Source organism: Cupressus sempervirens, chromosome 9, assembly GCF_028749045.1.
Source record: "Cupressus sempervirens isolate cs-2001-9-10 chromosome 9, ASM2874904v1, whole genome shotgun sequence".
In the NCBI taxonomy this organism is placed as follows: domain Eukaryota; kingdom Viridiplantae; phylum Streptophyta; class Pinopsida; order Cupressales; family Cupressaceae; genus Cupressus; species Cupressus sempervirens.
The window spans coordinates 270,077,459-270,149,547 of NC_143126.1; the positions used below are offsets into that span (position 1 = coordinate 270,077,459).

At 35.0% G+C, this 72,089-nt stretch overlaps 1 pseudogene; it reads right to left on the minus strand.

Annotated features, from left to right (window-relative positions):
* Window positions 1-21,142: 21,142 nt before the first annotated feature.
* Window positions 21,143-51,666, minus strand: LOC149538496 (chaperone protein dnaJ 16-like; annotated as a pseudogene).
* Between the last annotated feature and the right edge of the window lie 20,423 nt (window positions 51,667-72,089).

The following is a 72,089-nucleotide window of genomic DNA, read 5'->3' on the forward strand; positions in this document are numbered from 1 at the left end:
GCATAGACCAAAAGATAGAATTGAATAAGAAAATGTTCACCAATGACATGTAAAGGTTGTCTTATCTTGATCCTCGAGTGTTATCTTTATCTGATTATAACCACTAAACCTATTTTAAAAGGAAAAATAATTTTAACCAACCAAGATATCAAGAACTTGATCAATGAAAGGAAGGGGAAAATGAGTCATCTTAGTTGTTCATTTTAACTCCCTATAATCCACACAAACTCTACATTTACCCCCTATTTTAGGTATTATAACCAAAGGAGAAACCCAATGACTATCAGAGATCGTGTAAATGAAACTTGCATTCAAAAAAAATTGTAGTTTAGTTTTCACAATATCTCTTAGTACTGGATTAATTTTTCTTTGAGGTTGTTTAATAGATTTTCACTCTAGACTTATATAAATCCCGTGGGTAAAGAGTTTAGGTTCAAGGCCTTTCATATCAATATAGTCTCATGCAAATGATTGCTTATTTTCCTATAGAAACTTGAGAAGACTATTGTGGGTTGAAGAAAAGCTTTTCCTAATATTCAATTCTTTCATGGCCTAGACTAACTTCAACTTGGTCACTTTTTCTAACATCGCTACTTCAAAAAATGTAGGTGAGTGAATTTCATGATGTAGAAATGTGTGAAGAAATAGCGATTCCTCATAAAATTGAGGTGCATTTTGAGGTGGAAAATTTGTTTCTAGGGAATAATATTTTTCTTGACATAGTGGAAAGGTGGCACCATACTCATTGGATAAGATAGTTGTAATGATATCACCATCTTCCTATGAAACCATAAATGGATTCTTATCAATTACCATAAGTTTTTTGACTAAATTAACTTCTTGTTCTTTATCACCTAAGTCAAGCCATACAGCTTTGTCATCTTGCAAGAGTAGTTTAGCATGGGGGTACAAGGTTGATTTCATTGTGTTTATTCCATTAGATATTGTCATTTTTCTAGAACAATAAGCTATAAAAGCATCATCAGTGGCTAGCCATGGTCTTCCTAGAATGATAGGATAGCCACCCTAGGTAGCTTTGGGGGATAAAATGATGAAATCTACTGTGTAATCCTAGGAATCTAATGTAACCATTACATCTTTAACCATTCAATCAAGTTTCATATAGAGCTATTAGCAAGCTAAAGGATTATGGGGATTTCTCTTAGGCTAGTGATATTGAGGTGAGATAGAACCTCCCTTGTCATGACATTAATTAATACTCTCAAGTCAACCAAATCATTTTGAACCTAAACCCCATTAATAAAAATAGTAACCATGAGGCTTCTAGGATCTAAGTATTTGGGGATTGACAAATTATCCAACATCAAGTTTGATAATTGATCCATAACATGAATTATTTGAGTATCTTTTCTTTTCCTACTAGGTTGTTAAATATAAGCTTCTCTAATGGCCTTTTTGTATGCATCAACCTCTTTAATAGAACCCATTAATAGAATTTTGACAATCACCTACCTCAACTAATTAATCAATTCTATTATGATCATATTTTCAATAGGGGTAGCATGATTAGCAAGCCATTAAGGAAAAGGTTGAGCATTTTTTGTAGGAGTAGATGTTGGATCATTTGTTGTAAGAATAGATGATGATGGAGCAAGCACATCATCATTTTTTAGCAAGAGATTCATCAGTAGTTACTTATGTAATGACATGACCCTTGGGTATCATAAGAGATGTCCCTAACTACAAGTATATGTCATTAATATTAAAAGAATAAGTTTTTTGTTGGTTATGTTACATTCTATTAGGATTGGGATTACGTTGTGTCGAAAGATGGGTTCTCTTTGGCTAATTTTCACTGGTTGCAAGAGGAGGAGGCACTACAACTTATTCTTGAGGTGGTAACATTATGGCTGGATGGTTAGGCTGATTAGTTCCCCACTAAGGTGACTATTTCTAGTTACCTTATGGAGGTTGTCATTGGTTGGATTGTTGCCAAGGTAGTTGAGGTTTCTACCATTTTTTTTTTTCCAATTTTGATGAGGTTCATGATATTGTGGGTTAGGTTTTTGCCATTGGTTATACCATTGAGGTTGAGGTTTATTAGACTAGTTATTGTTACAATTAGAACCTTGACACCCAAGATTCTGGAAATATTGGTTTTCCCATTGACTAATTTTATAACTAGAATTTTTCAAAGGGTCTTGATGCATACCTTGTCTTTTATCCAAGGCCTATGTTGGGAAACATAGAGAACATCCCCATTTTCATATATGTTTTTTAGTTTAGTAGGTAGTGGATGGGCATACAAATTAGCCACTATCTTGCATTTGTAATTCTACTTCTTTTCTTTGCAATGTAGATAAAATTTAGTGAGCTTCACTTAGGCTTGCTCATGCTTCCTTTTATCTTGTATGGTGTCTAAATATGTAGCAACATTATTTATAATGTCATTCTTAAAATCAAATAACAGATTAGAAAGCTCCACCTTCAATACTTTAGAACCATTGATTTTACCAGGTGTAGTCCTAGCTCCTCTTCCTTTCTTCACAATTTCCCTTAAGTAATTACAACATGTTATTTTGATATCTTTCTAACTCCTTTGTGATGAAAGAGCGTCCTAGGTTTCTTTTCTATCCAAGTTGTCTTTGTTTTTTCTAATGTTGGTCGAGTTGTAGTTTTAATCAAGTTTGAGTTTTAGTATTGGTCAAGTTGCAACTTCAACCAATCTCAAGTTCTATGTTGGCCGAGTTACAATTATGAATGAGTTTGAGTGCAATGTTGGTTGAGAGATAGTACTTTCCAAGTGCTATTTTGGTTGAGCATGTTTGATGGTCATTCTTCCTGATGCTCTTTTGTGTCTATATCTTTCTTTGGCTAAGTTTATATGTGCATTGATTCTTTTGTAAACTAACTTGTTAATTTATTTTAAATTATGCATTAAATGTAAGGATCGTGCACTAAAATATGTACAAATCCTAATGTTTTTGGCCTTCTCTAATGTGAAGACCTAGAATCTTCTATAAGTCATTTTTGTAAGTATAAATAAAGGTGTTTAAGCTTTGGTCAGGTAACATGCTTTAGAAGGAATAGAAAGGAGGAGCATATAGAGATAGACTGAAAATGAGATCATGGATCCCCATTTGTAACTTATAAATCATTTTACTAGCCACAATCCAGAAGGTCTTACAACTAAGCATCTGTGTGGATCAATTAATGATTCAATAAGATATTGTTGTTTCTTTCTCTCTTTGGTGTTGTTCTCTATGTTTTTCTTTTGTTGTGTTTACTCTACAAGGTGGTTTGATAATTAGGTGTGCCTCTTTCCTTAATTACCCAACCTACCCTGTGTTAAGTGGTATTAGAGTAAAGTCCATCCTTATGGAGATTGGATCATGTAGAACCCTAATTGATCTTGGTTGTGGGGTGGCAGATCTAAGTCTGACCTATAACTTATAGAGGGTTATGATCTTTTAGGAGCCTATTCAAAATGGTTCATGGTAAAGGAAATGTTTATAATGTTACTATAGACATGTTGAGACAAATTGCAACCAAATTAGATGTCATGGAGATAGCCCAGAGGAGAAGAGTACATCTTGATGATGTTAGTGATGACGAAGGAACACCTAGAGCACCAAACCCTAATCTTGAACCTAAGGTAGAATTTTATGAGGAAAGATTTGTTGACATTATAGCCATGTTTGTTATTAGTGATACACAATTATTCAAATTGTAAGTATCTATCAAGCATATTGTATAGTTAATTGAGTTAACCAAGAATTTTAGTCTCTATCGAGTTCTATATTTGCTATCGAATCCAAGGGATAGTATTTAGTTTGCACCAAGCAATTTCTATATAATGGTGATCAGAAATATAAACCAAGCTTCATAAGGTTTACCAAGTTCCTTAATGTAAACTGAGTTGTGCAGTGCTTACCAAGTTCGAAATTACAGTGATGTGAATCTAGTGTTGACTGAGCCACTCAGTGTTAACCAAGTGATTCAATTTATACCAAGCTTGTAGTGATAGCATTTACCTAGCTATGTTGTATGAATTAAGTGATTTAGTTTATATGCCAAGTTTCATAGTATTCACCAGGTCACCAGTGTAGACAGAGTTCAAACTACTTGGAAGTGATCAGTATTGACCAAGCTTCTACATCTATCGAATGCATGATGATGTCAAGCATTGATAATGGATGTCAAGTATTAGAACCTCACTGAGCTAGTCTTGAGAACCTGAGTTCCTATAGTTTGGATTGACTTTATGTATTTTGGGTAAACTTGTATTGTAGCCAACTTTATTGATTTGTAAATTGGATTGGTATATATGTAATGTATTGTATCACATCCAAGATACAGATATGAAGTAAGATATCAAGTAGAGAAGAGAAGAAGTGTAAAATACAAGGCTACAAGTATTATAAGAAGTAGCAAAGATTTATTTATCATAGAAATGTGATCATTATACTCAAAGAAATCTCATTTCACAAACCAAGTTGCAAATCAGAGATCAGCCACTATTTCATCCTAATGTGGATCAGTTAAATCTTTTCACAAGGTAGACTTAAAAGTCTTTTGTAAATCTCTTTACCAAGTGCATACTTTGTTGTTTGTTTGTAAATCCTTTTGCAAGGTGGACCTAGTAGTCCTTATTGCTCCTAACAAGGAAAACCATCAGAAGTGATCATTGTAAGCCTTAACAGGCCAACTTTATACTATAGTACTAAAGCTTGTGGGTATCATCCCCATCATTTGATCTGCAATTGAGAAGTTGTTATCATGGATGAGAATTTTAGCATGTGCAATATGTTTCTACAATATATCCATGTTTGGGAGAATCATGCCTTGAATGTCTACCAATGTAGCTCTTATTCTGGCTTCTTCTCTTAGTAATTCTACCTACATATCAATTAAGAATATGATCGAGTAGTGGGTAGAGTAGTAACTCAATTCAAGTTGTAATTGCACACATGTAAGGTGTTGTAAGAAAATTGGGACAACACAATGGTGCTGATTTTAAAGGTATATTCAGATTTCTTGTCACATTTTGGCATTATTGTATAGTATATAGCATACATCTTTGGCATTAATGTCAAGAAGGGGGAGAAGATGTATATTTTAGAGAAGATGTATATTATAAAGGGGAAGTATACATAAAGGGGGAGAAAATGTATATATCAGATGTGAAAAGATGTAAAGTATTGTATATATGTGTGGGGGAGCATTATATATGTATAGATACTCAAAGATACATCTTTTACAAAAACAATTTTTAAAAAAATCTCAAAAATAGGGTACTCTACTGAGTTGGAGACACAAGGTAATGAATAAACAGTGTTCTTGAAATTTAGTTTTAACTAATAAGTGTTTTGTCCCTAATGTTAAAGGTGGATATTGTTGACATTATATCATGTTTGTTATTAGTGACACACACTTATTCAGATTGTAAGTATCTACCAAGTGTATTATATAGTTAACAGAGTTAACCAAGCATTTCAATCTCTACCAAGTTCTACAGTTGCTACCATTGGTGTTTGAAAACGTTACCCGTTTCCAATTACCCTGATGAGAAAAAAACATATCTAGGGGCAGCTAACTCCCATTTTTAACATGCCCATTTAGACACTAGGTCAACTATAAAGCATGACCCTTCTTCTTCTTCAGGCTTTGCAAAACCTAGGTGGGTGGACCTACAGATTCTTTATATGGTACTAGTTGTCAAAGCATACACTGAATCTATTCAAAGCAGATAAAACCCTTAAATCTCCTGATAACTCATGAAATAACATCAATCTACAGTAGCTAAATGCAAATCTAGGAACCTCATAAGCTGAGTGAGGCCATTCTATTATAGCTCTTCAACATGAAGGGGAAAAGCCTTGATTATTGATGTTGATGTTCAACAAATCCTCAAACATGCAGCAAAACCTAATGATCCTATCTCTGATCAGTGCCTAATCCATTGGGCAAATCCATGAATTCAAAACATACATCTGTGACATCAGGACATATTCTGTATACCCAGACATCAGATCTATCTAATCACCTTGTGATTAAGACATCAGTGTTCATTTAGATCTCATTCTCACAAAATATCCTTCTCAACATAACTAGTAACCCTGTCAAACGCATTAAGCATTTACTTGGCACTTTGTTCCAATAGCAAAATATATCAGACATACAACCTGAAGGGGAAGCAAATTGATCTCAGCTCTTCATTCCAAGACCACTAAGACTACAGATTACTGAGATAGGAGACAAGAACTAGAATGAAACTAAAGAAATGCTACTCATATGTATTCATTTTCTTTGAAAATATACATTCAGATGCATGAAATTAAAACATGAAACAACCTAATGTATCAGAACTATCTGTATTATCTACACTACTGCTGTTCACATGAGAGAAATTGCTGAAGAATGGAGGTGGAATCATAGTTCTGGATCCAAAGGAATGGTTTCACAGAATGATTGCAAATTCTCTACCAACAGTTGTCTCCCAGTAACAAAAAAATGGAACCCTTCAAAATGGAAGGAAGAAAGAATAATATAGGATGAAGATGAATTCTCAGATTGAACATATAATCGACATGTGTCCCCTTAGAATTTCATCTCTTGCAACTGAAAAGACTCTCTCTAACCTCTCTCTTCCATCTAATTTGATTTTATGTTTCATCATTACATTGCAACTGCTTTGAAATATCTCTGCCTAATGATGAAATCCTTTTGCATCTAAAATATCTGAAACCTTATGCAATTCTAGTGAAATTGTGAGTTTTTACTAATTTTAATGTAACCAATTCAACCCCAACTTCATTTTTACCATCTTTTATACATATTCAAGTCATTACCTTGCCAAAAACCAATTCTGAAATTCCTGGTCTAAAAATGGTTGCGATTCAGGTACTTGAGACAAATCCTCTTGTAGCTCAAAAATATTGATACTTGTGCAAAAACTGACTTCGGAATCAGAAAGTTCATCTTCTCCCAATTTCGGTGATATATAACATCACCTATCTGGCCTCTCAGAAACCTCCTGAAAGTCATTTTGAAAATGACTCCTCTGCTAGAAACTCATGTCTGCACATTTGATTTTTTAAATTTTAAAATTTTAAAAAACTCTAAAGTCAAAACTTTAGAAAAAAAAACCTCTTGGATGACTGAACGTGCATTTTTTATAAAAATAATAATAAAATATTATTATTATTTTTAATTCTTTAATTGCTATTACCTTTGAATCTGGGGTCAACCTTCAGTTGACCAACTGCCATGTGGCATTATCTGATTGGTTGCTCAAACATGCAGTGCCACATCATCACTGGGCAGGCCCGTGCCACGTGGCAGAACCACGCTTTCTCGCATTTTTTAAATCTCTCGTATCTCCATAATGTGAGATTGCGTTGACCGTCATATCATGACACGTGTCACAATCTGACGCATCCTCTCAAGTTGCTCCTGATCGCCACCTCACCGCCAGCTGAGACCCACTTGCCACGTGTCCTAATTCTTCTTTCTCGTATTTTTTAAACCAAGCACAACTTCATATTTCAGGGAAGTGAGCACCCGTTGATCTTTGCCATGTGGCATCATCTCATGCATCCACTCATCAACTCGCCACATCAGTGTCTTTGCATCTTTGTTTAAAATTTAACTTATATCACCCTCCAACTGACGTCATCCCATCCAGGCCGAGTACACATTGCATGGTTGGCACTTCAAATGTGCATGTCTCTAAGACATTAAACATGGTGAGCATGAGAGTATTTAAACATATATTTTTCACAAATCACCACGAATGTGGGATCAAATTTTTTTAAAAGAACTCTTCTGCCTCCAACAGGGCCACTTCCTTTTATTGTGTTTTCTACCATTTCACATGCCGTCGATTTCATCTTTTGAACATGCTATGATTGGCGTGAGTGAGTTCTTTTGCGTGAGTGGATTTGCTTCAGCGACTCCTTCCTCTTTTGTGCAGGCGCTCTCCTCCCACGGTGGATTAAGAACTACCCATCGAGCTTTGGCTAATTCATCTAGAGAACCAATCTTTAATATTTTAGAATCTGGGCCTGAGACAAACTCGCATCCCTTCTTGCACACATTTTTCCTACCTTTTAGCAGAGCATGGGCTACTTAGTTCTTGAGCTTCCTAGCTGTTGACGTCTTTTTCTCATATGTTGCAGCTTTGACTGCATTTTTCTCTTTCATTTGTGCACTGTTGCCCCTTTTTTTTTAAAATGCAGGGCTTTATTCAAACTTGTCTGCTCCTTCTTCTATGGACGACTTTCTTCTCTATTTTATGCGTGGAGCAAACTTTAGTAACATGCATGAGTTGCTTCTGTTTAGCGTTGGTTCTTTCATTTATTTTTTGTGGCTTCAGCTTTAAAAAATGTGGACCATCATTATGTTGCCTCACGCCCTCCAAACATGAGCATTTCCTTTTACTGGCTGATGCTCTTTTTATGCGTTGAGTGTGGGCTTTGCAAATGGTGGGCATTTTTCTATGCTAAATCGCGGGTCTGTTTGGGTGTGTTCTTTCCTCTTTGTGTGTTGATGTCTCCTTCACATGAGATGGCTCTATTCTGAGAGAGTAGATTGTCTTCTACTAGCATGAGGAATTTCCTTTTGGTTTTTTGCACGTTATTTGAAACGCCCATTCCTGCCTTTTGTGCATGTTTTTCCTAGCAGTCAGCGGCTTCAACTTTGATTTGAATGTGTAATATTTAACACTACCCTACTTCCTTCTTAAACATGTCGTGGACAGTTATGGCTTCTTCCTTCTTTGAATGGTGTCTCCTTTCCCTCATTGCATGCTACTTCATTTGGCGTGAACACTTTGTGCTTGGCCGACTAGCTTCCCTTTGAATACATGGAGCTGTGAAATTTGTGGTCGGAGAAATCTGAAAAATGAAGAGGACGTTGTCATATTTGATACTCTGATACCATTGGATAGCTAGTTGGATTAAATAAAAAGGTGGAAGATGCCTCTGATAGCCTCAAGAAACAACTTCATCATTTGCTACAGGAAGTCCAATATAATCTCACTCCCTTTAATCTTGGGTATGGTGAAAAACCCATTTCCTCCCATATTGAATTAGATCCCATTTTTTATGCAATATTTTGTTCATCTAACTCCTCTCCAAGCATATTCAGCACTTCACAATACAGTGTGCTTGAAATCATCTTAATGTCTATGAGAGACTGAATCCTCTTTATTCATAAAATATGGATATTGTCTGGGTCTCATATAATGTGGCATCAACGATGCCTTCCTATTCTGGGAAAACCTATAGCTTTAGCTACCAACCTTTAACTCAACCGGGAGAGGGCTAAATGGATAATTTCAATCATGCCTAACACTTATACATTCCTAGTTAATTTGATGAAGATTAGTCGGGCCCCAAGGCGGGTCCGACTAAAAAAAAATTTGCTTCCAGAACACTTATCCTTCAGATTAATCCATTTTTCATCTTGAACTAATTGAAAATAAAATCCATCACTGAAAACACTTTTAAAACTCATTTTATGACTTAATTGTAAACTATGAATTTCATGTCAGGAGGTCCATTGACTAGCCTTAAAAACTGATTCAAACAACTGACCAGGCTCTAAAATTTGGCACACTGAATCTCTACTCCACATTCTTGCATCTTGTCAATTCTCGTCTCATGAAAAGATCACAGTCAAAAGATATTGACTGTCAAAGTCGCCTTCTCAGATTTACCTGCAAGCAAACATGTCAGAAAGCAATAAACTGGGTTTGGATTCAGCTCAGAAAACTAGGCAAATGAACACTTGGGAAGACGAAAACTGGGGCACTGATTCTCTGTCATGAGGAAATTATAGATCTATAGTTTGGGCTCGTGATAAATCACAGGGCTCAAATAGCGGATGTTCAAAGTGGGCTACTTGGAATTTTGCAACTAGGAACACTGACTGAAAAGCGATTTTCAGAAATGGAAAGACCCTGGAAAAGTATACAAACGGATTCGTCAAGATTTGAAAATTGGCTCACTTGGAGTATTTTTAGTATAGAACACAGGGAAATAAACCATTTGATCTCACCTATCATGGATTTCAAGATAAGACATCATGAACAAGGCTTCTGACAAATCTGCATCTTATAACACTAGTAAAAAGACAGAAATTGCGTTTGGAATCGCGTTTGGAAACTGATCAAATGGATTTTTCATAAGCTAAAACTTGAAACTTAACAAGTCCTTGACGTCTACAATGCAACGCAAAAATAATTTCAACATTTGGATAAACTGGTCGAAAGTTATTACTCGTCAAACAGGGCTTGCCATAATTAGGAATTAATTGCAAAAGCAAGAAAAAAGTAACTGACCAACTTTGAGGGATTCAAAACCTAGTCAAACAGACTCGAAACGACTCAAAATATGAAACATAGGTTCTCGGGTATGGACACTAGAAACTTTCAAAGCAAAAAGTCACAAAACCTTTTTTAGGTGTGAGATATTCAAATGCAAACACAGCCTCCTGTCGTTATTTGACACTAGGGCAGAATTGCAAATTTGACAAATGCTTGAAACAGGACTTTGCCAAATAGCTCAGAATGATGATTTATCTTCATGGAATAGGTAGACAGGCTGAATGGAAGGTGTTAGAAATATTAAACACCATTTATGCATTAACTCAACGGCGAGGTACATAGGCTTCACAAAGCATTTATAGGCCGGAATTTTTCAATAGTGCTCAAAATTGAACATGCAATTTTGAGCGCCAATAGCTACCAAATCCAAGGGATAGTATTTAATTTGCATCGATCAGTTTCTATCTTAATGTTGATCAGTAGTGTAAACCAAGCTTCATAAGGTTTACCAAGTTCCTTAATGCAAACTAAGTTGTGCAGTGCTTACTGAGTTCACAGTTATAGTGATGTGAATCCAGTGTTGACTGAGCCACTCAGTGTTAACCAAGTGATTCAGTTTATACTGAGCTCGTGGTGATAGCATTTACCAAGGTATGATTTACGAATCAATTGATTCAATTTATATGCTAAGTTTCACAGTATTCATCGAGTCACTAGTATAGACCAAGTTTAGACTACTTGGAAGTGATTAGTATGGATCAAGCTTCTATGTCTATCAAATGCATGACAATGTTGAGCATTCAATGTGGATGTTGAGTATCAGAACCTCACTGAGCTATTCTTTAGAACCCAAGTTCCTACAGTTTGGGTTGAATTTGTGTATTTTGTGTAAATTTTATTGTAGCCAACTTTGTTGATTTTTAAATTGGATTAGTATATATATAATGTATTGTATCACATCCAAGATATAGATATCAAGAAGAGAAGAGAAGAAGTTCAAAATACAAGGCTACAAGCAGTATAAGAAGTAGTAAGGAATTATTTATCATAGAAAGGTGATCATTACACTCAAAGGAATCTCATTTAGTAAACCAAGTTGTAGATTAGAGATCAACCATTGTTTCATCCTAATAGGTGGATCAGTTAAATCCTTTCACAAGGTAGACTTAATAGTCTTTTGTAAATCTCTTTACTGAGTGCATACTTTATTGTATGTTTGTAAATCCTTTTACAAGGTGGACCTAACATTCCTTATTGCTCCTAACAAAGTAGATCATTAAAAGTGATCTTTGTAATCCTTAACAAACCAATTTTATATTGTAGTACTAAAGCTTGTGGGTATCATCCCCACCCCAGTTTTACTTTCTATTTGGAAGGTTTTTGGGTCATCAAATTGTGTGTCAAAGTGTTATGAAAGTTTTAATGTTTTCAGTTATTCATGCATATAATTAGATCAAAAAACACATAAAGGATTAATTGGTAAATAAGGATTGAATTTTATTAGTTACTGATTCACCCCTCCCCTCTCAGTAACTTAGCCTATCATATATATTTCCAACAAGATTATTGTGAGTCATGTCTAAGGCACATTCAAATCCTATTGTTGAAGTGACAAGTTATGATGGAAGATTGGACACCAATGATTTGTTGGTTTGGAACTCTCAAATGGAAAAAATCTTTGAATTTGAAGGCACTTCTTATAATAGGAAGGTGAAAATAGTTGTTACTAAGTTGAAAGGTTATGTCTCACTCTGGTGGGAGCATTTTCAAATTGATCGAAAAAGGAAGGGAAAATAAAAGACACAAACCTAGCTGAAGATGATGAATAAATAAAAGAAGTTCCTCCCTACTGATTATCAAGTGAACCTATTGAGGAAGATGAAAAAAATTGCAACAAAAAAATAAGACTAACAAGGAGTACACTAAGTAATTCTATAGATTTCTAGACATGTTGATGATGAGGTTAAGAAAGTTATAAGGTACTTGAATTGTTTGATATTTGGAATTCAAGATGAGATATTTTTTGTGAAATTGGATAGTGTGGAAGAAGCATATCAATATGCCTTGAACGAAGAGGAGATCTTGAATAAGAAGCATGAACAAAGACAAAGAGGTAGAGGTAGAAGATTTCATAGAGGCAGGGGTAGATCTTATGGGGAAAGTGGTAGATCTGATAAATATGTGCTAGATAAGGTCAAAACTAAGTGGAAAGATGAAGAAAAAGGCAAGGTTGAGTGTGTTAGTATGAATGTCAATGATAGTACTTTGGGGGAGCATCCTAAGGATTGGAGAGTATTGACATGTTACATTCATGAGTTTGTTTGTCATTCATGTCAACATAGTATGATTTCTATAAAGACTGGCTGAGTAGCAAACAAAGATCTTAATGGCACAAACAATGTTTTGATTTTCTAGTGATGCACAATCATGGATATGTTCTACATTATGTCCTTCTAACATGGTCAAGTGAGTAGAGTCTAAGTTGAACACGTATGAAAGATGTACCTGATTTACAGAGTATAGTTCAGAGATATAGTATTGGGAAATTAGTTCCTAATGTTCATTCGCTATCTTACATCTAAGATGTAATAAGAAGATGCATAGTTAGGCAATGATAGAGGACAAGCCAATGAATGTGCAAGCCCTAATATCATGTGTGTGAAGTTTTGTATAGACTATGAGCCAAAAGTGTTATTGTAATTTTAATTAACTAATTGTCTTATTATAATTAATTAAGAAAGCCTCAAGCTCAGCTCAAGGAATTATTTTTAAGATATGGTATAAAGGAAAGATGATTTCCTTGTTTTTAATTAGAGTATGAGTGTGTGATCATTGTGTGAAGTGTGAAGTGTGAAAAGGAGCAGAGTGGGTGGTAAATGTGTGTAAGTGATCCAAGGGATTATTGGATACGAGTTTTGTGATTTGGTTACAAGATCAGAAGGAGCAGAGGTCTAGTTGACAAGAAAGAAGAAGAGGAAGGAAGTACATATCATTTCTATTATCCTATAAGGAATAATACAAAGATCATTTGGATAGTGGGTTCATCGGTCTTTCTCTTGAAGTTGTTTTGGCAGTAGGTCCAGCTATCTTCCACAACTCCTAACTGTTGTGGTTCTACAATGCATGCCCCATTTCGATTAGGAAATGGGACCCCCTACTTTTTTAGATTTGGGCCAATTCTGAGGCTCTAAGTCTATGTCTCGATGTCTAAGAGTCAGAAAAACCAAAAAATTGAAAATTTTAAAAAGTCAAAAAATTGAAAAAATCTAAAAAATTGGAAAATTGGAAAAAAAATTTAAAAATTAATTAATTAACTAAGTGTGCACCTGTGCACCTCACAAGGGCCGTAGGAGTGTATGCCACCTTTGGTGGGGCCGTAGGGGCACACCCTACCCTTGGTGGTGTACAATGCGTAGCTATGCACTACGCACCACCAAGGGTGGGCGGGGCTATACAGGCCTCAAGCCCCCTCCAACCTCCTCACCTTTTTCATTATTGTGTTATTTCCTTGTGACCTCACCTTCCCCCCTTTGTAAACCTTCAAGCTCTAACATCTTGCACCCTTCACAACTCCTATGCTACGCACTTCACTCTCAACGCACTCTACACCATCATCGAGGTGCGTACGACATCTGCCATAAATACAAAAGAAAAGGCATGCGTAGTTGCACACCCAACTAGGTGTGCACTTGTACACGCCCAATCTTCACAACCTTCTCATTTGCAATATACGAATGCGTACAATGTGCTATGCACCACACTGCTCTGTGCTCGTTGTCACGTACCATGCTACTCTGCACTTGCTATCACGCACATCACGTGTTTTGCACCTACTACTCTATGCTCATAATCATGCACATCACATGCTAGACACTTCCCACAATGCACATCGTCGCATGCACCGCACTTTCGTACACCATAAAACACACATCGCACTGTTGTGTGCACACACTGCTACACATCACCATGTGTTGCGTACCGCACCCACTACCACACATCTTCACCTTTGTGCACTCTCTGCTACACATTTTCACCTTTGCACACCACCATGCCGCACACACCCGTTGTCATGCAAAACCCCAATATGAACTCCAACACCCCTGCATGCAAAAAACAATAGCACACCCACTTTGGTGCACAACCATGCACCCCCCATAAACCCATTAAAAAAAAAAACTAAACCCTTAAAACACATTACAAACACACCAACATGAGGTGCATACCCAATCTAATGTGCAGGTGCACACCTTATTTTTTTAAATGTTTTCATTTTAAAAAAAAAAAGGATAGGTGTTTTCACGCATTTAATTTTTTTGGTTCTACTAAAAATTTTCTTCTCGTGATCTCTTAGTTTTAATTATGAACTAATAAATGTCTTCTCATGTAGATATCATGGCATCCTCTTCCTGCAAGAAAATGGCACCCACACCTGTGGTTTTCAAATTCCAAGGAGTCCCATCGAAGTCAAGATTCCAAGATGACTATGTAGAGATTAAGGACACTAATTTAGGACACACTAACTTGGGGAATTTTTGTGAATCTTCAACAAACCCATAGAGAGATCAGCTCTGGTATCTACATTAATCTGATCAAGGTTGGTGAGTGTAGCTTCACACCCAATTTCAGTACAATCAGCGGAGTTAATCAAGACACTAGCACAGTAATTTGTTTTGGAAGAAAGGGTAGTTAAGAGTGTAATAGGAGAAGTTGTATTGAATCTCTAACCTAATAACATTGAAAGGGTATTTCATCTCCCAAGGGTAGATCAATTCATAAGACTCTCATATGAAGCAGCAGAGAGGTGGTATAGGGAGTACATGAAAGAAGCAACAAAAATCATTCAATCATCTTACCTCATTGAGGAGACTCCTCTAGGGAGGTTAATAGGAAAAGTGGATATGACAAGGGGGTATATTAAGGAAGATATTGGCTATTCCATCATTCTTCTAAGCAGGGTCATGGATCTACCAACAGCATGGCACCTCAATGTTTTCATGGTAAACTTCATTTAGACATTGAAGATAGCAAAAATGCCATTTGAGTGGGCCACAACCTTGAGTGAGAACTTGTGCGAGCAACTAGCAGCAGTCAAGGATAAGAAAAAGTTCTATATGACTTCCTACATGGTATATCTACTAGCAGTAAGGGCAACAAATTATCCTAGATTGTACAAAAGAGGCAACATGAAGGATCCCAATGCCTAGCCTTATATTATTTACCCTCAACTGGTGAGGAAGAAGCTCTCGACATAGAGCAAGGAAAACAAGATCGTGAATGATGCGCTCATACTCACAATCATCCAGTTCATAGAGGAAGACTATGCGAAGAGGTTATCTGATAAGGCAATAGCATAGATAATAGCTCTCGGGGCCTACTACATCTAGTTTAAGACATTCATGTATCTACGGGTTGTTGATGCCTCGATCAACCCTAAAAAGCTCCCTAGATATCCTAGTGATAAATTGGTATTATTAGAGATTGCACTGTAGATTGAATCTGCATATGACTGGGTAAGGAAACAATGGAGACCATGTTGGACATGGCCCTTGGTCATAGGACCATACCAAGTGAAGTGAAAGCAAGATATTCCATATTTTGAGTTGGAGTGGGAATATTATCCCCTTGAGGAATACAACTCTCTGTGGCACTAGTTTGATAATATTGGGAAATTTGAGAGTGTGGCCTATAGAGAATTCCACCATGAGGAGGCCATTGAAGACCACTGGATGAATGCAACAAATGACTACGATGTCCATATTAGGGACTATTGTAGGATGACTTTGTGTTTGGCAAAGAATTCTCTCAAACTAAGTATTCTGGAGGAAATAAGGCAACAAGATTCCAGGGAGCTACTAGACCCTCTATTCTACTAAGAAAAAATCAGAGATAGACCCATCATGAATGTCGAGGTTGACAAGGAGGTGGCCAATGATATTAATCATCAAGCAAGGCATGTAATCAAAATGACAAAGGATTGGATCAAGAAACTTTTCCAACTTGAGCCAACACCTAATACCGTGATATTTCACATGCAAGCCCGCCCAGAGAAAGGTAGAGGAAAAAAAGTTACAATTCCTACCTTTGCAGTCCAATCTCTCATCAGGCCTGAAATAGCATACCAACTTGACCGCCTAGTTGGATACTATCACCCTCCATAGAGGAAAGAAAAAGGGAAAAGAAAGAGGAACTCTCCTCAAAGGGTTGAAATAGAAGAAGGTGAAGTGCAAGCACCTCCTTAGTAGCAGGAAGAAGATGTACAAGGGTTTGAGGATATTGGAGCTGCTCAAGTCTAGGATGACCCTCAATTGCCTCCCTTTGTGCCCAGCCAGTCAGAAGAGGGAGAGATTCAGCAGGTTTCTATTCCACCTCCACAAGTAGAGCTAGCATCCCCTTCTTCCTCCATGAAATAGAAAAATATTAAGACCTAAATCAAGAAGAGGCAAAGGGTGACTAAAAAATGGTGCCTTGCTCATTTGTCCCCAAAACCATTCCAAAAGGAGAAGAAGAGGAAGAAGAGGAGCAGGTGCCTTTACAAGGAAGAACCTAGCTAGCTAGAGCTATGGAACAACAAAGAAGAAGAAGTTCCACAATAACACTGCCATCTACCCCAAAGGAACCCTTGGAAGTCTCTTCTTCAAAAGATGAAGTACAACGATGGGTGGATAAGCAAAGTGAAGAAGGCGATGACATTTTTGAAATATTAAATTTTGATTTCATGCCTATAGGGATAGAATTGATTGGGGACAAGATTAGGGATACCCCTATAGGTGAACCCCAACAAGAAGACTAGACACAAATGCCACCGAATTCATAAGTCTTGATCTTACTCCCCCATCTCCACCACAAGTTACAGTGGTAGATAAAGGCTTAGTTGCTGCTCCACCCCAAAGTTCAGAAGAAGATAGGTTCAGAAGGAACGTTCACAAGAGGAGGAACCACAACAAATGGTGATCGATGAAGTGTCAAGGGAAGGAAAAATGGTAGAATATTCTCAACCACCTTCCCAAGACACGGAGGTACAAGTTGTAGGGTCTACAGAAATAGAGGTTGTAGAAGAAGAGCCCTCATAAAGAGAAGGTGCTCTAAGGAGGAGTGATAAGGGAAAGAAGGTAACAAAACATACACCTTCATCCTTGAGAGGCAGGTCTTTAGTTGAGCACATCCCAAGATGGCTCTAGAAAGAAATAATGAGGAGCCCCAAACCTCAATTACATGCTGATGAGGAAGAAATTTTTGAGTTGGTTGAGATTTTGAACAAACTTGAGTCTCCATTACATGAAGCAAGACCATTGGCATTTATCAACAATACACAGGACCAAGATTTTTTTGCTCAAGTGGTCATCTATCCTGATGATACAAATGTAGAAAGCCTTGGTTCTGAAGATTATCAAATCAAAGAGGTCATGCTTGGGAAGCCAACACGGGATACAACTAGGTTAATGGTAACCATGGGGATCAAGGAAGTCTTCAAGAGAATGGAATAGGAAGAGGTCAAACTTCGAACACTTTGAGAGAAAAACAAGATCTTAAGGGGATATTTGGCCAAACTATTTGGTCCTCTAGATCCTGAGCACCCCAAGGACGCATTGAACACCATACTCAGAGAAAGGGGAACTACACATGTAGACCCATTTTTGAAAGCCTGTCAACAGTGGCAGAAAAGTTTTGAAGATAAAGGTATTTTGATTATCCATGGGAACCTGAAGTTACTGCACACTACACAAGAGAATGTGAATAAAATGGTAGTGATTTTGAAGTAGGACTTTAGTATTATGGATGGGGTAAGGGCTTGGAGTAAGGACTTACAAATTTTGCAGGCAATAAAGGGGCAAAAGTACAAAATTTTGGTAAATGTATAAATAGCAGAGGAATTAGATTTGATTGATGATTGGATAGAGAAGATTGTTGATAGTAATAAAGTAATGGAAACATTACATGCGAAGATCCATAGGCTCAAGGACTAAGCCCAAGAGCAAATTTTGGAAGTAGGGAAGCATTACAGCAATGCATGCTAAAGGATTTTTGAAGATGAGGAATAGAAGAAGTTGTTGCCTATAGAGGTAGTAGTAGAAATTTTTAAGAATATTTTTGAGGAAGCTTCTAATGATGAAGATATCTAGCAAGCTTTCAAAACCAAAGAAGCCTTATTAGAATTAGATACCATATTCAAAGATTTTGCTGACACTCGGATTGAGGTAGCCAATTATAGACAAAAGGTCTAGGACAAATATGAGGCTTTAGATTTACTAGATGTGACCAAAATTACAAATATTAAAGAGAAATTCAAGGGCAAACATCTAGACATAGTCTTGGGATGAAGGGGAACAAAACCCAAATGCCAGAATTTCAATTTTGATACTTCGTAAAATTTTGAAATTTTGGACCATTTTGAGGTGTACAACTCCATAGGTCCATAGCTCTGTAGGTGCACAGGTCCACAAGTGTGTAGGTTTGCAAGTATTCTTTTCGAGAGGTGTGCCAACAGTTAACTGCTAGTTCTAAAAATAGAGTTTTTCATGCATTGAAAATGCATTCTAACAGCAGTTTAACTTTGACAAATGCCCAGTGATGGATCAGCTTCCATTTGTGGCACTTCCAGACACTTCCACTTCGATTCAAAGCTTTCTCATTCTTTCTTCTCTCATAATTCTTTTTTTTTTAACATGTAAAGTCTCATGCATCCAATTAATAAATAAAAATGGATGGAGTCTTGCTTAGCACCAGTTAGATTGTTAGTTTGTATATAATTAGTTTGTTTTATTAATTAAAAGCATTTTATTGCATTAAGATATCTCTCACTCTCAACACAAATTGAGGAGACTATTTCTTATAAATACTCCATTGTAATATGTAATTGGGGCCACCATTATTTTGCAATAATAATTAAACTTTTGATGCTCACATTTGGAGTGTAGTAATTCTTGCCTAAATGTGTCATATTTTTTTGAATGTATTTTCATGGGGATTATGATTGAGCCCAAGGTTTCTTACATTGTTTCTAGTTATGTGATTCATTAGTTCTGGTGTTTGTTATGGTTTTTGATGAATTTCCCTGATGCACCTAGCTTGAGAAGAAATCATTGAATTGTGCCTGCATAGCTCTTTGTCTTGCATGAGCATGAGCACACTTTTTGTGGCCTTGCAATTTGATGAAGGGTGAAACATCATATGATCACTAATTTTCTCATTGACAATTACATTGATGGAACCAAAGGAAGTGTCGCTCCTTCTTTCATTGGTTATCTACCGATTTCTTTGAAAGTTTAATTTGCAGACGTGTCATTTTCCATAGCTTATGTCCATTAGGATTTCAATTTCATGTTATTTTCTTTAAAGTTTTTTTGTTTTCTTTACTAACCCCCTTGTTAGAATAGGAATTCATATTAGTTGCATTGATAGATTACATTCATAAAAAACATATTAAAAAATACAAAAACAAAGTTTTTTTGCATATTTTATTTTGAAGTAGCGTGCAGGTTCTTCATCTCATTCGGAATCAAAATGAACCAAAAAAGGCCTCCTTGTAAACAATCACATTTATCTTCAACTAAATGGATTCTAGTAGGTCACAAAATCAACTTGAAACCTTGGAGTTGATTCACAAAATCAGCTTTTCAAGAGAGGAGTCCATAAGAATTCCTATCATTTAGCATCATGCATAACGAGAAGAAGGAGGGCCACACTTTTGATTCTCATAAAAAGAAGGAGAATTTTCCAAAGTTACAAAATTCTACACTTTTCATGAAAATCTGTGCTTTCTACAAGTTTTAAAAAAAATTGAGTTTTTGAGAAATTTAGGTGCGCTGGTGCGCAGCTCCGTAGGTCCATAGATCCGTAGCAACCCAAGTGCATAGGTGTGCAAAACCCTATGATGCACCTGATTTGTGAGAAAGTGTACTTCTACATAGGTGTGCTTTTTCTAGAGTTGGTGCAAACTGAAGGGTTCTGATCCAGAATCCCCATTTCAACAAGCATTAAGATCTTCGACAAGCGCATATGAGTTTCTTGAGCTTACCCACTTTTGCAAACCACACAGTGATAAAGTCATTCTCCAAACTCAACCACTTTTGTTTGAACTTGCATCATCTTCTTCAACTCCACCTCCACTCCAACCACCTAGTGGACCACCACATACTCCAATAGTTCTAACTCAACAACCACCCTTAGGTTCGCCAAATCCTTCGATGGCCTTTTTTGTAAACATTGTAGATTCACCAATAAACTTGAGAGGTGCACTCCATGACCTCCTTAAGAATCTTGAAAAGTTTTTCCCAAGGTTTGTCTATGGAGAAACATGAACTACTAAAGAACACATTAAAGTCTTCAAAGAAATTTGCAACCAAAAGTAGATTGCCAATGAGGATGTGGTCCTTCATTTATTTCCCTACTTTTTGGGGAAAGTTGCTTGCAATTGGTATGTCAATTTGCCTCCTGGATGTATTAGAGATTGCGATACTTTAAAAAAATTGTTCTTAGAGCAATTCAAGACTTTTGTCAACCCATTAGTAATACATCAATAATTCATATCAATTAAAAGGGATCCAGCTGAGATAGTTTCACGCTTCAATCATTGCTTTCACATGGCATATTGTAGGTCGGAAACACCATACACTATACCAATTGAAGTGGGTATTCAGATTTATCTAAATGTTATGGACCCTCTTACTACTATGTTTCTAAGAAGGCTTCCTCCAATAGATATTGATACATTGGAAAAGGTCTTTGCAGAGGCAATAACTTTTACTAAGCAAGCCAATCCTAATGGAGGGGGATTGATGCTTCCAGCCCAAGCTATCATAGCAACATTAACATACCTAGTTGGAGCATCCCTAGTGCCTATTTAATTCATACCTATGAACCCAATTCCACTATAGTAGGCACCTGCTCCACAGAACCTTGTGCTAACATATCCAGGGTATGAGCCTCCAAAGATCGCTTTCTTTGAAAAGAAGGCAATAGTTCCTATAGAAGCAGACAATAGCTTCATTTCAGAATTTGATCAAATGAAAAAGACTATGTCTTAGATGAACAATGAATTGACTCATCTTAGGTTGTCACAAGGATAGAACAACAACTTCCAAAGAAACAATGTTGGTCCTTACAAGAATAATTATGGCCAAAATTACAATAGAAACTTCAATGGAAACAACAAAAATGTAGGAAACAATAATGGAGGAAACAACTTCAATCCTCCTAATCAAAATAATGGCTTCTAGAGATAGAACCAACAGTGAAACACCCATCCAAATAATGGAAGCATTCCTTCTAACAATAACAACAACAAAGTTCAGTATGCAGATATCAATCAGTATGATGATGGTCACAATGCACCTAATAACAATGGTTCGTACTATAATGGAAATCAAGAAATGAATCAAGGCTCATAAGTAAATGATAATACTCCTCTTGTGAAATTCAACACTATGTTGTTAAAATCCTATGAAACCATGCAAAAGCCATAGGTAGAATAGTTCATTGGTGAAGAGTTTTCATTCCCATTCAACCAAGAACCTACCCTTCAACAAGAAGAGATGTTTTCCTTTCGCAGTGACAATTGGAATACGTACAACTTGAGAAGTAGAAAGGAATCTTTGATAGATGGAATTCCTCCAGTGCTACAACTAACTCCTCCTGATCTAGGGGTGAGCAACAATCTAGTACCGGTTAAACCACCACTTGGAGGATGACAAAATCAAAACCAAGTAAATGTACCAACGATATTGAAAAATCTTGCTTGGTCTATTGAAAGATATAATGCAGTGGAGGACTTGAAATGAACAAAGGCTAATATGTCCATGTTTGACATGTTGCAAAATTGTCCACAAAAATGAGAGGCACTCATGAAGACCCTAAACCATGCAAAGACTTCCCACAATGCAAATACTACCCCTCAAAAGATGGTGTCGCAACAAGTTAATGCTGTGGAGGCATTGCCCACTATGTTTAAATACAAGATAGAGGTGCCCCCATTCTTGCTTGGTATCAAAATATATGGGAAGAATCTTCATAATTGCTTCATTGATTCAAGAGCCTCATGCAATGTCATGCTATTATCCATAGCACAAAAGTTAGGGGTCATCCCTCAACCTACCAACCAGATAGTGATATAGTTGGACAAAATAGAGGTGAAAGTCATAGGTGTATTGAAAGATGTACATATACAGTTGACAGTTGACCCTTGAATCCAAAGCGTCATTGATATACATGTGGTTGATATCATAGAGACATGGTTACTCCTCAGTAGAGAATGGACAAAGTGTCTAAGGGGATGGTTTTCCACAGATTTCACTCAGCTTTGGTTACCATAGAAAGGTCTGAACAATCAAATCAAGATAGATGTAGAGCCCAAGTTAAAAAAGATGATTACTGATTACAATGCCCCTAATGAGGTAGCCTTCTTACAAACAGATTTAGGCTCCTACAAAGTGATGGTTTTTGATACAATGTCAACCAGAAAACTAGATGATCAAGATATGGACCACATGATTTTAGCCCTGAAAGATGAAGTCGTAACACAATTCATAGACCATATGATGGCTAATCTACAATTTTTAGGAGAAGCTAATCCCAATATTCTCCCCCTTCTCAAATTTTCTTGATTGCATAAAGTTAGCCGTTCGAAGTTTGAATGTTCATTATGTCAAGAAGTAGTTTCTAAGGTGTTGACACAAACGGTTGAAGTAAAGAAAGTCGATGACCCAAAAAATGGACCTACAGAAAACCAAAGTGTTACAAATGCATCTAATGTTGTTGAAGAGATTGAAGGGGAAAATGAAGATCTGAATGCATCATATAGCGATACTTCTTCAGATGGCGGAGGTTTGTCTTCTCCTCCACCTAGAATGATCAAAGTAAAAAGAGGAAGATGGTACATAGAAGGCTAGGGATGGACTTTAGTGGTCATTTGTCCTTTGCCTAAAGTGGAAGAAATTAAAGAATTGATAGGGGAAATTCAAGACAAATAAGAAAAACACACACACCCTCTATCAGGAATTCATAATAAAGAATCATCAAGTCCGCCTCCCAAGAAAATTATAAAGGGTTCCTAAGAAATAATCCTTTAAAGCTCAGATGAAAGAGAAATTGAGGATAAATAAGTATAAGGTTAGAAAACCCAAGGAAAGCTCAATTTGGATGCTTCACTTTGATAGTTCCAAATGCAAATCAAGAGTCGGTGCAGGTATTGAGCTAGTTGCTCCAAAAGATAAATCTTTCTATGCAACATATCGATTGTAATTTAGATGCACTAATAATGTTGCAGAATATGAAGCATTGATTTGAGGACTTCTCTTTGCACTTGAGAAAGGAGTTACAACTCTCATTGTCGAAGGAGATTCTCAATCGGTTATCTAACAAGTAAAATCATTGTATCCCTGTAACGATAAGAGATTGCTTCCTTATAGGAAAAGGGTATGGGATATGTTAGATAACTTTGAAGCTTTGAACATAAAGTCTATTCCAAGGAGAAAAAACATGGTATCTGATGCCCTTTCTATTTTAGGAAGCACATTACATCTGGTTGAAGGAATGAAATTGAAACAATTTTCAGTTAAGTTGGTTGTTGCTCCATCTATTCCTCACAATATCATGAACTTCCAAGTTTTTTAGGATGATCAACATATTCTAGAATTTATTATGTGCAGCAACCACTTTAAGGGACAACAAATAGATGACACCCCAGATGACATACCTGAGGATATCACAACCCAAGATGAAGATGGAATCTTGAACCTAAAAACCAATACTATTCTAAAGGGAATGGTTGAATTAGAACGTATCTTTGATCGTAATGAATCAACACTTAACAAAAGAACCACTGAAGAAAAGGGGACTGAAAAATTCAATTCATACAATTTAGGAACCAAAGATGATCCTAAGATGGTAAGGATTGGGAAGGCATACAGTTTACAGGAAAGGGAAGACATGCTCAAATTGCTCACAAAATATAAGGATGTCATCGCTTGGAGCTATGAAGATCTGAAGACATATGATCCCTGGATCATTACAAATGATATTCCACTCAAACTCGATGCCAAACCTTTTCAACAAAGGCAAAGACTTATCAATCCCATCCTTGATCCTCTGATAATGAAGGAAGTCAAGAAATTGATGGATGCAAAAATTATTTTCCCTATGCGTCACTCTACACGGGTGGCTAATTTAGTTCTTGTATGAAAGAAGATAGGAGAGATTCGGCTTTGCGTCAATTTTCACAATTTGAACTTGGCGTCTCAAAAGGATAATTACCCATTGCCCTCACTGGATGAATTCTTACAAATTGTGAATGGTTTGGAAATGATGTCTTTCTTGGATAGATATTTTGGTTACAATCAGGTGATGGTAGAAGAGCAAGACAGATTAGATACTTCCTTTACAGCCAAATGGGGAACCTTAGCCTACAGGAGAATGCCATTTGGATTGATTAATGTGGGGGCTACATTTCAGCAAGCCATGGATGAAGCTTTTAAGGGATTGATTAATAGATGTATAGTTATCTATATGGATGACTTGACTATCTTTTCAAAGGATCAAACTACTCACATTGTCGATCTAAGACAAGTGTTCAATAGGTGTCATAAATATGGCATATCTCTCAATTTCAAGAAGTGTTTATTTGGGGTCACTAAAGGGAAGCTCCTAGGTCATATCATTTCTGAAGTTGGCATCTCCATAGATCCTGATAGAGCTGAAGCCATTTTGAAGTTATCACCCCCAAACAGTTAGAAGGAACTCAACTCCTTCTTTGGAAAGATAAATTTTATTCGAAAATTTATAAGCAGATTTGTAGAGATTGTGCATCCTCTCAATAATTTTCTCAAGAAGGGAGCTAAAATAGAATGGGTTCCAAAGATAAAGAAATCATTTGAGGATATTAAGGTAGCCATTTCCATGGCCCCAGTATTGGTAACCCTCGATTACAACCTTCCTTTTAAGATATATTCCTTCACTTTAGAGCATTGATGCACAAGGGTCTTAACCTAGAAGAAGGAGAAGGAAGATGAAAGACCTATCGCTTTTATGAGTTGCCCATTGAGAAATGTTGAGTTCAATTATTCTAACCTCAACAAATAGTCTTTTGCCTTGGTTAAAGTTGTAAAGAAGTTTCACCATTACATATTAAGGAGTAAGGTGTATGCTATTGTACCTAACCCAGCAACAAAGACATTGTTGATGCAAAATGAATTTTGTGAAAGGTGAGGTAAATGGATGTTGATACTTCAAGAGTTCAACCTAGAGATCCAACCTACGAAATTAGTCAAAGGTCAAGGATTGTCAAGGATGATAGCTGATAACCAGATTGGCAATGAAAATAAATTTGAGTTTGAGAAAGAGATAGATGATGAAGATTAGAAGAAAATGATAGTATCTCAAGTTGACATTGGCTAAGGTGTGGTGACAGATGTCTACTACCAGGATATTATGTACTACCTCCTACAGAATCGATGCCCTAGTTGGATGAATAGTTCACAACGCAGAGGACTTAAAATGAAGTGTGAGTCCTATATGCTACAAGACAAAAAGTTATACAAAAAGAATTATGAAGGGATCTACTTGAAATGTTTAGGACGTGTGGAAGTGAAGGAATTCCTAGAACAATGTCATGACAAGTATGGTATGGGGTATGGTTCGGCAGAAGCAATGGCTCATGATTTTGAGATTGGGTTACTTTTGGCCCACATTATTCAAGGACACTTTTGAGCATGTGCGATCTTGTCATGTCTATCAAATGAGTGCTAATAAAGAAAGACACCTGGCAATGCCGCTACAACCTATATATGAGGTACACCCTTTCACAAAGTGGGGGCTAGATTTCATTGGTCCAGTTAACCCACCATTATCAACCAGACATACCTACATTCTTACGGCAATTGATTATTGTACGAGATAGACAAAAGCATAAACTTATAGAAATCGCACTACTAAGGTGGTGATAGACTTCATGGGGAACACATTGTTGCCAAATTTAGAATACCATTTTCCCTTGTCTACAATAACAGATCTGCTTTCGCATCAATATTTTTGACTCAATGGGCATTTGAGAATAAAGTTATTATCAAGTTCCCTTCAAATTACTATCAGCAAGGAAATGGGGTATTAGAATCTATGAACAAGAACTTAATTATAGTAATAAGGTGATTGTTGAAGGAGAACCCTAGAGACTGGCAGACGTAGTTGAAATATGCCCTATGGTTAGATCGAGTGCGAGTCGAAAATGCCTTGGGGACTTCTTCGTATTTGTTAGTTTATGGACAAGAACCAGTGTTTCCACTCAACCTTAGAATTTCTATCTTGAACTTCATGAGTGGATATGCTGAAGATGCTGACAAAGTATAAATTAGATTGATGAATCTTTTGGCGATGGACAAAAAGTGGACAGTTGCATTAGAGCATATGGCCAAACATCAAGCTATCATTAAGAGATGGTTTGAAAAGAGAGCCACAATAAAATCCTTTAGGATTTTTGACCTTGTTCTACTTTGGGATAAGGTGAAAGAAAAAATGAGTAGCCATACCAAGTTTTAGTGCTTGTGGACTGGTCCTTATCAGATCACAGAAATCCTTGGAGAAAACACTTTTAGGCTCAGTTCCTTACAAGGGGAATTTCTTCCATTACCAGTAAATGGGAAATTTTTGAAACATTATTTTGAGGCCTAAAAGACCCAAAAAAAAAAAATTAATTAAAATGAAAAATTTAGTTAGGTTTTATTTTTGCATTTAATTAGGTTTTATTTCAGTAGTTAGTTAGGTTTCATTTTCTACAAGTGTGTTTGTTTTCAGTTGTGTGTTTGCTTTAGTCGCGTGTTTACTTTCCAAAGTTGTGTCGATCCTAGGAGGTAAGGTGCACTTGAGATTTTATCTTAAGATATTTCACTAACCACTCTTTGGTTCCAATTTTAGGAAGAGGTATTTCTTTTTCAAAACACTTGGATGATTGTGTGGCTTATACCAACTAAGCAATGAATGTTCCTTATGGAAATAGCGAAACTTTCAATCTTAAATTCAAGGTTCTAAATCAATGAGCTCTTAACACTTTGTGAGCTTAAGAATTGATCTTAGGTGTTGTTGAATTAAGGTTGAAGATAGCAAGGGACAATTCAAACCCCACTTGGTTAAAACAGGAGGGGTCTTCTCAAAGGGTTGCTAAGATCATTGTTTGGCATGAGAGTTTTTAAAAAGTTATAAAAGAGGAACGCAAGGGATGTTCACCAAAGATCAAATCCAAGAAATGACACCAATGTCTTGGCTACATAGTCTAAGCGTAGTTAGGATACAAAATAAAGAAAAAAAAAAAGGACAGTGTTGAGACTGAAGGATTCTAAAGATCTGACTTGGCAAAAAGATAAAATTTCAAAACAAAGTATCTTGTACTAAAACATTGCTTCATCAAGTAGTGACATTACGAGCTACATAGAGAGATTCTTCAAAAATTTCTAGAAAATTAAAAGAAAGTGACAGCCCACTAAGAGCCCTTGAACTGATTCTCTCATTCGATTAAGCAAGCAATCAATAAATAGCCTTCGTGAAGATTCTTAATGAATGAGCCAGTAGGGGTGGAAGATTGTTTCAAAGTTATTGGAAAACTTTGATAGACTGCATCCTGAGATGTCAAAGGGAATAAAAGTACAAATCACACACTGAGCTCAAAAGGTTTTGGATTCTAAAGTTTTGACTTTGAAGTCTTTCAAACTATGCTCAAGCCATTCGCATTTTGGTTGGTCTTTAATACATGTTGAAAGAATGTTTGCTGATGAAGGAATGCCTTTGTCATTTCTTCCTTTTTTTAGGGCTATTTGTTGTGGTCCCACAATGCATGCCCCATTTCGATTAGGAAATAGGGACTCCCTGCTTTTTTTAGATTTGGACCAATTCTGAGGCTCTAAGTCTGTGTCCCGATGTCTAAGAGTCAAAAAAACCAAAAAATTGAAAAATCAAAAAAGTCAAAAAATTGAAAAAATCTAAACAATATTTTTTTAAAAATAAATAAAAAACAAAAAAAATTAATTAACTAAATGCACACTCGTGCACCTCACGAGGACCGCAGGAGCTGATCCCACCTTTGGTGGGGCCACGAGGGCACACCCCACCCTTGGTGGTGCGCAATGTTTAGTTGTGCACTTACACAGTGGGTACTACACATCACCAAGGGTGGGCGGGGCTATATAAGCCCCGACCCCCCCTCTAACCTCCTCAACTTTTTCATTATTGTGTTCTTTCCTTGCAACCTCGCCTTTCGCCCTTCGCAAACCTTTGAACTCTAATGTCTTGTGCACTTTGTAACTCCTGAACCACGCACTTTTCCCTCAACATGCATAGCACCATCATCAAGGTATGCATGACATCCGCCATAAACACAAAAAGAAAAGGTGTGTGCAATTGTGCACCTGACTAAGTGCGCACTTGTGCATGCCCAACCTTCACAACCCTCTCATTTGCAAAACATGAGTACACACAACGTGTCATGCACCATGTTGTTTTATGCTCACTACCATGCACCATGCTACTCTACGCTTGCTGCCCTATGCACCACACTACTCTGCGCTTGCTGTCATGTGCATCACGTGTTGCGAACCCACTACATTATGCTCACTGTCGCATGCATCACATGCTACACACCTGCCACAATGCACGTCACCACATGCATCGCACTATCATGCACCATAAAATGCACACCATGCTATTGCATGCACATGCTACTATGTACCTACCACGCATCACCACATACCATGCACCATGCCCACTATCACGCATCTTCATCTTTGCACACTCTCTACCACCCATTTTCACCTTCACACACCACCATACAACACACTACACCACACATTCTCACTGCACGCACTATGCCATGCACACCTGCTGTCGCACAAAACCCCAGTGCGAACTCCAACACCCTTGCATGCAAAAAAAAATGGTGTGCGCAACTTTGGTGCACAACTATGCACCCCCCATTAACCCATAAAAAAAACCCTTAAAACACATTACAAACACACCAACATGAGGTGTGCAGGTGTGCACCTTATTTTTTCAAAAAAAAAATCATTTTAAAAAGAATAAGGATAGGTCTTTTCATGCATTTAATATTTTTGGTTCTACTAAATGTTGTCATCTCGTGATCTCTTAGTTTTAATTCTAAACTGATGGACATCTTCTCGTGCAGATATCATGGCATCCTCTTCCAGTGAGAAAATGGCACCCAAGCCCTTGGTTTTCAAATTCCAAGGAGTCTTGTCCAAGTCAAGATTCCAAGATGACTATGTAGAGATTAAGGACACTAATTTAGGACACACTAACTTGGGGGAATTTCTAAGAATTTGCAACAAACTCACAAAGAGATTAGCTCTAGTATCCGCATTGATCTGATCAGGGTTGGTGAGTGCAACTTCACACCCAATGTTAGTACAATCAGTGGAGTTAATCATGACAATAATGCAACACTTTGTTCTAGAGGAAAGGGTAGTTAAGAGCATAACAGGAGAAGTTGTATTAGATCTGTGACTTGATAACATTGAAAGGGTATTTCATCTCTCAAGGGCAAATTAATTCATAAGATTCTCCTATGAAATAACAGAGAGGTGGTATAGGGAGCACCTAAAAGAAGCAACGAAAATCATTCAATCATCTTACCTCATTGAGAAGACTCCTCTAGGGAGGATAATAGGAAAAGTGGATATGATAAGGGGGTATATGAAGGAAGGTATTAGCTATTCCATCATTCTTCTAAGAAGGGTCATGGGTCTACCAGCAGCTAGGCACCTAAACATTCTCATGGTCAATTTCATTGAGACAATGAAGATAGCAAAAATGCCACTTGACTGGGCCACAATCTTGAGTGAGAACTTGTGCAAGAAATTGGCGGTAGTCAAGGATAAGAAGAAGTTCTATATGACTTCCTACATGGTATATCTGCTAGCAGCAAGGGCAACAAATTATCCCAAATTGTACAAAAGAGGCAACATGCAGGATCCCAATGCATGGCCTTATATTGTTTACCCTCAACTGGTGAGGAAGAAGCTCTCAGCATAGATCAAGGAATACAAGATCGTAAATGATGCATTCATATTAGCAATCATCTGATTCATAGAGGGAGACTATGCAAAGAGGTTATCTGATGAGGCAATAGCATAGATAACAGCTCTCGGGGCCTAGTACATCTAGTTTAAGACATTCATGTATCTAAAAGTATTTGTTACCTCTGTCAACCCTAAAAAGTTCCCTAGATATCCTAGTGATAAATTGGTATTATTGGAGATTGTACAACATATTGAATTTATGTATGATAGGGTAAGGAAATAATAAATACCATGTTGGACATGGCCCCTAGTCATAGGACCATACCAAGTGAAGTGGAAGCAAGATATTATGTCTTTTGAGTGGGAGTAGGAACATTATCCCATTGAGGAATACAACTCTCCTCGGCCCTATTTTGATAATATTGGGAAAGTTAAGAGTCTAGTTAGTAGAGAATTCCACCATGAGGAATCCATTGAAGACCACTAGATGAATGCAACAAATGACTATAATGTTTGCATTAGGGAATATTGTAGGATAACTTTGTATATGGTAGAGAAGGCTCTCAAACTAAGCATTCCAGAGGAAATAAGGTAGGAATATTTTAGGGAGCTACTGGACACCTCATTCAACCTAGACAAAATTAGAGAGAAACCCATAATGAATGTCGAGGTTGACAGGGAGGAGGGCGATGATATTAATCATTGGGTGAGACATGTAATCAGAATGACAAAGGACTGGATCAAGAAACCTTTTCAACTTGATCCAATACCTGATACCGTGATATTTCACGCACAAGCCCGCCCAGAGAAAGGTAGAGAAAAAAAGTTACAATTCCTACCTTTGCGGCCCAGTCTCCCATCAAGCCTAAAATAGTATACCAACTTGACCACCTGGTTGGATACTATCACCCTTCAAAGAGGAAAGGAAAAGGGAAAAGAAAGAGGAGACCTCCTCAAACGGTTGACTAGTACATTTGGGTTCATTTTTCGACCCAATTTTTGACCAAATTTGACCAACCCATTGGTCAATATTTTTTTGGTCAAAATTTTGACCAACTCCCTGGTTGGTCAAAATTTTGACCAATCTATTGGTTGAAAACCTTCCAAAGCCATTGTCTAAGTTCAATCAGGAATTGGTCAAAATTTTGACAAACAAAGGTAGAAAAAATTTTAGCCATTGGTGGAAATTTTGACCAATGAAGGTGGAAATTTCGACCAACAAAGGTAGAAAAAAATTTAGGTGTTGGTGGAAATTTCGACCAACAAAGGTAGAAAAAAAATTTAGGCGTTGGTGGAAATTTTGACCAACAAAGGTAGGAAAAAATTTAGGCGTTGGTGGGAATTTTGACCAATGAAGGTGGAAATTTCCACCAACAGCTAGGTGTAAATTTTTTTCAAGCATTATATAAAACAGTTCACATACCTTATCTATGATATGACATTTTGCATGCATCCTACACTCTCTCATCCGGCTGATGATGGATTACGCAGAGTGATTTGAAACCATGATTCTAAAAAACACACATAATCAAATCCAAAATGAACTTGCACTACAAATGGATTGTGGAAATTTGATATTTTTAATTTTGCATGCATGTCTACCAGGACAAATATATGTTTAAGTTGTGATTGTCCTGGTAGACATGCATGCAATTTTACCAATATTAGATTTCCACAATCCATTTGTAGTGCAAGTTCATTTTGGATTTGATTGTGTGTTTTTTAGCATCATGGTTTCAGATCACTCTACGTAATCCATCATTAGTCGGATGAGAGAGAGTGCAGGATGCATGCAAAATGTCATATCATACGCAAGGCATGTGAACTATTTTATAGAATGCCTGAAAAACATCGACAATAACTAATATGAAGAATATATAATTAGTTATATGATTGAGACAAATCATGTACATTGTATGAAGGCAGTCCATGGCTAACAGAGCCCACCAAAAGATAAAACATATGATAAAAAGAATTATTTTCATGTTTTGAACATATGGGGTACACATAACATGACTTATTATTGCACAATTCAACTAAGTTTAGTTAATTATCATCATGTACCCAAAAAGGGATGAATGGAATGTTGAAACTGACCTCCAACTAACTACTATCACCATCCCTCTATATTATAAGTTATAGTGGTGCTCTAGATTTTCTCTATTCCATCATACACTTACATATCATACACTTTACCATAGTCCATATCAACAAGGTTAGAGAGATCAGTTTCATTTGACTAGTATGTGGAAGACCTTGATGTTGAGAAGTTGTGTGATTCACATGGAGTGGAAGGTGTTTTGGCCCCTTGGAAGGAAGCTTCATCTCTTTTATCGGCTTCTTTATTTTTACTTGGAGAAGCATATTGCTTTGAATTGTCCCCATGGCTCCTTGGAGATGCTGCCAAGAGTGTCCTTGCTATTTTCTTCTGCCATAACATAATGTTCACAAAGTGTTAGAATTGTCTCTAGATGAAAAGAAACTGTAGAGGCTTAATTGACATGTGATCTTAGTTAATGTAGAAGATAGATTATGAAATATCATATGAAATGTTGATACAAAAGTCTTCCTAAAACAAAAATGTAAACCATATCAATCCTAAAAATGATTTATATCATTAATCAATGTAAAAGAGAGTAGAAAGAAATCATAACTGATATCTGAAATGTGAACATTGTAGGCATTTGATCCTTTGAAATGAACATGTTCTCCTGATGAAGACTTAAACTAGTCTGGATCCCTGCAGAAACACATGACATGTAATTGAATGGATAAAAATTTATGGTACAAGCACTTGAAACACTTAGACTAGATACTGCAGCTCAAGTGCCAAGGTCTTGAAAAATGCTAAACACATTTACTTATTGGTGAAGTTTATATGAAACATCAAGCAAAATTTTGTTATATGGTGCAACACATTCACTCAAAGCCAGTGATCCAGCTAAAATCATATGTTTAGCAAGAAAAACTCTTTACTATTTTTTCCATTGTTTTTGCATCATCAAGTTTTATTTTTAACTATTCTATGTGGAAAAAATGTAATCTGGAGAACAGTTTCTATTCTACCAACAGGTTCCATATAAATAAATGTCAAGGATTTTATATTATTCCAATCTAAACTGATTAGAAAGTTTAACTCAAAATTTTGTAGATCTATCTTTGACCAGGTGGAAGCTATGCAACAAACCAGTTAGAGCTAAAGCAAGCTACCATATTAAGATGTTGAGGAAGATGTTGTACTTCTATCACTGGGAGCTTGTGTGTCTTCCTCATTACATGCTTAGGCTGAATATGTGACTGTAGAATCACATGTCTCACCTATTAAAAAAATATAGTACATCAACATGGCAAGAAGGCTTCCATCTTTCGACAATGCATTTAATGAATTGAACATCTCAATTGCAACCAACATAGTTTTGAGGGCTACGCCCCAAATGATCTGGCTAGAACTTGTGTTCTAGGCCCAAATGCTACAAATAACAACCTATGATGCCTTCATCTGTACACAATGTCTTTCTAGTTTCTTTCTACTCACACGCCCATTTCATTTCATATGATCATCTGAAAATTGTGTCACTCTAAGCTCTCAACTATTTCATCTTGATTGATCATATTATAACCACTGAATGAGATCTTTGGGATAAGCTATAGGCATCCATCAAAGCATAAAGGATTTTGTCAGATGGTGTAGATGAAGTAGTAGCATTTGCCTTGGGAGACATGCTTTCAAAATGGAAGCATAGATAAGTCATGTGAACTGTTTGATAGGATGCCTAAATGTAATGTGGTCATCAAAAGTCATGGTTGTTGGATATGCACAAAATAGATATATTGAGAGAATATATTTGTTTAAGTTGCAACTGCCTTAGTAGACATGCATGCAAAATGTGGAATCCTAGACGAATAGTTCAACTGAATCCTCCTCCTAGAGGAAGGCTACAACAAATACACAGTTCAATTGAATGGTCTATAGATACCATCAAGATCAGCATTTTTAACAATCCATCAAGATCCTATTATGTATTGGTCACTATTCCTAGATGATTTGTAGTCATATGTGTCATGTTTGTGGCATCACATCTCACCACACTTATCATTGTATAAAGTTTTATGTCTCTACCAGTAAGCATATTCAACTTGCAATAAGTTTGTGACAACTAATATTGAAAATCTCTTACTGCAGTTTTGAAATAAAAGCTCCACTAAGTAGCCAACAACATTTCATCCATCTTTTATATAATATTGAGCACCACATTTATCATATATGTTTTTTGTCTCAAGGAGCTTAACTAGACTAGTATTGGGTTGATGATGGCCTAATACTACCTTGTTAAGATCCTCAAGACAAGACACATCGGCTCTGAGTAGAAAGCATCCTGATAAATTCAAATTAAGTGTGGAATAATTAGCAAAGCTAGCATTCAAGTATTAAAAGGGAATGGAATAAAATATTTAATTTCTTACCAGTTCATGTTTTCTGATTTTGCACTGTTCTTTAAAATCCATTTTTCTACTATCTCACAATCAACTGGACGATGAGCTTCCTTGGAGCACTGAAGAGGTTTTAGTCAAATTTTTTAACTATTTAAGTTTTAATATAATATATTAAAATCAAGAACAATCTGTTGGAAAAGAAAAGCACCTACCAGAAGGACTATTACTAAGCACAATATAACAGAACTTACATTATAGCAAAAGTTGTGTGAACATTTGCAAGTGATATCATAGCACCCACTTCCAATTACGAAGTCAACACCATACTCACAGCCAGGAGTTGAACATCATTTGGTCTACAAGTACATCCAAACAACAGTTTTAAGCAAATTACTTATTTCATACTCTCTACTAACCCCAAAAAATACTTCAGAGATGGAAAAAAGATAAATCTATTAATAACAAACACAAGACCACAACATAGAGAAAGTTCTAAATTGATAAACAATAAAACATTTATCACAAAAGGAACAGATAATCTAAATTATGTAAACAACCAAGAACAAAAACTCTGTATATGCTCATATGTGTTCCTCTATAACATCCTATCAAATAAGATTATGATTATGTAAAAGAAGCATCAAAAATTAAATTATCATTATTATCCCAATATAGGGAACATGGAGTGCTCTTCCTAAAGATTACTAAGATGGGAACATGTATATTTTTAGAGAATTATTCAAAAGATGCTACAAAAAACAAACAAAACTGCTCTGCAAACACACTCAACAAAAGATAACCAAATTTTATCAGTCTAAGTAGAGAAATAGAGGAACCATTGAATGTAGAATTTAAATGAGGCAGTCCCTTCTTGCAGAGAAACTAACTCAAGAGAAAAAGAGGTATATATGTTGTAGTCTTATAGATAATAGAACAATAGACATCTATTTTGTTTTGACATCTCAACATAATTGAGAAAACAATGATACAAGAACATGAATCTCAATAGATCTCAATAAGCTAGCAGTGTCATGCCTAACTAATACCACATAGCATGATGAAATTAAAAGCTAATATGCACTTCAAATATAATCCAGACGACATAAAATACAACAAAAAAATTATCACATTAAAAAACTTTTGATATATGTAAGTCATGTGAACTATTTGATAGGATGCCTGAAGGTTCACAAACAAATTGAATTTTACCTTTACATCTCAGCCATACCATCCAAAGTAAACCAACTCTAAACTATCAAAACATAGTTCTAAGTTTCTAACTTCTATGTAGTACATTATATGCATAAATTTATATGCAATCATTTTTGACTCACGTACCTCCCTAGATAAATCCTGTGGCACCATTTCTTCTAGATCCCTTAAACTTTGATTCAACGCATCTGTGATCTTTGTCAATTTTACAAGGAAGAAATCCCTAGTAACTACCTGAGAAAGCATGCACATTTATGTGAACATCACATAACTTGAAAAAATTCAAAACTTCTACACTTATCAGTTCAACTAATCAATTGCTTAAGAATATGAAGTTGAATTGTGTGACATTTGTTGGAAGCCACCCCTGAATGTTAATGATCTTAGCCTAAATGTTAAAAAAATGTCTTAACTTCAACTTTGACACAGTCATGTTAACAGTTTTAAGCCACTTTGGATACCATTTGTTTGCTAGAAAGTCTAGCTTGAAAGGAATAAAAGTACCTTTAGAAACAAAAGCAGAAAGACAAAGCAAGCTACGAAGTGAACAGAAGGGTGTGTATTCAAAACTCGAGACTAAAAATAATATAACAACCTGCAAACAAATGGACTCAAAATGAAATGCTCTCTTAGGTCAATTAAATCTTCACAATGACTAAAATTATGTCACTAAGATCATGATGTCCTCTCCGTTGGTTAGAAATAATAAGATTTAAGTCAGAATTTCAGGATTTATTATTTTGAGAAGGAAAAACTTCAAAATATTTGCATGTGTTATGTTTTAATTTTAAGGTAATATGGGAAGCTTTCCTGCTTTAAGTTTAGGAGATAAGAAACACAGATTCCCAAGTACAATTCTATAAACAACATATGGAATGGAAAGAGGATGAGCTATTCTAACTCTGGGGATTGTGGAATGGCATTTACTATGGTGGATGTTGCTATTATCATCCCTTGTACTTCTATTACCAGAAAAAGTAATATGCAAAAAGGGGCCATTTGAAGCCCAGTTTGCAGAGAAGCCCAATAGTTTGCCTTCTGCAAAGTTAGAGATTAACAGAATTGTTCCAAATTAAAAATTCAAGCAACATACTCAAGAAGGCCAACAACACAAATAGAAATAAAAGCAAAAATATTTATAATTCTAAGTTGTTGTTGTACACATTTGATTGTCTTCGTATGGTAGGTAATGGCTACCAAAGAAAGTTCCTCAACTATTTTGGTGCATCCAATTATTTGTCTGTTAGAGCGGAGAATTTAACTGAAGACTGACTCGGCTCAATAATGCCACAATATCTGAGTGATGATGAATTTTATATTGATTGGACTGAGGAACCACTTCTCGACCTGATGATGCCAAGGAGGCTAATGAATGCAAGCATGGAAGTCAATCTGTTATTTTTAACAACCTGGGAGTTATCAAACAAATAATCTAATTTACATTTTCTTGCGGATGCAGATTGAGAATGTAATGAATTCAAAGGATCTCGATGCAAATACTTGATGTTTCTAGTTTTTGGTTACCTAATGTTGGAGCTAAAATTGTGTTTACATTCATTTTTGCAAATTTGTACATCAAGTACTTCCATTATAAATCTAGACTTTCCTACTAAAATCCTGGCTTGTGATTTCATATTGGGAAATGAGGCAAGGGAGTGGGGAAATGGAAGATAGAGATTCTTAACGTGACACGAAATCCTATCAAAGGGATATGACACCTTATAAATAGCTTGCAATAGTAAATGGATAGGTATATCATACATTAGAATAACAAGCTAGTGAGGTCCCACAAGGTGAATAGTGGCTCGCATTAGTACCATGGAGAGTGAGGATACAAATGCATCAACTTTGAGACATACACCCGAAAAACTGCTTCTAAATTGGCAAAACTTTACAGTGTTCCGCAAGGATGTGTCCCCCTCAAAAAACCATGTCCCCAATAAGGAATGTTTCCAAGACTATGGAGCATGGGGAAAATATCCCCCACAATACCAACAGCTCTACCACCTCTGATGGGGATGCTTCTGAGTCACTTGATATAAGGCACAAGCCATTAATTACTAATTGCAACATGTATCCTTGTTAAAACTAGTTTCCCTTCCATGGGCACTGAGAATTGATGCAACCAATGCCTCATAAACCACATCTTACAATTGTTATCCACATAGGATAGTAACAACAAACACACACTCCAAATAACTATCATATTATTAATAATAGTCTAGACATGATAGCAATGTAAATGCTAATAGGAATAATTCTACAAAGTGGATGAAAAAGAAAAATCAACTCTTGTTTCAGGAATCCAACATAAATTTCCCTCCATGATCTCTATCTATTAATAGATGTAACTTTAGAGCTAACTACATATAAGCATGATCTTCAGAGACTAGGATTCCCCACTACTATCAAATGAGTAACAAGCAGGTCTAGAAGTTTCTTTGGTCACTATCCCAAGCCAGTGTCTTATAATTATTAACTATTCAATCAATTATAGAAATAGCTTCAAATTCACTATGCCAAAATTGTATTAATTAATTGCCTTCAAAATGCATATTCAAATAATCAAATTTAGAAAAAAAATTATCATACCTGTAAAGCAAGACTCAATCCCCCATTCTCTTCTTGTTTAAAGTACAGCAACTATTTTATAAAACAATACTGAAATAAGTCTTCCCATTTCAATTTATCATAGAAAATTATTATAATGAAATATTAATGAATATCTACTAATAAGAAATGAATGTTAATGGCACTATAAGCTAAACATACACAAGAATGCTCAATAACACCCTAAAAGTGCCAGTCACTTAATGCCTCAAATAATACACATAGATGTATGGTGGATCAACTAAGAAGAAACTGTAATGAATACAGGCCATCTTAACTAAGCACAAGTTTAAAATCCATAATAGATAATACCTTTCCACGTTTACTAAGAACTTTGGAGTTTTGGACAACAACTATGTCCTAAACTACCAATACAATTGTTATAAATATGATGTGATGATTTTGAAAGTCTAAAAATTGTAGTTCAACTAGTACAATTGATTCCATCATGAAGCTTAAGTCCATATTTCAACTTCCTCAAATTTTTGGGACATTTTCAATACATTTCTTTCTGTTTAAAAATCTTTGTATGCACATCCACCATCAAGTGCATCTCAGCTAAGCTATAGACAAACATAGCTTTAAGATACGACATGGTGTAGCCCCAACATGGTTGGTCTCAAGATATGAAAAAAAAATAAGATCGCTGAATCTTGAGAACATCAAAGTATTTTAAATTAATTGGCAGCAAGCAATTTTTATTTTAAAAAAATGGTCAAGTCTTGTAAATATGCACAATAATAATATAACCAACCTTGAATTTTCTTTATCGGAGGATATTACTCGTATCACTAAACCTGCCTCTGCTTCTATTTTTGTTATTGTAACAGAATAAAAGTGTGCACATTGTTTTTCGACCTATTGTGGGATCATATCCACACCCAATGTTTATGGCATTCAAAACACAAGAAAATGAAAATTAAAAATTAAACAAATTTAAAAGTTCAAAGAGATGATTTTTCCTCACCCTTTTATGAGTAGGCTAGCCTAAAATAAGTGGTTTGATTGTAACTGTACCAATTAATGCCTCTTCCAAAATAGTTGTTGATATTGTAGTCTTTATGGGCACACCAAGCTTGCTTTAAACATCCAAGATTTCAACCATTAGTGATCAAAAGGTTGGAGGATCTAAGAAACCCAATGCCTTAAAGATTTCACAAGATATCACTTAAACTAGAGAGTTACTGACCTAAAAAGAGCAGAAAACATGGTGTTCACTGCCCCAAGACTAGACAAATCCAACTCCAATTCTTGGTTCTCGGATTCAATTGCCTATTTCAGAAAAGACCTAAGTCTTAGTTTATTATATATGTTTAACATCAATACATGACACAATTAAGTCAAGTTTGTATGCTTCCAGCACAAGAAACTAACTCAGAAATCTACCTAACCTGTCGCTTCAGGATAGTGCAAGGCAACTACTCAACTTCCAAAGAAACAATATTAAATTTAAATAGTATAATAAAGGAAGAAAAAATTTAAGCTAAAATATATCATATATAAACTTATAACTAAATAGTAAAATATCCCAAAAATTTTTGTAAACAAATTAAAAATCATACCTCAAAACCAGCTACATCATACTGATGGCACTTCTCAAGATCTAAGAGAATACCATAAGAAAAGGTTATTTCCTTGAACCGTTCAGATGCTTCAGCATTGTTAGAGTTTTTGTCAGGATGATAACTACATAATATCATTCAACCTGTAAATATAACATCAATTTCTTTTAAAAAAAGATAACTGATTGATGTTTAAAGCTTCTCCTAAATTTCTAATTTTTCCCACTACTCATCTTTTCAGTTGAAACCTCACAAAGTATAATACATGGAAATAGTAGAAACATTACCTGATATGGTCTGAAAGTAGTCCATACATAAAAAGGATAAAAATACAATAAATATTACTAACAAGGAATTCAGAATTTAATAATAATTTATACATGGAAATTACCATAACCATATCTATACCCAAATTTCTTGGACTAAACCAGATTGCATACATACAAGGATGCATAAATCTATATATTTACATGAATATTTATAAGCTTACATATAAAAATGAACATTAATACTTTAGCAACACATCGAAAACTTTTCTTGCCTCAAGGCACGTAAGCTGAAATAGGGTCTCGATCCTAGAAGATAAAATGTTTATTGTATTCATGATCTTGCCCAAGTCCCAATTTAAACTTCTAAGAAGAGGCATGATGCACTCAAGAATGGGGGATGGAATTAATGATAGCCTTTCTCTTATACCTAACTCCCAAAGTCCCTATGTCCATACACGCCATCCAATCAAGGAAGACAACAAGGCAACAACTTTTAGATAGAAAGAAGTAAAACTTCAAATTTTATTAACTACTGTGAGATCAAAAATGCTACAAGCAGATTTTTATCACAACCACTTTTCCCTGAAAGAAACCCTAATTTATTATTAAAAAAACTAATTGAAAAGTTTAATTTTGCAAAATTAGTCCCTTGTGGAGCATTATTTTTTCATGTGCATGTCAACTCTGCACCTGCTCTCATCTCTTGGGTCAAAACTACTATGAAGATTCCAAGTCTAGCAACAAAGATGGACTATTGTATTCACCTCCAAGATCCATGACAAAGATGAAACTATTATATTGTCAAGTCACTCAACCTAATGACAACAACCAGGTGAGTTTAAAGCCAATGGAAGTAACCAGTCATCTTGTTGGGACCAACAATAAATGAAAGTATATAATTTGTGCCAAATGTTGATCTGATCAATACAGGTGTTCCTGCCAGACCCCTTCTCTATGATGTTTACAAGTACAACCATTCATCTTAGTATTTTTTAAACAACATGTACCAAATATATTCCTTCAAAATATTCATACCAACATTTCCCACCCTCTGCGTGGCCTTATTGAATTCATTAATGTACCAAAAGACTTTAGAGTTGTTGCAACATTGAACTGCATAGACATGAAAAGTTATTACAAAATAGAATGCATGTGTCCTACAGACCCTCACTTAGCTAGTACAACTCATGCCAAGAATGTTGTTTTTCTTGAGCTCCACATTGTAACCAGTACAAAACTGCTGAAATATAGCTTCTTCAGCAACTACCAAACTACTACAAAACACTTATGGATCAACTATGTGAGTGTTATGAAACAACCTCTATAGCAACTGTGTGATCATTGGAAAATGGCATCTATGGCTATTGCTTGACTGCTGCAGAAAAACTTCCCCTTGGCCATATTTACACAGTCCCTAACTACTCATATTAATTGCAAATAACTCTTAACCGTGCTTTACTCGCTTCAGTGCCACTAGAAGCTTTTTTTTTGAAATTAGACGTAACTAAATGATCAAATAGGAATTATTTTCCATTTCATTTCACTCCATTTCATGCTATATTGGTTTTTTCCCACCCACTAGCTGTTCATTCTCATATCTAAATCATCAATCTAATTATTAAAGCAACTTGCTGCTATATTGAAGCTCCCATTGCCTCATTCCTTGTTCAATTTCATTTCATCAGGTGAAATACATTTCCCTAGACACAGCATATCAGAGCAAGAGAAAATTAGAATATTCCAATAGGAAGTAACAATGACATTTGAAACATTAGAAACAAGTAATACTTGCAGAAACTACAACAGAAAATGCTAATAGCTCCCCCAATGCATGTGTCATAGGTAAAGCATACCCTGAAAATTCAAAATTCTCCAATTATTAAGCCTAACTCTTGCTCTATTAAATCTGCTACTAATTATCTGTTCAGATGCTTACACAAGCCCACTTTGCAATGAACAGCTAGAAAAGAAAGATTTGCTATCATTTCGATTTGTTAAAATACAACTCAATACTATTTAAGAAAGAATCTGTAGAAGTAGGAGCCTAATTGTATTCCATTCTAAAGACATTCTAGGTGTCTTGCACAAGTTAATAATGTAAGATTAGCCATTATCCATCTTAACCATTTTACACAGTAGCTCTACAACATACTTAAACATTAGCATTGGCTCAGAGCCATCTGATTGCATACAAGATTATCCTTGGTAAACTTCCCACTAAGACTCATCTACTAGTGAAGATAACCTCATAAGTGAGAACTAAGCTGCTTTAATTTTATTATAAAATTTTGCCAGTAAAGAGTCTCCTAAATTGGTCACAATTTTGCTGTGTATGCCATACAGCCCGACAGCATTTGTATTTCTATTTATTTCAAACATTGGACTGCAAAGCGGTCATCCTTAATACACTAAATCATGAAACAATAGTGTTTTGGCATAACTTACATTAAGCCATATTCTATTAAACTCGGCACTTGGCTGGTGTCCATGAATCATAACCAACAATTCTAAATCCCTTCAACAAAAGAACAGACATATTACATGATCCTGCAAGGAAAAGACCAGGTAACTCTGACAAGAAAATGCTTTGCCATGTTTGCTAAAGCTTAAACGATCGGCCAGTTATTTGTTATTCTAGATAGATGAGTAGAATGTTGGTTTGATTTTGGGTGTGTTCACTTGGAAACTCTTGAACACAACTGTACAAAGTAGCCATGCTTAATATTGTCCATAATGAAGGCTAGAGTATCTGAAATAAATCAACTTTGAGCAATCGTACTCTACTATAGTCAGAACTATAGCTGACGGTCGTGAATCATAAACCAAAATTGAAAATCGCTTTAAATAGAGACTTAATCAAGACTAACATTTTAAATCAATCTTGTAGAAATAAGACCAGGGTATATTGATAAGAAACGGGCGTTTAAGGCCTAAAAGCAAACTGCTATCATTATTATTTTAAAGTGAAAATTTTGAAACATAAAATACTTGAACAGCTGTTTAAGGTGTTTGATCTTTCAAGAGTTAAAAAGATAAGACATGAAAATAACAAATAACATGCCAACTGTTCAAGCTTGACCATGTTCAAGACCTAAAAAAGGGTATGCAAGGGAAGGTACTGTAATGGAACTTAAACCATCATTCACATCCCCATTGCTCCAAAATAGCAAATAATGTTAGAAGGAAGATTCTACCTCGCCCTTCCCTCTACTTCATCCCTAACCCAAAGTTGAAAAACTACAGTTGATGCCACAAACCTCAAACAACATTACACACTACAGAAAAGACCATTTGAAAAAGCAGAAAAAAAGACTTGACTTAGGGGAACCCATAAGGCAAATGACATACTTTAGAGCCATTTTACGGTAAGCAGACTTAATCTCTTGATCGGATCCATAGCGAGTGATTCCCAGCACCTCATACGGATCCTTCCAGCATTCTTCCACATTATTTTCTCCCTAGCAGAAGCTCAAAGCCCTAGGCATCTTGTATAAACCAAATATCAGTGAGAAAGCTTCTTGGGGAAAATTTATGATATCATACGCTTTAATACCCTAGTATTCAAGAGTCCTTCCACTGCAAGACATTCTAATCTCGAAGAAACAAAAAACTAGAATAGCGTAGTTTTACCCTTGACTCTCCTGCATGCGCATCAAGAATACAATGATAATGGGCCAAAATTGCATTTTTACATATTAAACTCATGTTGGTCAAAATTTTGACCAACACGGGAATGTATTTAAAAAAATAAGATATGTTTCTTTGCATATTGCGACCAATTTAACCCCATTTTATTAGATGGTCAAAAATTTTGGTCTAAAAATGGGGTCAAATGTACTAGTGTGTCTCCAGATCTTCAAAATCTCCATAAGCAGAGTCATCATCTTCATCACTCTCATCCATTGGTTCACCTTGGCAAGTAGCCTTTGACCAATCACTAGTAACAAAGCAGTCGTGAATGCTTTCAATTACATCCTAATTTAACCAATCACTTAATTGTGAATCATCTACATGTGGCTTAGTGCAATCATTAGCATTAGGATCTTCAACATTGAGATGCACATCATGTTTTTTCTATCAAAGTACAAGCAAAAAAATATTAAGTCTATGATGTAAATAATTGCTTATAGAATAGAAAACATGCAAAAAAAATAGCAAATGGTTTTCCATCGCACAATTTGCTTGCTCCATAGTAATTGTGACCCGATTGGAGGAAAAGAATGAATGTGGACAGGTTTCAATAAACAATGAAGCATTACAATACATATAAATATCATATTAGTCAACACAGTGTCTGAGGCAAGAATACCGATAAATCATCAAACACTTCCAAGTTGAACCTAGCTTATATCTGCACACCAAAACCTTGAATCTACTAGCCATGAGAAGAAGTTTGGGAGGGTAGAGAAAACTAGGACAAGCTACAGCTTCCAAAAAATTGTAGGAACAGAAGTTTTAAGCGAGTGCATCCCCTTTTTTATTTTTGTGCCACAGTCTATAGTATAATATCAAAGGTACTAGCAAGTAGGCCCAAATTTGTGCTCCCAAATGTATAAAGTATTTTCAACCCAAGAGGGAGTATATGCCAAGGGCATAATTATATTCAATTATGATAAAATACATTCAATTGCTACCTAAAATAAAAAGAATTATGATCAAAAAGCTTAATATCAACAAGCCATATAATAGAAACAAGAATTCTTTAAGGAGTACATTATTTAAATTGGCTTTATACAAGCATGACTAGAATGAATATTCAATTATATCTCCATTTTTGTAAATAAGACAAGGGGCTGCTTTGAGGCATTAAGAGGCTTGAGTCTAGGAGACTCTATATCCCCTTTCCTCTTGTGTTAATGATGAAGGCAATCAAGTGAGCTATCCTAGAAATAGCCTAACAAGGTTTGTGAAATGGTGCAGCTAGTTAGAGGTATACCCTTAATAACAAACCACCAATTCACAAATGATAGTATCCTCTGTTGGAAAGATTAAGAGAGGATGTGAGGATAATCAAAGCCTTGTTGTATCAATTCATTGTATCCTCTTACTGTAAGTCATAAATCAAAGTAAAACATTTATTCTATCTTAGCTAAGTGCAAATATACTGATAAAAAATTTTCAATGATTAAATGGCCATGGACATAGCTTGACAAACTCGAATGTAGGCATTAGAAATTTGTAAAACATGCCCTTTAACTAAATATATCAACTTGAGCTCCTTGCCTTAAATAGAGCAAATAACGAATGTGTTTACAACAAAAGAAAGAAAATTGCTAGAATTAAAATCTATGACTATATAATGCATTCCCAAAAGAATGATAGAACTCCATACTATTAATAATTGACATTTCAAGTAAAAACCATGAACTGGATATAATGTCAAGATAAACAGTAGCCATAAAAAATTGATGATTCTATTGTAAAAGTGTAAGCTTCTGAGTTAGAGAAAAATGTACAATTTGAATAAAGAAAATTATGATTTATTGTAATGTTGGCAATTACCTAGGATGCACAGCTCCTCATATGCAGACCAAAGAAATGGGTCTAGTGAAAAAGCTTGTATAAAATGCTCAATTGCAATTTTCCTTCGATCAGTATATCTGTGGAAAAAAAAACCAATATTAGAGACATTTTAAATCAATTATACAGAAACATCTACAAAAAAATTGTATTTAGTAACCAATTTGGAGGTGCTGATGTCAGAAAGAGCTGAAGTTAGTCATAGTAACCTACCTCAACATCAACACACAATGACCAATGAGTAAAAAGAACCCATCTTCAAAGTTGTGAAATATATTCAGGGAAAATGAAATTGAGAAAATATGTAGACATTATATATAATAGTTTGGTATAGAGTTAACTTCGATTAAAAGGAGTGGATAAGCCTTTACAGGCACTCTACAAATTCCTAGATGTACCAGCACTAGGAGTATTACTTAGAGTAAGGGAAAAATAAATAAATAAAAAATTATTGTATATTAGAGAAAATAACAAGTTTGGCAACATAGGGTCAACTTAGATTAGAAAGAGTGTGGGAGAACTTTAACCAAAACTCTACAGTGATACAGGTTTACCATTACCAGGAGTAGGGTTCTTAGGGAAGAAAACGTTGGAAAATAAGCTATTAATTAGGGAAAATCAACTTAGACTATAGATTGTGTTGGTAATTCTCAAGCCCTGCTCTCTGGAAAGTTATGTTTATTGCTACAATAAGTGGCTTCCTTATTCATGAAAAACTAGAGAAATTAAGATTAAAGAGATCGAAGATGTTAAATACCACATGCCAAATACAGATCATAGACATCAAAACAAAAAAAAATAGAATGATGTGTACATTAAATGAACATTACTATGAAAATTATAATGAACAAATATCAATAACATTATAATGAAAAATAGCAACTATCATATGGAAATATATGCTTCTTTAATGTTTTTCAATTAAAATTTCATCAAATGTTATAACATAAATTAAACAAATGGTGGAGTGAATGTGCAGTACAGGATTCTTGTGAACTCGTATACATATCCACCTCCACATTACTACGTGTATCTGCACATGCAATTATACCAACACCCTTGTTTCCAAAATCAAAACCAATCATACCATTGAGTGTGCCAATAACACTTAGCATACAATGTTTTGGGGAGGTTCTGAATGACTATCAAATTCTAAATTTTGTAATTAGATGTAGTGTTAAGTACTAAACTGTATATCATTCCAAGGAGGTAATGACCAGCAACATCATTTGGAATCTACGCAAAGAAAAACAAAGGTTTCACTCCCCTTATCTCCTAGACTCATCAAATGAAAAGGAATCAAGAGAAGAAAAATATTTTTGTATCTGTTCCTAATTGTTGAAGAATGAATTTCTTTTGTGGATCTCAACATCATATAATTTCATCCCTTGCAGTCAGTAATAAATGTTGTGTTTGCAAAATATTTAATATAAAACTTGCCATCATCTTAAATATACAGATGGAATAAAACAATACTGTAACATTTACCAAAATGAATTTAGACAAAATGAAGAAAGTTATTTTAAGATTTGAAAAAACAATGTGAAAATGTTCTCTCTTACAACCTCTATGCTAGGCTCATTGATAGGGCATAAAGCTACTTCTACTTCACAATGAAGTCCCATCTCAAAGCAAGCAATTGCAAATAAATATTAGGATTGTGGCAATTGTGTCCCTTTAATCACCAAACCCATGAAATTAAGAAGTTAAAAAGTGTCAGATTTCTTCAAAAACTCAAGTGAGAAAGTCATAATAGCAATGGAATTCTAGTCATCCTGCAAATAAATGGATGGCTTCCAATCTGAACCTATTAAGATGTGGTATGCCCGATAAGCTTGATTGCAACGCAAGTAACAGCATGCCAATAACTAAAAATTGCTCTATCAACAATCAATAACATTTAAAATATTAAAAATCTGAAAGAAAGAAAGAAAAAATGTAACTCAAGTTTCCAACTAGTTCAATATCAGACTATTTATTTAACTGTTACTCGTCAAAATATATACAAATAATAATGATATTTCAAAACCAAAACTGGCTCACTTGTCAAATCTCGAGATTTTCTAGTCCATAGAGCCATCATATTCATGGTGACATTAATGACTATTTACCATAGCAGTTTCTCATTCTATTGAGTATAACAATGTTTGAAGTAAAATTATAAAGCCTATACAATCTATAACTGGAATCCTTCTAGTTATTCCTTCTATGAATATTGAATGTACCAGCTCCAACTTAAGCTATAGACCTTTGGTCATGAGTGAACGTATCATATAGATCTAGGAAAGAAAAATTTAACATTATCTGCCTATGCCATTGAACAAATAGACTTTCCTAATCAATTCAAAATTTTCTCCCCACACAATCAAAGAAATTTGGCATGACAATAGAAATGTAAGGTACTTCAAATCTAATTTATAAAATAAGCTTTGAAAAACTACCTAAACTAAGAAATTTAGAAAAAATATCAAATTGATTACACAAAATTTAGACGAAAAATCTTATCAAACTCCAAAAATATGTGTACCAAAATGACAAAATCCCATTACCAAGGGACACGGTGGTAATCCAGTACCTGCAAAGAGGATAGAATTGCCAATAAAATCAAGGTACACAAGTAAATGAAAAAGTAGATGGCTATATTATATGTGAATGTAATCACCAGAAATTGTGAGTACATGGATAGATACAAGGTCAATGCACTTATACTGGAGGTTCCTGGTAACTATGCAAATTCCTCATCTAGTCAAAAGGAAGTTGTAGAATGCTAAGGAAGAATATCAGAAATAACCTACAAACTTGTACTTCCAAGGTATAATAATTGAAAAACCAAGCCTAACACTTCAATAATCACATTGGCTAAAAAATTATTGCTTTTAATATATAAGCTGAGATAATTTGTAGAAAATTTCAGAAAACAGGGATTCTGAAGACTCGCATAGTTTGACATAGCATTTTACAAGTTGATATAATCACTTTAGGGAAAACTTTTCCTTCAGAAATCTCTCGTGTCTGTCAAATGTGATACAGTAGTAATAGAATATGCCACACACTAAAAAGGTAGCATTTTCTCAAAAATTTACAGAAGATTTTTTTCTTACAATGAGAATCTTTGAAGGAGGTCCAAAATCTTTATTCCAATTCTAATTTTAGGGACAAAAATGTTCCCTATGAGAATCAAGCTTCACTGGAGACAAGAAATACAACTACATGAGATATTACTGGAGCTGAAATGTGATATCACAAGACATGGTAATTAGCAAACTGAGAAATGTCAATTCACCTTACTAACAGTTGTCAAATGGATGATAAAAAAGAAAATTGTTTATGCTGCCTAGAATCTATTTAATCAGTCAGGCTATCTATTTTTATAGTAGTTCTAATTTGCTAGATTACAAGTTATTCTCAGGCAACAATATAAGCTCTTTAAGCAATGGATATTACCCCAGCCCAACAGTCATTGAACCTAAAATGCACAATAACTTCACCAACCATTAGAAATTATCATTAAAAAGTTAGTCATGATGATATTCTTGATGCTTATGATGAAAATCTCTAACAGTGTCGATTTCCCCAAAACAATCAAATTTTGTGAGTGTTTTAAATAACAAATTTTGGCTTTGGCACAGTCGAATCTGGCTTCCTTTCCTCATTAGTACCTAAAAAACAATGCAACATTAAAATGAATTGACTAAGAGAAGAATATACCTATACACTTCAATTTGGCCAGTAAATCATTTGATCTGTATACACGTGAGAGTAATTGAGTGCAGAATACCGAGTATCTGGTTATAAAACTCACTTAAAACCTTGGAAGTGGACTTTACAGTATATATTATATGAGAAATGCCTATCATAATCATGCTTTATTATTGCATTTAATACGGCAGCACTGTGACACATAAATTAATCCCAGTGAATACCATTCTAAATGATTGCATTGTTCTCTCTTGTAGCTTCCCTACTAATTTTGTTTCAATCCATAATTGCTAGCAACATATAAATCATAATTTATTTTATCCTTGAGTAGAAGTCTAACCAAAACACCAACTGTAATTAGCACATCCAATCCTATTCTTGGATGTGAGTGAAAAAAGGGCAATGTAAAATTAATAATTCTAAAACTTTGCCATATATATCAAAAGCACTTTTTCAATTTGTCTTGTCAGAAGAACAAATTTTTAGACCATTTCAATGTCTGCAGCTTGCATCCTTCACCAGTTGAAATAGACAAGATATCAAAGAAAAAGATTTTCTATAGATATTGGAAATGGAAATTTGCGTTCTCTCGAATTTTCAAACTAATGATCAAGTGATAGGTGCATGTGTCAATCAGATTCAACAAAGTAGCCAAGCGGTTGCAAGATGAATAAATTCTAGTAAGGGAAAAATGGGTGGTCTGAGTTTCCATGTATGAATTCAAAAGAGTGTGGATTGGTCGATATGTACTTACTCAGTGGTGCCATAAGGATGCTAGCAAGAATATAAAGAAATTTCACTTTATCAAATGGAAAAGATTATGTATATGAAATGTTTACTAGTTACATTTGTAGCAGCCAAGGCTTGCCTACTAAGTATATTTACTAGTAAATTAAATGATGTCTACTTGAATCTTAATTAGTAACAATACAATACAATTTGTCTTCATTTGCAAGCGAAATAAGAATTAGTTCAATATTTTGGTGCTCGGCAAGGGTGACATTATAATTGAGATCATATAAATTACCAAGTCCAATGGAGAAACACTTTAAAAGCATTTTCTACAGAGCTGATCTTTTTGGGATTGTTTATATTCTTAGTTTTTGATTAAGTAAAACAGGTTTTACAGGGATCCTGAAACCCAAATGTATTACAAAATAACTACAATAAAAATAGTGCAAGCCCAAATGTTTTAAAGGGATTTTTTATATTCTTAGTTACCAATTCGGATCACTACAGTAAAAATAGTGCAAGCCCAAAATAACTGCCATTTATATACGTTCATTTTTATTGCTTCCCATAAAGCAGCAATTGCAATTGCTTCATAATTTTGTCATATTTGATGAGTACATTATGGGAAGAAAAGCTTGAAACAAGAATGTAGAATGAAACATAAACCAAGTCCTAAACCATCAAAAACAATAAAAATACATTAATTTGACAAAAGAATAAGAAATTGTATGCCTACAACTTTCGTTTAAATCTTTTAAAACAGTACTAAGGAGTTTAGCAATGATGCATGGGTAGTTACTACATTGCCATAGTAATATAGTAATTCGCTCTGAATTTGCACTCTATATCATTCAAAGGCTTAATTCATAGCCATGATGCAGTAGGCAGTTGTATTTTGATGTTTTGCACGATCAATAAATATGTCGAAGGAATAGTCACAACACTTTTGTCCTACAGATGGTCTTAACAGAGCACTTTTGTTTTCCACTACTATAAAAATGCTATGTTTACTTCCACACAAAGTTCAAGTCTCCATACCATAATCAAGATAGCCAAAAAAACATCTCAGGGAAAAAAATAAAAATGCCTCAAACAGTGAACATTACTCTGCCCTATGACAATGTTTCCAATTCAAACCCTAACAATCATTTTAAGATTTCCATACGAGCTCAACTTAATAAAATTTTGTTAAATGCCCTACTTGTGGTGTAAAAAAAAATTACCTCTGAAGGGTATTCCACGCAGAGATGCTCAGAAAGAAAAGTGGTGTTGCGATACATGTGCAAACTAAGGCTAGAGTTTACGCAATCCACCATTTTGGCCTCCATCTTATACCAGAGTTAAATCGCCAACAGCGGATTCCGCTCTCACCAAGCTACCAGGAAAAAAGAATAAGATCAATCTGAGTTGCTAGTGTACAAATCAGATCAGCACAGCCCATAATATAACTCCGCCCCTAATAGCTCTACCCGTCACTCTCCGAGAACCCTTCACACATCGCCTCAGAAATCACCTCCTTTGATTGATATGTTGTTAGCAAACCCTGCTCCTTCGATTGATACATTGTTAGCTCTTGATTGGAAACCTTGCTCCTTCACTCTTGCAGCTCTTGTGCTTCGTGTTAAACATAACAATTAAATAGGAAATTGCCCTTTATCATTTTAACATTGTAAGCTCGTGTTGGTCAAAATTTTGACCAACATGGGCATGGATTTGAAAAAAAGATATTTTTCCTTCCATATTCTGACCAATCTAAAACATTTTAATAGATGGTCAAAACTTTTGGGCAGGAGGAAGATGTACAAGGGTCTAAGGATATTAGAGCTACTCAAGTCCAGGATGACCCTCAATTGCCTCCCTTTGTACCCAACCAATCAGAAGAGAGAGAGATTTAGTAGGTTTCTATTCCACCTCCACAAGCAAAGCCAGCATCCTCTTCTGCCTCCATGAAATAGAAAAGGATTAAGATCTGAATGAAGAAGAGGCAAAGGATGACTAAAAGAATGGTGCCTTGCCCATCTATCCCCAAAGCCATTCCAGAAGGAGAAGAAGAGGAAGAAGAGGAAGATGAAGAGGAACAGGTGCCTTTACAAGGAAGAACTCAGCTAGCTAGAACTGCAGAACAAAAAAGACGAAGAAGTTCCACAATAACACCACCATCCACCCTAAAGGAACCCTTGGAAGTCTCTTCTTTGCAAGATGAAGTACAACAATGGGTGGATGAGCAGAGTGAAGAGGGCGATGACATTTTCAAAATGTTAGTTTTTGATTTCATGCCTCTAGGGATAGAATTGGTTAGGGACAAGATCAGGGATACCCCTACAGGTGAACCCCAACAAGAAGATTGGATGCAAATGCCGCTAGATTCACAGGGTCCCGATCTTACTCCCCCATCTCCACCACAAGTTACGGTGGTAGATAAAGGCTCGATCACTCCTCTGCCCCAAAGTTCAAAAGAAGAATAGGTTCAGAAGGAACCTTCATAAGAGGAGGAACCACAACAAATGGTGACCTATGAAGTGTTAAGGGAAAGAAAAATGGTAGAATATTCTCAACCGCCTTCCCAAGACATTGAGGTGCAAGCTACAAGGTCTACAGAAACAAAGGTCGCAGAAGAAGAGCCCTCACAAAGAGAAAGTACTCCAAGGAGGAGTGATAAGGGAAAGGAGGTAGTAGAACATACTCCTTCATCCTTGAGAGGTAGGTCTTCAGTGAAGTGCATCCCAAGATGGCTCCAAAAAGAAATAATGAGGAGTGCTCAACCTCAATTCTATGTTGATAAGGAAGACATTTTTGAGTTGGCTGAGATTTTGAACAAACCTGAGTCTCCATTACATGAAGCAAGACCATTGACATTTGTCAACAATACATGGGACTAGGATTTGTTTGCTCAAGTGGTCATCCCTTGTAATGAAACAGATGTAGAAAGCCTTAGTCCTCAAGATTATCAAATCAAAGAGGTCATGCTTGGGAGGTCCACACAAGATATAGCCAGGTTAATGGTGACCATGGGGATCAAGGAAGTCTTCAGGAGCATGGAACAAGAAGAGGTCGAACTTCAAATGCTTTGATGGCAAAACAAGATCTTAAGGGGATATTTGGCCAAAGTGATTGGTCCTCTAGACCTTGAGCACCCCGAGGAGTCATTGAACACCATACTCAAAGAAGGGGGGACTGTACATGTAGACCCATTTTTGAAAGAATGTCAATAGTGGCAGGAAAGTTTTGAAGATAAGGGTATTTTGATTATCTAGGGGAACCTGAAGTTACTGCATGCTACACAAGAGAATGTGAATAAAATGGTGGTGATTTTGAAGTAGGACTTTAGTATTATGGATGAGGTAAGGGCCTAGAGTAAGGACTTACAAATTTTGCAAGCAATAAAGGGGAAAAAGTACAGAATTTTGGTAAATGTATATATAGTGGAGGAATTAGATTTGATTTATGATTGGATAGAGAAGATTGCTAATAGTAATTAAGTAATGGAAAATTACATGCGAAGATCCATAGGCTCAAGGACCAAACTCAAGAGCGAATTTTGGAAGTAGAGAAGCATTACAACATTGCATGCTTAAGGATTTTTGAATATGAGGAATGGGAGAAGTTGTTGCCTATAGAGGTAGTAGTAGAGAGTTTTAAGAAGATTTTTGAGGAAGCTGCTAATGACAAAGATATCCGACAAGCTTTTAGAACTAAAGAAGCCTTATTAGAATTGGATACCAAACTCAAGGATGTTGTTGACACTCGGATTGAGTAGAAAATTACAAATAGAAGGTCTAGGAAAAATATGAGGCTTTATATTTACCAGATGCAACCAAAATTACTTAGAATATAAAGAAATTCGAGGGAAAACATCTAGACATAGTCTTGGGATGAAGGGGAACAAAACCCAGATGCTAGAATTTCAATTTTGATACTTAGTAAAATTTTGAGATTTTGGACCATTTTGAGGTGCGCAGCTCCACAGGTACGCAGGTCTGTAGGTCTGCTTTTCCTGAGGTGCACCAACAATTAATTGCCAGTTCTAAAAATAGAGCTTTCCATGCATTGGAAATGCATTCTAATGGCAATTTATCTCTAATAAATACCTAGTGAAGGATCAGCTTGTATTTTTGGCACTTCTAGACACTTCCACTTTGACTCAAAGCTTTCTCATTCTTTCTTCTCTCATAATTCTTTGTTTTTTAACATGTAAAGGCTCATGCATCTAACTAATGAATAAAAATGGAGGGAATCCTGCTTAGCACCAGTTAGATTGTTAGTTTGTAATAATTAGTTTGTTTTATTAATTAAAAGTATTTTATTGCATTAAGATATCTCTCACTCTTAACACAAATTAAGGAGATGATTTCTTCTAAATACTCCATTGTAATATGTAATTGAGGCCACCATTATTTTGCAATAAAATTATGCTTTTGGTGCTCGCATTTGGAGTGTAGTAATTCTTGCCTAAATGTGCCATATTTTTGTGAATGTATGTTCATGGGGATTATGATTGAGGCAAGGGTTTATTACTTTGTTTCTAGTTGTGCAATTCATTAGTTCTGGTGTTTTTTATGGTTTTTGACGAATTATGCTGATATAACTAGCTTGAGAAGAAATCATCAAATTGTGCTTGCATAGTTTTTCGTCTTGCATGAGCGCACTTTCTGTGGCCTTGTGATTTGATGAAGGGTGAAACATCATCTGATCACTAAGTTTCTCACCAATGATTGCATCAGTGGAACCAAAGGAAGCACTGCTCCTTTCACTAGTTATCTACCAATTTCTTTGAAAGTCTAACTCACAAACATGTTGTTTTCCATAGCTTATGTCCGTTAGGGTTTCAATTTCATGTTATTTTCTTTAAAGTTTTGTTGTTTTCTTTACTAACCCCCTTGTTAGAGGAATTCATATTAGTTGCATTGATAGATTACATTCATAAAAAAGATAAAAAATACAAAAACATAGTTTTTTGTGTGTTTTATTTTGAAGTAGTGTGCAAGTTCTTCATCTCATTTAGAATCAAAATGAACCAGCAAAGGCCTCCTTGTGAACAATCACATTTATCTTTAACTAAACAAATTCTAGTAGGTCACAAGATCAACCTGGAACCTTGGAGTTGATTCACAAAATCAGCTTTTTAATAGAGGAGTTCATAAGAATTCTTGTTGTTTAGCATCGTGCATAATGACAGCTCAACACTAATAAGGTTGGCACAACTCCTAATAGGGTCCATCCTCTAACAAGGAATATTTATATTAGTACATCATCTTTTGGTACCATCCCCACTGGGGTTTTCCCTTTGATCAAGGGTTTCCCTAATTAATATGTCTGGCATTATTTCATATGATTATCTTGTTGTAGTTTCTAATTATATTGTTCTTATGGTTAAAGTTTAATAAGGTTGATAATTGTGATATTAGTTGGATAACTGATTCACCCCCACCCCCCTCTCAGTTAAGTCGATGGACTATATATTCTAACAGAGTGGAAGGGTGGTAGTTCTTATCAAGGAAGAGGCAGTTCTTACAGAGGCAGTTATGGAAGAGGAGGATTTAAGGGTAACTATTTTAAATATGGTGAAGAAGGACATAGAGCCTTCAAATATAAAAATTCTAGAAAGAAGAATGAAGGTAATAATTGCCAAATTTTGTGTTTTAAGGAGATCATGAAGGTTCACTAAGTGGACCTAAGGCTAGAGAAAACTTGATGATAAGGAGAACTTTGTGTAGCGAATGAGTTGATGAAGAAATTGTCCTAAGGAGAAGTCTCTTCAAAACAAATGTAAGATTATTGGGAAATGTTGCAAAGTGATCATTAATAGTGGCGGTTTTGCAAATCTGGCATCTGAGGAGTTGGTTACAAAGTTGTAGTTGCAGTGGTTGAGACACCCTAAACTGTATCATGTTTCATGGATCAAAGATGAGCATAAGCCACTGGTGAGTGAGAAATGTATTGTGAAATTCATGATTAGAAATTACTATGATGAATTTTTCTGTGATATTATGTCTGTGGATTATTGTCATATGTCTATTGAGTAGACCTTGATAGTATGATAGACATGTTGTACATCATGGTAGATTGAATCAATATACTCTTTGGGTGAATGGAAGAAAGAAATCATTGTTTCCTTTGATTAGAGTTCTAGATGAGGTAAATTGTACTACTGTTAGAGTTTGTATGGTTTATGGGAAACAATTGAAAGAGGCATGAAGAAGAACAATTTTTATTTTTTTTTGTGATTCCTAGAGGACCAAGTTGTGATAGTAATGGCTGGGTGACAAAATACATTAGTAGCCAAGTGATAGAAGAAAGTGTTGACTGATTGATAGCAAAAGATATTAGTGTAAGCCGAGTGCCAACAGAAATTGAGAAATTTCTTAATAAATAGAAGGATATTGTTGTGAAGATATACATAATGGTTTGCCACCAGTGAGAAGTATAAGTCATTGTATGGATCTAATTCCTGGATCCAGTTTTCTGAATAAAGCACCATATAGATTGGTACCTACCAATAATGAAGAGCTTAATAGGCAAGTGCAAGAATCTTTCTAGAAAGATTTGTTCAAATAATATGAGTCCATGTGTTGTACCTATTGTATTGGTGCATAAGAAGAATAGAGAATGTGTACTGATTTTAGAGCTATTCACAAATTAATAGTGAAATATAAGTTTCCTATGCCAAGGATAGATGACATAATGGATTTTTTGAGTGGAAAAAAATACTTTACCAATTTTTTTTGAAGAGTGGTTGTCATGATATCAGAATTAGAGAGGATGATGAGAGTGGAAAACTACTTTCAAAATAAAAGATGGTTTGTATGAATGGTTGGTATGCCTTTTGGTTTGACTAATGCACCAAGTACTTTTATGAGATTGATGAATAAGGTTCTAAAGAGATTATTGGTTAAGTTTGTGATTTTTTATTTGGATGAAATTTTGATATTCAATAAGACTAAGGAAGAACATCTTGAGAATATTGGACAAGTGTTGCATAGATTGAAGGAGAAGTTATTGGTTAATTTGAAGAAGTGTCTGCTCATGCAAGAAGGGATTTTGTATTTGGGATTTGTAATTTTAGTTGATGGGTTGAAGATGGATCTTGAGAAGGTTAAAGTAATTCTTGAATGGCCTACACCTGAAAATGTGGGAGTGGTAAGATAATTTCATGGTTTGGCAAGTTTCTCTAGAAATTTCATTCAAATTTTAGTTCTATTTGTAATGCTATGACTAAGACAATGAGAGGAGATAAAAAGGATTTTAAATGGACACATGGTGTTGATAAGATTTTGAGCCTTTGAAATAAAAAGTTTTCAAGTTACATGTATTGGCTTTACCTGATTTCAATAAGGTGTTTCAAGTTGAATGTGATACAAGTGGTAGTGTTACAGGAGTTGTGTAGAGTCAAGAACATAAACTTGTTGCTTTCTTTAGTGACAAGTTGAATTATGCTAAGAGGAAATAGTATGTGTATGATCAAGATTTCTATGCTATTGTTCAAGCATTGAAGAAGTGGAGCCATTGTTTTCTTCCTAAATAATTTTTGTTGTATACTGATCATATGGCTTTACAGTACTTGGAAAGTAAACATAAGTTGAATCAAAGATATATGAAGTGGGTTGAGTACTTGTAGAGTTACAAATTTTTGATCAGGTAGAAAAGTGGAGTCACTAACTATGTTAAAAATTCATTGAGAAGAAGACACTCTTTGTTGACTATGATAAAGGTTGAAGTTCTTGGCTTTGATGAGATGAAGGAGTTGTATAATACTAACCCTAATTTTTCTGAGGCATGGAGAGAGTGCAAAGCACTAAATCTATTAGATCAATTGAGTAAGTATGAATATTATTTTATTCAAAATGGTATATTTTTCAAAGGGATTCATTATGTATACCAAGAACTTCTATGAGAGTTAATTCGATTAAGGATAAGCATCATGGTGGATTAATTAGAGACTTTGGCATTGATAAGACATTGGGTTTTCTTAAAGGCAAGTATTATTGGCCAAAGATGTATAAGGATGTTTAGAAGTTTGTAAAGAGTTGTGGAATTTTCCAAGTTCCAAAAGGAGTAAGTCAGAATACTAGATTCTATACACCTATTTCTATTCCTAAGAAACCCTAGAGTGACATTAGTATGGATTTTTTTCTTGGCTTACCTAAGATAGAAAGAGGGTATGATTCCATATTTGTTATTGTGGATAGATTTTCTAAGATGGCACACTTTATACCATGTAAGAAGACATATGATGCAGTGCATGTTGTGGGGATTTTCTTCAAAGAGTTTGTTATATTACATGGGTTGTTGAGGAGTATTATCTATGACCAAGATAGCAATTTTGATGGTTATTTCTAGAAGACTTTGTTGAAGAAAATGGATATAGACTTGAAGTTTAATTCTACATTCCACCCATAGGTTGATGGATAGATAGAGATTGTTAATAGAAGCTTGGGTAATTTACTAAAATGTTTAGTTGGGGATAAACCAAGTAACTAGAATATGGTATTGGCACAAGATGAGTTTGCATTTAATAGTTATGTGAATATGAGTAGTAGGAAAATACATTTTCAAATTATTACTGGAATGCAGCCTAGAGGTATATCACATCTAAGGAATATTACTGGAGAAGAGAATAGAAGTGTTTTTTCATGTCATAAAGTCTTTACATGAGCAAGAGAAATCAAGGTTGGAGCAAAGTGATCTGAAGTATAAGGAGAATGTAGACAAGTCTAGAAGATACCATTTTTGAAGTTGGGGATGAGGTGATAGTTCATTTGAAAAGAGGTAGATTTCCTATTGGTACATACAGTAAGTTGAAAATGAAAAAGTTTGGTCCTTTCAAAATCTTGAGGAAGTTTGACAATGGTAATGCATATGAAGTTGAGTCACCTGATGACATGGATATATCTCCTATATTCAATATTGCTAATCAAGTAGGATGTTTTAGAAGGAATGGAAAGGAGGAGAATATAGAGCTAGATTGATAGTAAGATTGTGGATCTCAATTTGTAACTTGTAAATAATTTTTTTGACCACAACCTAGAAGGCCTTATAGTCATGCATGTTTGTGGATCATTTAATGAAGAAATAAGATATTATTGTTTCTCTCTCTCTTTGGTGTTTTTTTTTTTTTTTGCTTCCATTGTATTTACACAACAAGACAGTTTGATAGATAGGTATACTTCTTGCCCTAATTACCCAACATACCTTGTATCACTTTGAGTGACATCACCTCCTACCATAAAGTCCAATGCTTCAATACTTTCATTGTTAAACACCTTTTAGAAAAAGAAAAAAAGAAAAAAAAAATTGAGATTCCTCATTCAACTGATGTTGGGTGTTCATTTATAAATTAAACATTAACCTAGAGACATAGTCTTCTAATTTCTCATCCTTTTTTTTGTGACATTTTAAAAATATCATCTCCTTTTATATCATAACCTCTACAATACTCCTTATACTTTGTAAGAAAAAAATTATTTATTACATCCCATTCAACTACAACATTGGCACCCAACCCCATAAACCATTGTAAGGCTACTTCTTTTAGAGTGGATGGGAAAAACTTCAACTTATGGGCATTAGTTATATAGTCATAACTTTGATATAGGATATCAAACTCAAAAAAAAAGGTTTGAGGGTCTTCAATAATAGGGCCTTATAATTTTGGCAATGCAGAAGAAGGAATTTTCTTTAAACTATTATTATTATGCAAGTCATGTATAGGAAAGGGAAAAGCAGGTTGAGCCATCCTTGGTTGTGGAGGTGGTACCACTTATCCTGGTTGGTAGATTACAAGAGCTAGATGGTTGTCCTAATGTTCTAATTCAGCAAAAAGGTCACTCAAGTGCAATGATCCTTTAGAAGATGACAATGAAGGCAAGTCTTCTTGGGCATTAGCAAATGGGTTTTCAAATGGTGGTTCTTCTTCAATAGGTTGATTTAGTTCTTGGTTTTCAATTTAGGGATATTTTGGCTCAGGGTATACAATTTATTCTATTTTAAAGGGGTCATTCTAAGGAAGGAATCTCCCAAGATGGTCTCTTCTTCTATGCATACAAAATAAATGAAAATAAAACTCCTATTTTATGGAATCTTAAAAGGAAATGACCAGGTTTAGATTGACACCATCCTTAGCAATGAAGCCAAAAATGCTTGGTCAATTTAATTTGTTTGGAAGCTAGAGCTCTCACTCATTGCTTATGGATTGGACATCCTTAAGTAGCAACCAAATATCTCATTGAACTCATTTTATCAACCAAGGATGTATACTTGAAATTATATTTGTAAAGTATATGCTCTAAACCTTCCTAGTTTCCATTACTTATATGAAAATGGAGATAACAAGCTACTAGAAATGAAAATTTTGAACTTAAACACTAAATTAAACAACTAATCTATTGTACAAGAACTGAAATACAAATAGGGACTACTCTATTTTTCTATTTTGTAGGAACAACATGTTGGAAATATGGTTAGTTAGATGTCTTGATAGTTTTCATTTATGGCAACATGTATTCACCATTTTATTTATCCATTTAGAGTTAGAAAGTTGTCCAAGTGTTATACAATTTACAATAGTACAAAAATAGATGTGATATTTACGCAAGACTCATTTTGAGTTAGCTTATGCACAGTTGAGGATAGCTCTATGATAGTGTCATGATGATGTATGCCAATGCGTAGATGTATATGGATAGTACGGTGCAAGTTATAGTTGAAATACCAATATGGGTATTTGATAGAGTAGAACATAGCATATTAGAAATGTGAGTTGTATGACTTAAGGAATTATTTTGGTGACAAAATAATTACTAAGTCATGATGAGCCAACTTTTTGGATATTAATTCATAAGTTATTTTATATTATATCAAGCATGTGAAGAAATGAAGGTCAACTAAGCAGAGTTTTTACTAATGTGCGAGGTATAAGTAAAGATCTTATCTTGTGCAGATAAAGTATGTGATGCATGAAAAATGTGTGAGATATATGACATGCAAACTATTGTATGGACAACATGATAGATATATGAGCCTTATGTGATGCAAGATCTGATGTATGGTTAGAGGAAGTGTGAATTACAACAGTAAGAAAGTATTGTAATTGTATAATTGCATCTTAGGGTAGTGGGCTCTTCTTGCATACGTTGTATTTGATCTACCAACTCCTAACAGGTTTGGGGCTTCTAACAAGGCCTATTCCTCTAACAAGGACTTGAGACACTATATGTATTTCATAAACTCCTAACATGGTCAATATCCTTAATAAGATTTTTTTTTAGTGGATCATCTAGTGGATATCATCCCCATTGGGGTTTTCCCTTGGCCAAGGTTTCCCTAGTTAAAAAATAATGGTGTTATGAGTTCTCTTTGTGCATGGTTATATTTACTATTTAGAATTGTTGGTTTAATTTCATAAGCAAGTTATAAAGTAATTAACAATATTCAGTTGTGGGCAAAAGTTTGTAGACTACTGATTCACCCACCCACCCACCCCTCTCAGTATTATCAATTGTTAACAATTGGTATCAGAGGCTAGTTACTCTAAAGAGTCTTAATAGCTTGAGTAAAATCCCTATGGATATGGAATAGTTAAAGACAAATCTTAAAGAATCTCTTGAATAGATTGACCTTCTTGTAGAAGAAAGAGATAACCTAAAAGATAGGTATGAAGATGTAAAAGTCTGCATTGGAAAATTGAAAGACAAGATTGATGATCTAAAATATAGTAAGTAATCAAATCTACAGACTAGTGAAAATGATGAAATAGGAAATCTCAAGAAATAAAATGAGATCTTGAAACATGAGTTGAAAATTGTGGAACTTAAGTTGAGTCTTAAGAAAGATGGTAGTAAGAGTGAACTTGATTTGAAATCTGAGAATGTGGACCTTAGATCCCAGTTGAGTCAAGTGACATCATAATTAGATTCTATTATGATTAAGCATGTAGAATTAGAAAAGTACAATACCATTGTGAAAGGAGAATTGGCACAAGTTAAGCAACAATTAGAGAAACTTTACCCCAGTAGTGAGAAAATTGATGAACAAATATTTCGTAGGAGACCTTCTTAGATAAGACAAGACTTGGATATCTTATTGGAGAGAAATTAGCCAAGAAAGTTGAAATTATAGGAGAACCAGATCTAGTTTTTGAATCCCCTAAAGAATCTAATTTCAGTAAAGTATAATCGAGCACAACTTCTCAAGTATCAAAGGAGATTGAATTAGTTTATTTATCTATGAAACATGATAATTCTAAGAAAATAGAGCAAGTTGATAAACCTAAGAAAGATGAACCACCAAAGGAGTCAAACATGAGTTCAAAGGTAGATGTTTCATATGTAATGAAGTTGGTCATATGAAAAGAGATTTCACATATAAGTCTTTTAAACCTATTACTAATCTCTATTGTTATAATTGTCATGGTTATGGACATAAAGTAATAGATTGTAAGAAACCTAAGTTTGATGGTAATAATGCAAATAGAATAATGTTTAGAAACACTAACCATATAGGTAATAAAAGAGGAAGATTACATAGTAGATCTAATGATGGAGGAAGATATGATGGTGAAAGAAATAGTTTGTATGTTACAAGTGTAACAATCCTAGACACATTGCAAGGAATTGTAGAGCACCTGATAGTCAGAATGGAACCAATCAAAGAAGAAATGCACCTATTGTTGGAAATATAGGATAGGCTGGGTTATTGAGAGGGGAGGAGTGAATTAGGAACCAATAAAACTTAATCTTATTTTGCCAATTAATCCTTTATATATGTTATGATCTAATTGCATACATGAATAACTGAAAACATTAAAACATTCATAACACTTTGACACTAGATATGGTGACCCAGAAACCTTCCAAATAGAAAGTAAAACTAGGGTGGGGATGATACCCACAAGCTTTAGTACTGTAGTATAAAATTGACTAGTTAAAGCTTACAATTGATCAATTATGATGATCTTCCCTGTTAGGAGCAATAAGGACTACTAGGTCCACCTTACTAAAGCATTTACAAAACATACAGTGAAGTATGCACTCTGTAAAGAGATTTACAAAAGATTGTTAAATCTACCTTGTAAAAGGATGTTAGAAATGGAAAAAGAAATCTGTAAATAAACAATACCAGGAAAGAATCTAAGTGAGTAAATGCATGAAAAGATATTACCATAAAATAGGAGAGAGAAGGCTTCAAGCTCCAACACCATGAGACAAGATATTTGGAAAGGGGAAAGCAAAGAAAACCCCTTGTGACATTATGAATGAGGCATGAAAAGCCTAAGAAGGAAGAGAGAGAGAGAGAGAGAGAGAGAGAGAGAGAGAGAGAGAGAGAGAGCAATGCTCATACAATAATTGAGAAGAGGAAGAAACCTCATTGTTGTTGAATGAGAGAGGAGGGTCATCTCTTAAATAGAGATGAGAGAGAGGAGTTAGAATGTAACTCCCATGTCTATGAATGCCACCATTCATAAGTGTGTGAGGCCAAGTGTGAGATTCCTCTTAAGGAGGAATAATCTAAAATTAGAAATTACAATATATATTTGTCCTCACATATTCCACTAGATGACAAAATAAGATGTAGTGGAAAAAGGACAAAAAAGAAATATATTAGGATACCTTGGCTTATATCCTAATATATTACAACAATAAAGAAAGGAGTTCTAACCTTGGTTTATAAATACACCAAGGAAAGATTACAACTTCTAACAAAAGGATTTAATTATTCCACCTGTTAGGATGAACTAGTGGTTGATCTCTGATCTCTAACTCTGATTTGCTAGATGAGATTCCTTTGGAGTGTAATGATCACCTTGTTTTGATAGATAAATCTTTGTTGCTTTTTATACTGCTTGTAGCCTTCTTAATTTGTACTTCTACTCATATACCTTTTTTTTAATTATCTCATGTTTGGATGTGATACAATACATTACATATATATCAATCCAAAATGCGATGCATCAAAGTCAGCTACAATACAAGTTTCACCAAAATACACAAAGTCGGCTCAACTGTTCGTACTCGAGTTTTGAAGACAAACTTGGTGAGGTGCTAATACTCGGTAACCATTTTCAACACTCGGCATTGTCATGCTCTTGGTAGACATAGAAGCTATGTTCATACTAACCACTTCCAAGTAGTATGAACTCAGTCAACACTGGTGACTCGGTGAATACTACGAAACTCAACATATAAACTGAATCACTTGTTTGACTCTTCCTATCTCAGTCAACACTTGATTCACATCACTGATCCTACAAACTCAGTAAACATTAGAGACCATGGCTTGCACTATTCAACTTGGCAAAGACTATGAAGCTCGGTTTGCATTGATATTCAACAACTCGGTAGATATTGCTTAGTGCAAACTAAATACTAATTCTAGAACTCGGTAATTATTGTAGAAATTAGTAAAACCTAAATTACTCAGTTACCACTATAATTTGCAAGATAAGCTTAGTAGGTACTAACCATTTTGACTAAGTGTGAGTCACTAATAAACAAACTTGACCACAATGTCAACAATCTCCCCCTTTGGCATTAGTGACAAAAACATTTATCAATCAAAAAATGAATTCTCAAATTTTCAAGTTCAAAACAATCTTTTGTCTCCATCCTATGTCTTTAACTCAGTAACATGCTATGTTTTTGAGATTTTTCTAAATTTCTTTTGTAAGAGATGTTTCTTGATTAACTGTACATGAATATTATACTACTCCCCCATACATATATCATATATCATACTTTACTTACTATATACATATATCTCATATCTTTATCTTCTCCCCTTTTATATCACATCTTCTCCCCCTTTATATATCATATCTTATATTACATCTTCTCCCCCTTTTTGACATAAATTCCAAAGGTGTACATGCTACATGGCAATGCTAAAATGTGACAAGAAGTCAGAATGTACTTTCAAAATCAATGCTATTATCTTGTCCCAATTTTCCTGTAACACCCTACTTGCATGCAATGCAACCTATACTTTTGTTGATAACTCCATCATGGCATCAGCTATGGAGATTATATTATCATGGATGAGAGTTTTGGCATGTGTAATGTGTTTCTACAATGCATCCATGTTCATGAGAATCATTCCTTGGATGTCTACAAGTATGGCCTTGATCCTAGCTTCTTCCCTTAGTAATTTTGCTTGCATATTAGTCAGAAATCTGAGCAGTGAGTAGCACTGTAGCTTGGTTCAAGTGACAACTGGTGTGCACTTGCCTTCAAGTCTTCATCTATCTTAGATCATTTATCTTTGATTTCTTGAGTGAAGATAGATGTATCACATAACTTGCTGAATAATGAAGTAACATTTTTTGCAAAGGTTTCCAATGAACTAAGAATAGTAGAAAATTCTACTTGATATATTGCAATTTTCAATGCAACATGTTCCAATACTTTGTTTCAAATTTCTTCTCTACGTTTTGTAATAACTTTTCTTACCCATTTAAATCTTTATTAAATTTGAACAACTTATGCTAACTAAACCAAAATAGGTTGAGTACTATCAACCTCAATACTTAGTGCATCTACAAGTATGTTCTTTACATCTTCTAGCACTTGATTTTCTCTGCTTTTCTCTTCTCTAAGATTTTGCTACATAGCTTTCTTTTGCAATAGTTCACCTATGATGTTCATTTGATTAGGACTTAAAATAGAGATATCCCAATTTGGGATAACTATATCCTCATCAAGATCAATGTATTTTTCTTTACCTTTATCTTTACTTGAAGCTTTAGTACTCGGTTGAGGCTTTCTCTCAACTATCTTTGTACTTATTATTTTCATACTAGGAATTGTAACAATAGTAGAAATAGAAGGACTAGAAACAAAAGTGGATATTAAACTGATAGGAGAAATACCTAGTTGCTGTGTAGCTAAATCTGATGATGGAGGAAGCACTAACTGCGTGATAGATGAAGTGGTGATCACTTAAGTCAATATAGTGCTTGGCTAAATAGGTGTAGAGATTAGTTGGGTGCATGGTGTTGCATTGGTTGCCACAACCAACTTAGCAGAAGCTTTCTCTAAGCTTGATGGCATTAAAGTTTTTCTCAGAGAGTGAGGAAATAAGGCCATAACTGTTGTTGCAATTTTCTTTAGGTTGGTCTACTCAATACTCTGAATCTCAAGGAGATTCTCCTTGGTAGCTTCTTATTCTTGTTCCTCATTGTCCTGTTTTACGTAATCTTCTTCTATATCTTCTTCATCATTATTGTCATCTTCATCCTTGTCATCTTCATCATCTATGTCACTAACATGAACAACAAAATCACTTTGTTGATGAAGTTTATAGATATTATTCCATGTAGTTGTAGTTGTCTTCACCACATGTTTAATGTCATGAACTAATATCATGCAAGTGTTGAACTTTGGAGTGAGTTTTTCTTCATTTTTCTTCAAGGAATCTTCCACCTCTTTATCACTAAGACTTGGCATGAGCTACCTCAGAGTCTATTCAAATATATCTTTTGTAGTTTTATATTCTTTCCATAAGCTCATTGGGAATTTTTTGTACAAGTTGATCAAGTATTTCCATTTACCTAGTTTTAGCATTATCATGTCTTCAACTTGGTTCTTCTCATCTGCATTCCTAGTCTCATATGTGAGAGATTTGAAGTTTTCCATGCCAGCTCCTGCACCAATCTCTTTTAATTTTTTCTGAAATGTAGGTGGAGGCCTCTTGAAAATAATGTGCTATGCATATTATTCACCTAATTTCAATTTCTTTCTAGATCTAGATGCTCTTCTTATGAATACTGCAATAGATGACTTTATAGGTTTAGCTATGATAACCTTACCCTTCTTCCTAGTTGGCTCTACATCTTCAAATTTTGTTTCTTCTACCTCATCTTCTACATCATCTCCTTTTCCTTCTATGAATAGGAGAGTAGAACTTGCTTGCCTCAGTTTTGCTATCCTCTTCTTTCCTTTGTTGATTACTTGAGGAAGCTTAATTTCAAGTTCTATTCTTACTTTGGCTTCATCAAAAGTACCAAAATATGTGGCCTTGAGATCCACAGGTTCATTCAATAGTTCTTTAATGATATCCTTAGTGTCATCAATGTTAACTTCATATCTTAGAGGCTTAATCCACACTACTCTAGGTTTGACTACTTGAATGTACACTTTGTCACAATCTACCCTAAAAAAACATCATCCTTGTAATCTTCTACAAGTTTCTTAGGAATTATAAATCTACTATTCATCTTTTCCTTGGATGAATCAAAGTAATTGTCCATGATACTAACAAAGTTCTCACCCATCTCTGTTATATATTCATTATAGTATTAATACATATTTTCTCCATATGACTGAACCTTTTGAAGGAAAAAAAAATTTTTGCACAAAGAAGAATGAAAAAGTCAAAAGTGAACCAAACTTACATAGGTTATTCTTTGAAGTCCCGATGCTCTCCATGTTCTTGTTGAATTAATTCAAGATTAGCTTGGCAAGGTCGAAGGACGTGTTGCTCTTCATCACCTTGAGAACCAGATCAATTGCTTCACATGACATGTTGTTGAGATGACTAGAGCTATAGATTTTATGAGCTATTACATGAAATCCAAATTTTAGCTCCATGTTAGTCATACTACTAATCTTCACACCTCTTGCATCACACTCAACAAGAGTTTTGCTTTCCAGTTCTACCCGACTTAGGGTTTTGGTAGACCTTTCCTTATTCAACATTGGGAGCCTTGTGATTTAATGAATCATTTTCTTTGTTATTTGAATTGGCTACTCCAATTATAACCACTTGTTGTGTGCATGGCTAAGGATGAACCTTATCTATTTTATTTGAAAGTCTTAGGGTATATGTGAAATGTGTGTTATACCCTTGGTCTCCAAATGTTGATGCTTGGGTTTTAATGCACCATTCACACATAAGTTTTCCAGAGTCTCATCCATCTCTATAGTTCCAATATCTTGATTTGAACAATAAAAATGTGAATGAATATCATTATTAAGTAATACCTTTAGTGGAATCTGCAACTGAGCTCCAGTTGGATCGAATGCTTCTATAATTGTCGGACTCAAATTGAAGTCTGATGTCTTCAATTTTACTCTTTAGAGCAAAATCTTGGATCCTTTCTTGTTTTTTTTGTTGGAGGATGCCATGCTCACTAGGGTTTATGAAAACACAAAAATATTTCAACAACAAATGCACAAATCACTTGGAAGCACAGAAATTTCTCTTTGCAAATAGCTCTTCAAAAAATTCATAGTGATAAATGAATTTGATTCCCTTCCTTTTAATAAATTTTTATTTCCAATTGCCATAAATGTTTGGTATGATTTCTTGCTCAGTGATAGACTTCCTTCCACTTAGTTTGACCTTAGTGCTCAGTCGAGACATTCATAACTCAATGTCCACACAATGTTTTAGTGTATCCTGACTTTTCTTGAAAAGGTCTTGCAACCCAACCTAGCTCAGTAAGATCTAGATTTTCCTTAGACACTCAGTGATCCTTTTGCATCTTGAATGTTGATATGGATCTTTCCTTTTAGCAGGCTAGAACTGATGTACGATGTCTGCTTTAGACTCTCAGCTCTAGTCATTATTGTGGGAGATCAAGTAGAAATTATTGAGTCACCAAACTCTTGAGTGACATGTGCTTCATGTCTTGGACTTGCATTCTCAAAGGATTTTAGAATCCATTACTACCTCATCTACTTCCTAATGTTGTCAACTTTGGCTTTCTTTTCATCTTCAATCCTTCTAGTGTTCATACAGCTCTTAGCCAGATGTTCAAGTTCTGTACAAATAAAACATCTTCTAGTGGTGTCTCTTGTCCTCATATTATGTTTTACACAATTTGCTCTAGTATACCCAAATTCTCCATAATAGTGGTATCTACACCATGTGTTGTATTCCCAACCAAATATAGTTTTCACAATCTATTCTGTGGCGTTCAATATATTGGTTTTTCATTCAGAAGATTTGTGCCCATGTTTCTTGTATTTGTGACATTTGCCTACAAATTTAGGTTTCTCTTTGCATTAATTAACACTATGACCATGCTTATTGCAATTGTAACACTTTCCATTGAATTTAGCTTTAGTGTTACTCCAACATTTATTTGATGTATGACCTCTTACCATAGTGATTGCACGTAGGCCTTTTATTCTTTTGAGCTCCTTGCTTGGATGATTCACCTTCTTTTGTGTATCTTATTCTTGCTTTTCCCTTTTATCTATATTGACTTTACTCATTCAACTGATTCATGTTTGCTTGAGATTTCATCATCCTCTCATTGGTTTTCATTTCAGTGTTTAGATCACTTTGCAATCTTTCTTTTTCTAATCTAAGATTCATGATTTCTTCATTTACATTAGTAAGTTGATCAATGAAGTCTTCATGTTGAAGGGATAGATGTTGAATTTCATTGTTCTTTCCTTCTATCTCTTCTTTGGCTTTGGCTTTTTCTTCCAAGACTTCACACAATCTTACTGACTAAATTTCTTGTTCTCTTTTCAGTTTTCTAATTTCTTCTTGAAGATTACAATTATTCTCTAATAGGTCTCTGATTGCCTCATTTGCTTTATCTAAATTTCTTTCTAGATAGATATCTAGAATTATTTCTTTAGTGTAGATTTTGTCATTTATTTGTACTTCAAGATATTTTCTTCTTTTAAAGGATTGAGAGAGTTGCTCTTTTGATTTCTTAAGTTTCCCAATAGCCAATTCCAAATCCATCTTTTCATTTTCAATACACTTATCAAGCCTAAATACCTCCGTTGATTATGATCTTGGCTCAAGCTGTTAAACTTCTTTTGTGAGAACCACAATGCTCTAATATTGCTGGAAATATAGGACAAGCTAGGTTACTAAGAGGGGAGGGGTGAATGATCAGGAACCAATAAAACTTAATCTTATTTCACCAATTAATCCTTTATATATATTCTAATCTAATTGCATGCATGAATAATTGAAAGCATTAAAACATTCATAACACTTTGACACTAGATATAGTGACCCAGAAACTTTCCAAATAGAAAGTAAAACTAGGGTGGGTATGATACTCACAAGCTTTAGTACTACCGTATAAAGTTGGTCAGTTAAGGCTTACAATTGATCACTTTTGATGATCTGTCCTATTAGGAGCAATAAGGATTGCTAGGTCCACCTTGCTAAAGGATTTACAAAATATACAATGAAGTATGCACTCGGTAAAGAGATTTGCAAAAGATTGTTAAGTCTACCTTGTGAAAGGATTTAACTGTTCCACCTATTAGGATGAACCAATGGCTAATCTCTAATTTGCAACTCTAGTTTATTGGATGAGATTTCTTTGGAGTGTAATGATCACCTTGCTATGATAGATATATATGTGTTTCTTCTTATACTATTTGTAGCCTTCTTAATTTTTCTTTCTACTTATATACCTTCTTTTTTTATTCTCTCATGTTTGGATGTGATACAATACATTGCATATATATCAATCCAAAATACAATACATCATAGTTGACTACAATACAACTTTCATCAAAATACACAAAGTCAGCAGCTCAACTGCTGGTACTCGGGTTTTGAAGACAAACTCAATAAGGTTATGATTCTTGACAACAAATTTCAACACTTAGCGTCCTCATGCTCTCAATAGACGTAGAATCTTGATTCATACTAATCACTTCCAAGTAGTTTGAACTTGGTTAGCATTGGTGACTCAGTGAATATTATAAAACTCAGCATATAAACTGAATCACTTGGTTGATGCTTCCTAGCTTGGTCAACACTTAATTCACATCACTAATGCTATGAACTTGGTAAACACTAGAGACCACGGCTTGCACTATTCAACTCAGTAAATGCTATGGCGCTTAGTTTGCACTGATATTTAACAAATTGGTAGATACTACTCAATGCAAACTAAATACTAATTCTAGAACTCATTAGCAACTATAGAACTTGGTAGAACCTGAATTACTCAATTACCACTATAATCTGCAAGATAAGCTCAGTAGATGCTAACCATTTTGACTAAGTGTGAGTCACTAATAAAAAAACTTGACCATAATGTCAACACCTATATGTTAGTTATGTAATAACTTTGGACACATAGTGAGATATTGCAGAATGGATAGAAGGAACTTGAATAGGAATCCTAATCATAGAAGAAATAATAATAGAAATGACAGAAAGAATGATAACAATCAAAAGGAAGTAATAAAGGAACATGTTGATTAATTCATAGAAGTATTTTTGAAAGCCAAGGGTCAATAAAGTTCTTATACAGTTTTGGAGGAACAATATTTCAATGCACCTAATGAGAGATTGAAGTCAGCAATTGTTTGTGACTCATCTTATTTAAATTAAAGCATTAGTAGTAGAGGTAGAGTATCAGTTGGTTAGAACTGATATGAGAGAGAAAATGAGAATTTTCACAGTGAAAAGAAAGTAGAAGACATAGAAAGGAAGTTATGGTCAAGTGCATAAGCAAATAAATTATCTCAAGAAGCTATGAGAAAGAAAACAAGGTTACCGATAGACAGAGAAAATTTTTGAATTTGTGGTAGATATGTATTTAATGTGGGGTCCAATTTGAAGTGATTTAAATATTGCAAGCAAGATTATGAGTACCTTTTGATCATGCAAAGTGTCTAGAGAAAATTAAAGAGTGATTTGATAGTGAATTGAAGTGCAAAAAGAAGTTCTTGAAGTGCAAAGTTGTAGAAGCCCTAAACATGATTTTTAAGGTATTTTACAAAGCTTGAATTAAGTTTTTTAGTGAATACATACAATCAGAGATTCA